This window comes from Pelophylax lessonae, assembly GCF_965119305.1.
Source record: "Pelophylax lessonae genome assembly, chromosome: 5".
Taxonomy (NCBI): domain Eukaryota; kingdom Metazoa; phylum Chordata; class Amphibia; order Anura; family Ranidae; genus Pelophylax; species Pelophylax lessonae.
The window spans coordinates 513,191,664-513,263,752 of NC_138772.1; the positions used below are offsets into that span (position 1 = coordinate 513,191,664).

At 41.5% G+C, this 72,089-nt stretch overlaps 1 protein-coding gene across 1 annotated transcript; it reads left to right on the forward strand.

Moving 5' to 3' along the window:
- The first annotated feature begins 9,689 nt into the window (after positions 1-9,689).
- On the forward strand, positions 9,690-56,880 carry HAS2 (hyaluronan synthase 2). Its single transcript, XM_082258237.1, has 4 exons — positions 9,690-9,828; positions 36,855-37,481; positions 50,730-50,831; positions 55,280-56,880. Exons 2-4 carry the CDS (start codon positions 36,855-36,857, stop codon positions 56,207-56,209), a joined length of 1,659 nt encoding a protein of 552 aa, XP_082114363.1. The 5' UTR covers positions 9,690-9,828; the 3' UTR covers positions 56,210-56,880.
- Positions 56,881-72,089: the final 15,209 nt, after the last annotated feature.

Here is a 72,089-nt window from a genome sequence, read left to right on the forward strand (position 1 = left end):
CAGACATCCTACCTGCTAGCCGGTGTCTTAATGGGTCCCCATTGTTGCTGTCCCTGAACAGTTTGTGTATTGGTGTTATTAGAATAGTGTGTTGGGTGCCTACAGTTCACAAACTCAGATTCTGCACACCGAGAGCTAGAATGTTTGAAGAGGGGGGCAGAAGTTTTTCTTACGCTTCTAGTCATCCGTTCTAGATGTACTGACACAGAGCTGACAGTCTTTCTTTCTTTCCCCTACAGCCCTGGCATGCCTTGCTTGGCTACGATATCTAACTGTTAGTATGATACTAAAGATAGCCATACATGTTACATTTTTTTCTCATTCATCCCCATGGACTGAACAAGAGAAAATATTTAATTACCCCATCCATGCTAAACAGTATGGATGGAGGAATCTCCCCTGCCAGCTATTGTATTATGACACCTGTGGCGGTCTGAATACCTGATCAGTGACAGCATCTGATAGGATAGATTACCTGATTTTTCATTCATAGTTTGTTGAACTGGCTGGTGCCAACAGGGCCGATTCATTTGAATAGGTCGGCTAATGTATCACAAGGGACCAAAAGTCATGCATGCATCATTTTGGGCTTTACCAAGTGCTGCATATACGATAGATCGATAGATAGATAGATAGATAGATAGATAGATAGATAGATAGATAGATAGATAGATAGATAGATAGATAGATAGATAGATAGATAGATAGATAGATAGATAGATAGATAGATAGATAGATAGATAGATAGATGGATGGATGGATGGATAGACAGACAGACAGACAGACAGACAGACAGACAGACAGACAGACAGACAGACAGACAGACAGACAGACAGATAGATAGATAGATAGATAGATAGATAGATAGATAGATAGATAGATAGATAGATAGATAGATAGATAGATAGATAGATATTGGATGGATAGATAGATAGATAGATAGATAGATAGATAGATAGATAGATAGATAGATAGATAGATAGATAGATAGATAGATAGATAGATGGATGGATGGATGGATGGATGGATGGATGGATGGATAGATAGATAGATAGATAGATAGATAGATAGATAGATAGATAGATAGATAGATAGATAGATAGATGGATGGATGGATGGATGGATGGATGGATGGATGGATGGATGGATGGATGGATAGATAGATAGATAGATAGATAGATAGATAGATAGATAGATGGATGGATGGATGGATGGATGGATGGATGGATGGATGGATGGATGGATAGATAGATAGATAGATAGATAGATAGATAGATAGATAGATGGATGGATGGATGGATGGATGGATGGATGGATGGATGGATGGATGGATAGATAGATAGATAGATAGATAGATAGATAGATAGATAGATGGATGGATGGATGGATGGATGGATGGATGGATGGATGGATGGATGGATGGATGGATGGATGGATAGATAGATAGATAGATAGATAGATAGATAGATAGATAGATAGATAGATAGATAGATAGATAGATAGATGACTATATAACATATTAGCTGTACATTTCAGCCTGACACCCCCCTGCTTGCCCCCAGCTGCAGGCAATATGAGAACAGTCCTAATCATTCTCATACTGTACCTAATACAGAGGAGGAACCTTTCAGCAGCCAGATCTGCCCAGCAGCTAAAATCAATGTAAGATAACTAGCGCTGGGACTTCATAGCCCGGGATATAGAAATACATTCTGGCACAGGGGCACAAACTAAGGAGAAGGAGAACATTGGTTGGAAATGGCAGGAGAAAACCCAATGGTCAAAGTGCAAAAAGAGTGTAGAAAGGGGGAGTTTCCTAAGTGTCATAGTGAAGCTGAAGACACATTGTCATATGTCATTGTCATGTGTTGTGTTTGTGTATTGCTATGACAATGGAGAGACACAAGGAGAACTTCGTATTTTAATTCAGGAAAGAATGGTTAATCACCTCCTATATGCATGCCTATGCAGGATCTGCCCTGTGTGTAGACTAAAGCAGCCCATAGATTAGTCATTTTTTCGTAAGAGCTTGCAATCTAAAACATTTATTCTGTAATGTCAGTGGTCAGCTTTAGGGCTCATTTTTATCATCCTTAAAGCGGATGTTCCGCCCAAAAGTACAAAAGTAGAACTTCCACTTTAAGGACTCCTGACTCCCTGACATGTCACATTTGGCATGTCATTTTTTTTTTTGGGGGGGTACCTAGTTTTGACAGTTCTCCTCTCCCCTCCCTCCCTGCAATATTCCAGATTGCCCGGCCCTTCAGGTCACGCAGCACGACTCGCCCATGCGCCGTGCGCACCCAGCTGCGGAGCCGCAAGCTGTCACAGCCGGGTGCCCACGCTAGTGATGCCGGCGCCAGGGAAAAGAGGGGGGGAAGCGAGGGTTTGGACGGCCGCATTGCTGGATCATGGGACAGGTGAGTGTGTGTTTATTAAAAAGTGTAGCTGCTGACTTTTAATAAACACAGAAATGGCTGGAACTCCACTTTAACCACTTAAGCCCCGGAGGATTCGGCTGCTCAAAGACCAGGCCCTATTTTGAGATTCGGCACTGCGTGATTTTACCGGACAACTGCGCGGTCGTGCAACGCTGTACCCAAATGAAATTGAAGTCCTTTTCTTCCAACAAACAGAGCTTTCTTTTGGTGGTATTTGATCACCTGTGCGATTTTAATTTTTTGCGCTATAAACAAAAAAAAGAGCGACAATTTTGAAAAAAATAACAATATTTTTCAAATTTTTTTATATGAAATTTAAAAAAAAAAATGTAAAAATCAAAAATTTTTAACATTTTAGGCCAATTTGTTTTCTGCTACATATTTGTGGTAAAAAAAACTGCAATAAGCATATTTTGATTGGTTTGCGGAAAAGTAATTGCGTCTACTAACTACGGGAAAGATTTATGTCATTTTTATTGTTTCTTTTTAACCCCCCTGGCGGTAATCCTGAGCGTGACTCGGAGTGGATTTTTTAGTCTAGGAACGGTATCCCCGAGTCAGGCTTGGGGTGGATGTGCAGAGAGCGCAGCGGTGTCTCTTACCTTCTCCTGGCGATCCAGCGATGATCTCTCATTGCTGTGACTGCCAGCCGAGAGTCCCGCCGCTCCTCCGTCCTCCGTCGGTGTGATGACTTCCTAGTTCCGTTCCCTGCAGCAGCAATGCTGCATGGGAGCGGAACTAGGGAGGGAAATTAAAAAAAAAAAACGTTGCACAAAACACAAACACATAACACATTTTATATTTTATATATATATATATATATATATATATATATATATATATATATATATATATATATATTTATATATATATATATTTATATATATTTATATGTATATATATATATATATACACACACACACACACATATATATATATATATATATGTATATATATACCTATATACACACGTATATATATATATATATATATATATATATATATATATATATATATATAAAATGATATTATTGATTTGATTATAATTCATGCGTTATATATTATATATATATATATATATATGTATATGTATATATATACACACATATATATATATAATATATAACGCATGAATTATAATCTAATCATTAATATAATTTTATTATATATATTATATAATAAAATAATATTATTGATTCGATTATAATTCATGCGTTTGTGTTTCAAATTTATCACATCTGGGATGTCTACTAGACTCTTGTTTTGGTCAGGTTTAAGTCAGTAATTACTTAGAATTGTAGGCCTATAATACATAACGCCAAATTTCCATGAAAAAAATTGTACCGCTTTTGGTATATAATTCCTGACATAATCATACCGCCAGGGAGGTTAAAGTAGTAATGGCGGCGATCTGCGTTTTTTTTTTTTGCGGGACTGCGACATTGCGGCGGACAGATCGGACCCCTGACTGACATTTTTGACACTTTTGGGGGTACCAGTGACATTACTACAGTAATCAGTGCTATAAATATGCACTGTTACTGTAAAAAAGACACTGGCAGGGAAGGGGTTAACTTTACTGGTGATCAAGGGGTTAAGTATGTCCCTAGGGGCATGATTCTAACTGTGGGGGGGCGTGGCTAGTGAAGTAACTACAGAGACATGCAATCCTATATAGCAGGATCGCATAGCCTCTGTGATTACTTTAGTGAGAATGACAGACAGTTGTGTTTACATCAGCCGTCTGTCTTTTTCCCTCCCCTGCGGGAGATCGCGAGTGGCCAGCGGACATCGGAGCCGCCGGTCACACGCGCTGGCTAGGCAGGAAACGAGCGGCGGCGGGAGCGCGCCGCCGCCGGCGCGCGCTCACCCCCTACATGCTCGTGGGTGAGCGACATACCCCTACATCACTTTGCCTGTACGGGGCTGACTGCCGCAGTAAAAAGTCGTGTGGCGGCCGGCAAGTGGTTAAGTTGTAAAGGCAGCTGGATGGAAGTATGCACATGCTGTAGTTGCAATGGTTGGCTTACCTATCGTGCTCAGCGGGTAGGACTGCTGTGATGGATTAGGTAAAATGTCTATTTTTGTACATGTAAATATGATTTTTTATTCCTTACTCAAAATGGCCGCTAGCAGCTCCCCCTCCCATCGAGTGAAGCTCCAGGACTGCACCCAAGATGATGACACCTAGATCCTGTGGGAAGTTTACCTTCCATGGACATGACAAAATCAGAAGCTACAAGCAATTAGATAACGCTTTGCTTATGAGGTACTTGCCCACGACATTAGCCGCCCGCCTATATAACCCCACGTATCCAGTAGCAATAAAGGAAGTATCATTTACCTGGACACGTTTTCAGTGTGGTTCTTCTCGTGCATGCACAAGATTATATAGGCCAAATCAGGAAGTAGGCAGATACTCGCCACACGATTGGTCTGATCCAAAACACTGCCACTGATTGCAACCCATTCAAGTCATGTGGTTGCAGCGCGGGAGTGTGGCATTTACAGGGTTAAAACATAATTGTTTTTTCGTTCAGCCAGTGGGTTTTGTGACTTTGGTACAACCAGCCTGCCCATATATGGGTCAAAATTCAGCCTGTCCCTGCTGAACCGACCAAATTTTGATCCCTGAATAGCCGGTTTAAGGCTACATTTAGATGCCTGTCAGACCTTGCTGCTCCTCTGAAAAGCGATCCACAGTTGATCACTTTTCAGAAGCATTTGACAGGCGGCAAGGAGGCGATACATCTCCTCTTCACCATCTGTTTTAACCCTGTAAATGCTACACCATCAAGCTGCAACCACATGCATTGACTTGAATGGGTTGCAATAGGTGACAGTACTGCCCGCTGAGCATGACAGGGAAGCAAACCATTGCGACTGAGGCATGTGCATACTTCCATCTGGCTGTCTTTACAACGTAAGGGGCGGGGTGATAAAAACAAGCCCTAAAGCTGACTGCTGATAATCCATAATAAATGGTATAGATTGCAAGCTCCGACGAGCAAGCCTCCTGCCTCTGAACCCCTGTGTATTAAATTGTATTGAAACTGTACCGTCTCCCTTTAATATTTAACCACTTAAGCCCCGGAGGATTTGGCTGCTCAAAGACCAGAGCCTATTTTGCGATTCGGCACTGCGTGACTTTAACGGACAATTGCGCGGTCGTGCGATGCTGTACCCAAATAAAATTAACGTCTTTTTTTTCCCACAAACAGAGCTTTCTGCGATTTTTATTTTTTGCGCTATAAACAAAAAAAAGAGCGACAATTTTGAAAAAAATAACAATATTTTTCACATTTCTTTATATGAAATTCCCCCCCAAAAAAATGTAAAAATCAAAATTTTTTAACATTTTTGGCCAATTTGTTTTCTGCTACATATGTTTGGTAAAAATAATCGCAATAAGTGTATTTTGATTGGTTTGCGCAAAAGTTATTGCGTTGTAATGGCGGCGATCTGTGATTTTTTTTTGCAGGGCTGCGACATTGCGGCGGACAGATCGGACCCTTGACTGACATTTTTGACACTTTTGGGGGTACCAGTGACATTACTACAGTAATCAGTGCTATACATATGCACTGTTACTGTTAGTACTACGTCACTTTGCCTGTACGGGGCTGACTGCCGCAGTAAATAGTCGTGCGGCGGTCGGCAAGTGGTTAAAACACTTTTGGGTATAGAGAGGTGGTTGGTTATGAGCTAAAGGGAGATTTAGATGTGGCGTCACCATAGGGCCACACATAATGTTCAGTATATGTAATGCTTGAGAGTATGGTCAGAGACTGCAGACCTAATAGAGGAAATAAGGGTCAGAGAGTGAGGGAATGCATCATGGTTGGATGGGGAGATGCTGCAGAAGACAATATGAACCTGAGAACATGTCAGGGGAGGACTGGGACAGGGGGAAGGGGGGCAATTGCCCCCTGGGCCGCTCTGCTGTCCTGTAAAAAGGCTGCACCGCTTCTGCCACAGACATGCCTAAAGGGTTCCTGGTGAAGAGAAGTAAAAAGTCCCCACTGCTGACCTACTGAGTGCGGGTTGAAAACAAGCTGGCCAGGTTGGGAACCTGGATTCAGTCGTGAGTAGAGAGTACCTGGTGCAGGGCTTCAGTCTGGAATGGTGGTCAGGAGGAGGACGGAAAGAGGGAGAGAGGAAGGGGGGCTGAGTCTCTGGACAATGGGCCTCTGGTTTTTATTTGCCCCTTGGGCCGAAAGTTGCCAGTCTGCCCCTTGAACATGTTATATGAGGCTAGTAGAGATCAATGCTATTACCCCAACCAATGTTCCCACTACAGACTGCTGAGATCAGAGGGCTGCACATCATATACCAAAGGGCCATGGGTTGGGCACCAGGGGTACAGAATTTAAATTGCGGCGTATTTGCGTGCCCAGGTTTCACATCTGCTGTGTACAGCTGACCATTATAATTAATGGTTTGTGCGTAAATGTGTAAACCTGTAACAACCCCCCCACCTAGATGCAGACTGTCTGCGTCCAGAGTTAAACGCTGTATGCATGTAAGGGTATACGCATGTAGCAGTATATTCCCTCATACAGCCATGCATTGCTATGAGTGGCTGAACACAGCAGCTGTATATCCCAGGCACCCACAATTGACATTATATACCCAAAAGTGTTCACGTGCAATATGGTCTAAGAACTACTAAGATGCATGCTACTTTTTTTTTTATACAATATAAATTCATTTTTTTTATTAAAAAACAGAGAAGCATCAAACATACGGGCTGTTAACCGTGATTACAAAATTTGCAGTAAAAATATATTCCATTTATATTTACGGGTTCTGATACTCTATAGTCTCATTATTTAAATATGTATACATTTTATATTATTTTAGTATTTATTTTATATATGTTTGTATGTACTGTATGTCTTTTTTTTTTTTTTATTGTATTTATTTATATTGCATGTGATTGCCATTTCTATCCAGAAACATAAAGCATAGTTTTTTTCTTTTATATTTCCTAACTAGCTTATTATGGAAATAACCCCCCTCCCTATCCCCTCTTCACCACCACTTTTTTTTTTTTTTTTCAGAGTGCTGTGCTTTGTAACAACCCCCCTCCCTTTAAAGTCATATTAGCCAGTTCCACATGTTTGCAATGAGATCTGTGTGCCAGTATGTTTATTTACCTCTGGGGGGGGGGGGGGGGGGTAAAAGAGGAAAGATTTCCAGTGGCATAATTCTATAATCAATTGTTTTTCCCTCCAGCCATCAGCAGAAATTGGTTGGTAATGTTAGTGGGATGATGCTGTGGCACTATCACTTATTAACTGGGACTTACAGTGATTATTGCAAACTCAGCTGGAAGCACACTACAACTCTTGTTCCAGCGAGCCTTCAGTGTTCACAGCTAGCATTTCTGCAATACAGTGGAGTCTCAGAAGCAATTCAGCAAAAGCAAAAAAAAAAGCAAAAAAAAAAAAAAAAAAAAACTTGCCATTCACTTCTCCATACTGTATATTTATTATTTTCTCAACAGCGCCATCTACCGACCATTCCTCAAACTGCAGCCTGTCTCAGTGACATTTAACTCCAGCTACTCTGGAGTGGAGCTAAGTCCGATAATATGCTTGCCACCAAGGAGGAGAATGGGGCACTTTTTTTGGGATGGGGGTGGGGGATCTGCGATGTTAGAAAATAAATAAATAAATAAATAAAGCTTTCCCTCCATAACTCTCCTACCAAATTTCCAAAAAAAAAAAAAAAAAAATAGATATTTAATTAAATCCCTGTCCTTTTAACCCTTCCATGGCTGTAGAGGTAACGGGCCTGATGGCTTTAAAAAAGCAAGCTGTCGATGAGGTATCAGGGGATTCTTTAATGGTCCAGTAGGCTGGATGGTCACGTGACTGCATCAGCTGTCAAACTGCCTAAACTTTTGCAAAAGTTTGCTGATGGTTACAAAAAAAAAAAAAAAACTGCATCAGTCCTAAAAAAAAAAAAATATATATATATATATATATATATATATATATATATATGTATATATATATATATATGTATGTATATATATATATATATATATATATATATATATATATATATATATATATATATATATATATATATATAAAAAAAAATAAAAAAAAAAACTGCATCAGTCCTAAAAAAAAAAAAAACATATATATATATATATATATATATATATATATATATATATATATATATATATATGTATATATATGTATATATATATATATATATATATATATATATATATATATATATATACATATATGTATATATATATATATATAATATATATGTATATATATATATATATATATACATATATATATATATATATATATATATATATACATATATATATATATATATATGTATATATATATATATATATATATATATATATATATATATATATATATATATATATATATATATATGTATATATATATATATATGTATATATGTATATATATATATATATATATATATATATATATATATATTTATTTATTTATGTTTTGTTCCTTTTTTTCTTTAGAACGGATGCAATTTATATATATATATATATATATATATATATATATATATATTTTTTTTTTTTTTTTTTTTTTTTATTAAAAAAAATTAGCATCAGTTCCAAAAAGTCCCCTTCCAGCAGATCTCTGTGTACAATATTAAAAAAAAAAATCAAGTGGTGACAGCCTATGTTGGCTCATGCAATGGTTGCAATTATGGTAATTGTATGCTTTTTTTTTTCTTCAAACTCACCCCTGCCAAGAGTAAAAAAAAAGTGAATGAGTTTTTTTTTAGTCCCCTCCTCCCTGAGTCCCTCCCCAAATAAAGACAGGATCCCCAGCTCTATTTGCAATGGTTTAAAGACCCCTGTAACTTGGAGGAAGAAAGGCAACAGCATAAAAAAAAGAGGAAATGTCAAAGGAGAAGGTCTGGAAAAAATTAATCGCTGATGGTTTGGAGAAGTTCTCTTAAAGAGGGCTCCACACTGGTGTGTCAGCCTCACACTACAGACTGTACACTGATGCTGCACATCTGGACTGCCCACTGCTCAATGCCTTGCACTGTATGTACATTACCAGCCTTGGGCAGATAGACAATATAAGCTTTTTATTTAGTTTTTATATATTTTTAGCCTAGATAGATATTTTTTTTTTTTTAAACTTGGAATACAAGTGGATTTTTTTTTTTTTTTTTAATTTTAATTTTTTTTTTTTTTTTTTTAACGCAACCACTTGGTATTTTTCACTTTTTATGGTTGCTTTAGCATTGCTGAGCATACTTCATCTGTTATATTACCTCAGTGTTGGAAACTGTTTGTTCAAGAAGAAGACCACACAAAGCCTGTGACCACCGGAACCCTGGGAGACTCAAGGTACAGTGATGCTTGAATGCAGAGCAAACTTTCTACTGCTACTTGATTTTACACGTGGTGCAAAAAGTTTCTGCAGTGCTTATGGGCAGGCTGTTGGGCTGGTAGGGTGACCAGATGGGATTTGTAGTTCTAAAGCAGCTGCAGAGGGGTGATGGGTCTGATTCTGTTACCATCATTGGTTCTGGGGTAGGCTGTGAGACTGGTAGGGTGGTCTGCAGGAACTTGTGGTTCTACAGCAGCTAAATGGGCACAAAGTGCTTGCTTCTCCTGAAAGTAGACTTCATTTTGTTTCAATTTTGCTCCAATCAGTGATTCTGGAATCGGCTGTGGGGATGGCAAGGTGACCTACTGGGATCTGTAGTTCTACAGCAGCTATGAAGGGGTGATGGGTATGATTCTGCTCCCATCAGTGATTCAATGGGCAGGCTGTGGGACTAGTATCATGACCTACTATGACTTGTAGTTCTACAGAGGCTCTGGAGGGGTGATGGATCTAATTCTGATCCCATCAGTGATCCTTGGGATGGCTGTTGGACCTACTGGGACATGTAGTTCTACAGCAGCAATAGAAGGGTGGTGGATCTGATTCTTCTCCCATCAGTGATTCAATGGGCATGCTGTGGGACTAGTATCATGACCTACTATGACTTGTAGTTCTACAGAGGCTCTATAGAGGTGATGGATCTAATTCTGATCCCATCAGTGATCCTTGGGAAGGCTGTTGGACCTACTGGGACCTGTAGTTCTACAGCAGCAATAGAAGGGTGGTGGGTCTGATTCTGCTCCTATCAGTGTTTCTGGGGGCAGGCTGTGGGACTGGTAGGGTGGTCTGCTGAAACGTGGGGTTCTACAGCAGCTAAATAGACATAATGTGCCTGACTCTCCTAAAAGTGGTCTTGATTTATTTATTTTTTGCAAAGACTGTGGTGGGGGTAGACTGTGACAATGGTAGGGTGACCTACTGTGATTTTTAGTTATTTGATAGTTAGAGAGGAAGTGATTAGTCTGATTCTGCTTCCATCATTGATCCTAGGGGCAGGCTGTGGGGCTGGTATCATGACCTACTGGGACTTGTAGTTCTGCAACATCTCTAGAAGGGTGCTGGGTCTAATTCTGCTCCCATCAGTGATCCTATGCACAATGCACAGGCTGTGGTACTGGTAGGGTGACCTTCTGGAACTTGTAGTTCTGCAGCAGCCCTAGAAGGGTGATGGGTCTAATTCTGCTCCCATCACTGATCCTAGGCACAGGCTGTGGTACTGATAGGGTGACCTACTGGGACTTGTAGTTCTACAGCAGCTATAAAGGGTTGATAGGTCTAACTCTGCTCTCATCAGTGATTCGAAGGGAAGGCTGTTGGACTGGTAGGGTGGCCTCCTTGCACTTGTAGTTCTACAGCAGATTTAAATGGCTGATGGGACTGCATTTGCTCCCATCAATGGTTCTGGGGGCAGGCTATGGGACAGGTAGGGTGACCTGCTGGGATTTGTAGTTCTACAGAAGCTATAGAGGGGTGATGGGTCTGATTCTACTCCCATTAGTGATTCAGGGGTGAGGGGTGGGACTGGTTGGCTGGAACTTGTGGTTCTACAGCAGTTAATTAGGCATAATATGCCTGCTTCCTCCTAAAATTGGTATTGATACATAGTATTATTTTATTTTTTTTGTAAAATTCAACTTTTTTAAATATAGTAATTCATATTCAACTGAACTTGTTCTTTGGTGTTCAACTGAGCAGTGCAATCCAGACTTTTTATTTTTTATTTTTTTATTTTATTTTATTAGACTTAGATAAATGGAAACCTTTACAGTTAATTATATATATAAGTAGAATATATATAAATATGTAATATAATCCTTACAATAATAATAATAAAGTGCCATTTACATGCAATAGTAACATGTATTATATATATTTTTAAACATATGTGCTGTTTACACGTAATACTAACATTTATTATATCTATTTATAAACAGATGTGTCATTTACATGCAATAGTAACATTTATTATATATATTTATAAACAGATGTGCCATTTGCTAACATTTATTATACTTAGGCATGCAAAGGACATGGTCCATCCTCAGGCAATATATTCTCACAGTTGCTAATAAGTGTTACATGTGTGTATTGTAATAGAATGTATCCATTCATTGTAGTTCTCAGCCCCTTCCCTTATAAGTAAGGCAGGCGATGATGGCTGCAGAGGAGGGGAGGGGGAGGTGGCTCTGATTATTGCCTCCAGGAATACAGAAATACGTGCCAAGGACTTGTCTAGGTATGGGGGGGTGTCAAGTCCAACCTCAGAGGCAATGACAAAAAGACTTAAAGATGATGTGACACAGACACCTCTATTGGAATTGCAGATCCAGGGTGGGCTTTGTCCAAGGCTGTGCCCATTGGCAGATCTGTCTTCACACCTCTCCAGATCTGCATTTGAATGAAAGAAGGATGTTCTGTTTAGCATCCCACCTTGTCCCAAATAACATTTGTGTCACCGGCCTGGAGGAGCATAAAAACTGTTCCATTATTCCAATACACGACCCTCTAGTTGCTCTATTGTATCACCAGACTTTGGGTTGCTAAACGGTTACATTGTATCAACACTTCAAGATTCTATATAGGAGAACTGTGAATTTATGAATACCAGGGTAAAGGGAACATAGTGGCATCACCATAGTAACCAATGACACCTTAGCTAATTCTCAGTCCTAGTGCCAACTTTTTAATGACGTTGTCCAAGTCAATGAAGACCTTTTTTGGAGGGGTCATGGGTGTGTGTGTTGGGGGCAGTTTGCCATTGAGACCCTAAACATTATTAGCTTCTCTAAAAAAAAGCCCAACTGAGAATGTCATTATCTGCAGAAATAATTTTTGAAGCCAATTTGGGGGGGGGGGGGGGGGGTGGCTCAAAGCTGTGCATCCCTGATTAATCTTGGAGCCCAAGTCAATGAAGACCTTTTTGAGGGGGTGTGGAGTGGGGGGGGGGCAGAATTTGTCATTGAGACCCTCAACAATATTAGCTTCTCTAAAGAAAACCCAACTGAATATGTTATCCTCTGCAGAAATAATTCTTGAAGACAATTTGGGGGGCGGGGTGGCTCAAAGCTGTGCATCCCTGATTAATCTTGGAGCCCAAGTCAATGAAGACCTTTTTGTGGGGGTGTAGAGGAAGGGGGCAGAATTTGTCATTGAGACCCTCAACAATATTAGCTTCTCTAAAGAAAACCCAACTGAATATGTTATCCTCTGCAGAAATAATTCTTGGAGCAAATTTGGGGGCGGGGTGACTCAAAGCTGTGCAACCCTGTTCGATCTTGGAGCCCAAGTCTATGAAGACCTTTTTTTGGGGGATGGAGGGGGGGGCAGTTTGCCATTAAGACCCTCAACAAAATTAGTTTCTATATCAAAAACAACTAAATATGTGATCATCTATAAAATTAATTGTTGGAGTCCATTTGGGGGCGGGGTCACTCACAGCTGCACATCCCTGTTCAATCTTGTACTATGGATTCTTGTTGCTATTAGCAACAGCTCTTTACTCAACAAATTAGTACCAACAAATTAGGATTTTTATAACACTGACAAAAGTAGACTGTAAGTGAAGCAAAGGTAAAACAATGATTGTTGCCATAGCAGCCAATCAGAATGTAACTTTCATTCTCTAACATGCACAAGGGAAGGGTCTACTGAATGTACCTGGTTGCCCCTGGCAATAGCTTTTCCCTTCTGTACTGTATAATCGTTATTAGTATTCAGAAGTTGCTACATTGTATCAGTTATTAGCTAGCTACAGTTTGTGGCTGCACTGCGTTAGCATCCTAGAATTCCATAACCATTACATGATATCATCAGTTTAGAATTCTGTAATTGTTATATTCTATGATCCGTCTCAAATTTTATAACTGTTATAATCCAGGAGCCTTTTAGAATGCTGTAACTGTTACATTGCATGGGTCAGTTAGAGTCCTTTCGATGTTACATTGTCTGAGCCATTGAAAGTTCTATGGATGTTACAATTTATATGAGCCATTGAGAGTCGTATGGATGTTGCATTGAGTGAGCCATTGAGAGTCCTATAGATGTTACATTGCCCAAGCCATTGACAGTTCTATGGATGTTACATTGTATGAGCCATTGAGAGTCTTATGGGTGTTGCATTGAGTGAGCCATTGAGAGTCCTATAGATGTTACATTGCCCAAGCCATTGACAGTACTATGGATGTTACATTGTATGAGCCATTGAGAGTCTTATGGAAGTTACATTGTAGAAGTTCTTGAGAGTTCTATAGGTGTTACATTGTTTGAGCTATTGAAAGTTCTATGGATGTTACATTGTATGAATCATTGAGAGTCTTATGAGTGTTGCGTTAAGTGAGCCAATGAGAGTCATATAGATGTTACATTGTAGGAGTCAATCAGAGTTCCATAGATGTTAAATTGTGAGAGCCATTGAAAGTCTTATGGATGTTATATTTCATAAACCATTGAGAATTCCATAGATGTTACATTGTAGGAGCCATTCAGAGTTCTATAAATGTTACATTAAATGAGTCACTGAGAGTTCTATGGATGTTACATTGTTTGAGCCTTTTAGAGTTCTATAGAACAGATGTTACATTGAGTGAGCCATTGATAGTCCTATAGATAATACATTGTAGAAGTCCTTGAGAGTTCTATAGGTGCTACATTGTCTGAGCTATTGAAAGTTTTATCGATGCTATATTGTACGAGCCATTAAGAGTCTTATGGATGTTGCATTGAGTGAGCCATTGCGAGTCATATAGATGTTACATTGTAGGAGTCATTCAGAGTTCCATAGATGTTACATTGTAAAAGCCATTGAAAGTTCTTTGGATGCTATATTCCACAAACCATTGAGAATTACATAGATGTTACTTTGTAGGAGCCATTGAGAGTTCTATAGATGTTACATTGTAGGAGTCATTCAGAGTTCTATAGATGTTACATTGTAAAAGCCATTGAAAGGTCTTTGGATGCTATAGTCTACAAACCATTGAGAATTCCATAGATGTTACTTTGTAGGAGCCATTGAGAGTTCTATAGATATTACATTGTAGGAGTCATTTAAAGTTCTTTAACTGTTACAATGTAGGAGCCATTTATAGCTCACTAGAAGTTACTTTGTAAGAACCTTTTAGAGTTCTACAGCTGGTACATTGTATGATTCTTTTAGAATTCTTTAACTGTTAAATCATAACAATCCAAGCACTAGACAGCCTAAGTTCTCCTTGCTTTGATAATTAGACTGAAACGTGGCATGCCGGGTACCTACTTCAATAAAAGCTTGTTTAATGATGTCCAGGGTGAGGTTACTGGCAGCTGAGCAGCCTCCAGATAGCCATGCTGTATTAGAAAACCACATTTGTGATCCCTCCCTGTTTGGGCTCGAACCCAGAGCTCCGCTGGATCCAACAGTTGGGGTTATAACGTTATTTTGGCACATTTCTAGCATAATGAAAAGCTAAGTCATTAAGAGAGGCTGGGCCAGCCGGAAAGGGAGACAGAAACAAGCACGTGGGATTATAACGCGCACATAAGGCTCAATTCACAAAGCTAACACAAGCAGGATAAGTATTCTTGTTTTCGAAAAACGTGACAGTTATTTTCAGTCGAGCCCAATGAAATTTGACAATCACAGTCACATGAATAACAATAGAGTGCCTTAGGCAGATGTTAAAGCTTTGTAAATGTGATTTTATTTTGCAAGAGACATCATTTGTGAAGTGACTTATTTTGCGTGAAGTTAGCAGCGAGCTTGTTTGCACAGAAAGTCAGGAGTGAGCAGAATATTTAAATCATAAAACTCGCTGTACAGAGGGAGCAGTGTATGAGGTTTGGCTCAGCTCCTGAACAGCAAGCTTCCAGAGTTATGAAGTTGTCTCTTGTACTCCATTCTCCATGTGATCCATGTGGGGGAATACCTTTGACGTCACAGAGATGTAGACCTCCCCGAGTGACGCAACATCTGCTGTGCTTAGGGTTGGATGGCTGCTGTAGACTAGAGGAGTTCCCTGTGTTGGAAGGCTGAGCTAGAGATAGCAAAGAGGGATGGATGATTTTTAGAGAGGCGATGACAGCCCACAGATAATCTGGTACTTTATTCTGGGAGTCTGAAGCTGTTCCAATGGAGACAGGAAACTGTTATCTCTACATACATTAAAAGGGTGACTTTCCATTTGATAAAAGTGGCACATTTTCCAAAGCTTTGAATTCTTCACTGTCACCTTCTACCTTATCTACTACAACCAAATATAGAACCTACGCATTTTATTCCATTTATAGTGAGCAGGCTATAGTTCTTAGTCCTTGGGGTTTTTTTTTTTCAAGAAAGCATAGACTGAAGCTATATGCAGACTGCAATTGCTGAATTTTTGAAGATGCTAGTTGACTAGTTATCATGAACCATAGGCTTACATGGCTTCTGAGTTCATGTAAACATGTAGATCAAGAGTTCAGTGCCATATTTTAATGCATTAAAGGGCCCCCGGGGCAATGCAGTACACTGGGGCCCTGCCTACACAATCACCCACGAGAAAAAAATCATCGATAAGGCAATATTTATTGGTACAGCAGTGCCAGGCTAATGACAGCTTCCAAGTTTGGCAGCTGGGTCTGGTGAACACACACACGGACAGGAGTCAGACTCAACTGTCCTGTGTGTGCCTGTTCCCATGGAGGCAGACAGTCATTCCTGCAGTTGTGGGCTCCCCCACCATGGCCCAAGTGACCTGACAGCAGCACAGGGCCGACAGGCGCTTGCCACCTGCTAAGTTTGCTGGCGGGATGTACACAAGAATCAAGACTAATGCTTGGCTGGGGCTGGGTCCCTGGGCAGGTGGGGCCCCCCAGGGCAAGAGCCCAGTGTGCCTATTCGGTAAGATGGCCCTGCAATAGTTTTGATTTTCTGACCTCATGTTCTGAGTCATTGGCTAGAGAAAGCGTTTTTCAGGATAAGGATAGTAATGGCCGCTTTTATATTTCTCCCAATACAGTTTTCCTGTTAATGTTATTAAATGATATAGGTGTTATTCCTTCATGGTTATTTTTTTCTGCCAGCACTCTAGAAAGCGGATGTTAAATGGCACAAAGCTCCTGGACCCTAAAACAATATAAAAACCTCATAGGTCGGTTTGGCTATGCCATTGTCAGCTGGGGGCAACATGGCTGCCTGAATACAATAGCTGGCAGTGCAGATTCCTCCATCTATGCAGTCAGCATGGATGGGGGAACCAGTTATTTTCCCATGTTCAGCATACATACAGCATGTACTTAATGGGCCAGCTCACCTAAAAGCCATATTTCAGTTATAAAACAAGTCTGGAGGACTGAATCATATGCTGGCTTTCTATATCTGTTGGCTCCTCCAGCAGCAAAATTCCCCTATCCTAATAGGGGAATTATCCATAATATAAAATATATTAACAATCCTGGAGTGAGTGTGATGGCCATAGCAGGAGCTTAGATCTTGGGATTCAAGTATAGAAATATTCCCACCAGAGTGCTAGAAGTGTAATACACCATTGGGTGAATCTTTGATTAAGCATATAGCATATAACATCAATAAAATCTCTGCAGAAAGCCGATGGACTGTCCTTTAAATTGTTTTCATTCAATCCAGCCCCTGATTTAGGGGTGTGCTGGGGTTGGGCTTTGCCCCTGATGGGCGCAATTAATGTAAGGTGGCACTGATGGGGACAGTTAATGTAAGGGGGAACTGATGAGGATATTTTTGTAAGGGGAAACTATTAAGGTAACAGTTGATGTAAGGGGGCACTCTGAATAGGACAGTTGATGTAAAGGGGGGCACTGGCGAGGGTATTTTTGTAAGGGGGCACATTTAAGTGAACAGTTGATGTAAGGTGACACCCCAATAAAGACAGTTGTTTAGGGGGCACTCTGAGGGGGGCAATAGATATAAGATGGCAAACTGATGAGGAACACTGATGTAAGGGGGCACTCAGATGGGGACCATAGTGTAAAGGGGGACTCCAATGAGGACCCTAACATAAAATAGGACATTGGTAGGGACATATAGGGGGCACAGGTTATTTTTATTCATCCTAGTCTAATGACAGCCCAATACATATTAGTGTTCCTTTTTCACCTACTACATTGCCTCTGCACTACCAGTCAGACGTTACTTCCAGGTCATGACAGGTCGTACAGAATCGCTGAGTGAACAAGGAAATACTGATTCCCTGCAGCCCTGCAGATTGTCAATGACTCACACACAGTGTTAACAGTATGCCTCCCTGACTTTTTTTACTGCACCCCCAGATCAGCTAGGAGGCTAAAGACATGGTAAGCAATGGAGAAACCCATAGCAAACAACCAGTGCTAAGAATTTCAATTTGTCATTATCGTGGCCAATAAAAACTTTCAGTGCCCCAGAATACAAATGATATCCTGTACAATATCTTCTCTATTGTGATTGTGACCTGCAAAGACCACATTATTAATAACAGTAAATATGTACAAAGCGTAAAAAAATAGAACTGTTAATGGAATCCTATATCAACATTAATGACTGCCTTATATATCTCATACAGTAGTAGTGCCATCCCACTGAAGCCCCCTACTGGGCTCTTGTTGCCTTACAGTCTGAGGGTGGTCTATTTCTATCCATCGGGAATTACCAGTAGCACTTCATTTTCCTTCAGATTCCAATTTATATTTTTTACTCATACTGGAGGAAGAGGAAATGTTTTGAATGTTTTAGCATGGGAAACTTATTAAATAACCCACAATGAAATTTCCATAATCTTCCCCTGTGGCAGTCCTCTAATAATCCTTTTATCTTTATAGAGTGGAATATTACATCCAAAGAAATATAAATTCTCAGCAAAGTGGCCCACTTACATCCCTTATAAGCTGGCAAACTGACACTTCATCTTAAGTCTGACAGTTTGACGTATACAATTGAAGTTGAAAGCAGGAGAGGTGAGAAAATGGATTGGCCTTAACCAAAATTTGACTCCAAGGCAAACTCAAAGGTACATTGGCATTGGTAAAAACCCAACCAATGAATCCCTATTTATCATTGAAGTAAATTGGAAGAGCAGTCTTCGAGACCCTGTCTAGGATTGCAACCTCCCTACCCCCACTCTCCTGCCCTTCCTAAACCAATAGCAGTGTATTTTTTAGATATATATGACTCCAAAAGACTTAAGGCCCGTACACACGTACCGATTGTCGGCCGTAAATATTCGGCCAACGTCCGATCGGCCGATTGTCGGCTTGTTAGTATGATGCTTCCGACAACCGACTGCGACTTTTCGGCCGAACAAAATCTGGTCTGCATGCTATAAAATTTTTGTTGGCCAACACCAGAACGGCCGATTGTTCGTCAGTCAGTACAGATTTCGGCCGACAAAAGCCAGATGAGCAAGACTGGGCATGCTCAGAGAAGAAAAAACACACGGAAAGTAAACCAGCACATGACATCACTTCTGAAGTTGGTTGTTGTTGGCCGACAAAATTCATGTGCAGTCATGAGCACTTTTCAACCAACACGACAGCACTGGACAAAAGACGGCCGATCGTTCGGCCGACAATCGGTGCGTGTGTACGGGGCTTTAAAGAGATTCGGTTGCTACATTTTTCAGGCATTATAATCAATTATTATTTACCTACTGTCTGTGCCTATGAACTCACACTGCAATAAAGGTTCAAGCTTGCTGAGGAATGTTCAGCATTGGACACTTACGGAATTGTCGAATGATGGCATAGTATCAGTGTAAGAAAACACAAGGTACAACTGTTGGACCTGGCATTGGCATTGGACCTGACATTGGACACATAAGCATATGGGCAGCATAGTGGCTTAGTGGTCATCCCTTTTCCCTGAAGCACTGGGATCCCCAGGCTGAATCCTGGTCAGGAGGACACTATCTGCATGGAGCTTGTATGTTCTCCTTTTGCTTGCATAGGTTTAGGCTTGTTTACTACCACACTCCAAAAGCAAGCTGGAAGGTTAATTGGCCCATGTCCAAATTGCCCCTATGTGTAATCTATATACTGTATGCATATGAGATGATAGCCCTTTGATTGTAGGATTTTTTAAGACAAGGACAGATGTAAATGCACAGTGCTACATAAATTGTCAGCACTATAGATTAGTTTGATTAAATAAGAATGATAAATCAGCAAGCTTAGATTTTCAATACAATGAAGTTTGATAGGCTAGGTAAGTATTATTTTGCTTTTTTATTGCAGGTCTGCCATCTTTCCTCTTTTTTTTATATTAGCAACAAAGTTGCTTTAACCAATAGGAAATAAGGGGGCTAGGATACTTTCTAATGATTAAGTGATATTAGTATGTGAGGGAGTGTGCTCATTGCATGAACCAAGGACCAAGTCTAGAGAACCCCTTTACTAGATTATTTTAGAGAGAGGTTGAGTTTACTTAACTAGCAAAAATGTATTAGGATTAACAAACATGTGTTACAATAAAATTAGATATAAAGTCAGTGAATATTGTATAAAGCTAATATCGATAAGCTACAATATATATCCCATAATGCTCTCTATTTTCAGCCAGGCGACTGTTATTTTCATCTCTCATTGACCTATCATTGCTGAAAACAACATTCATTTCGGTCAATTTCAATACTTCTGTTTTGTACAATGCAGGATCTTTGTATACTTCTTGTTACTTATTGACCCCCCTTTTTTTTTTTTTTTGCATTGTAGTGTCATGACATCTGTCCCTAGCAGTTGGGTAGGATATAGATGTCTGCAAGGGTGTCACCTCCTGCCACTTGTGCACCTCTCTGAGCTGGTCACTAGCACCTGTTATTTAGCTGAAAGGATTTTTTTTTTTTTAAATGTTATTTCAGATTTCTACTAACTTCTGTTTTGGAGATGTTTCAGACATTTTCCTATTGGCTGCTTGGTTTTCTTCGGAAAGAGTGCTTCCGTACGGAGGATTGCAGGGCTTGTTATCTTTGCAGCTAACCCGAGAGTTTGGATAGCAGAAAGATTCCAAACACAGTGCTAACCACTTTTTAAAGTCAGTATTCAGGTGACAAAAATAGAATTAGAGCAGTGCAGAACACTACAGGAAAAGGTTAATAGGTATATGTTGCTGACACCAGGGCCTGGACACCAGTATTTCATAGTGCAGGAAAGTGAGGCTTTGAAGGAGAAGTAAGATAGTTAGTGTTAGCACTCAATTCACGGGGAGAGATAGCACTGGGTAATGTCAGAGCTACAGGAAAAATTAGTATTAATGCTAGGGTTAAAGGGAGGGTTAGTGTGAGAGTTAGTGTTAGGGTTACAGGATGGACTAGTGTTAGTGGTGTTACAGAGAGGGCTTGTATTAGTTTGAGTGTTACAAAGAAGATTAGTGTTAAGGTTAAAGAAGATGTTAGTGTGGGAGTTAATGTTAGGGTTACAGGAAGGATTAATGTGAGAGTTAGAGGTTGGGTTACAGGGAGGAGAAGGTTGGTTTTAGGGCTACATGGAGTGTTAATGTTAGTGTAACAGGGAGGATTTGTGGTAGGACTACAGGGAATGTATGTAGTATGTACGTTATTGTTAGGCAACAGGGAGGGCTAGTGTTAGAGTTACTAGGAGGGCTAATGTAAAATTTAGTAATAGGGTTCCAGGGAGCATAGTTGTTAGGTTTACAGGGAAGGCTAGTGTTAGAGTTAAAGCCACTGTTAATGTTAGGGTTATAGGGGAGTCAATGTTAGTGTTACGGGGAGGATAAGTGGTAGGGTTACAGGAAGAATTAGTAGTAGGGTTTACAGGGAGGATTAGTGGTAGGGTTACAGGGAGGATTAGTAGTGATGTTACAGGGAGGATTAGTGGTAGGGTTACAGGGAGGATTTGTGGTAGGGTTGCAGAGAAGGTAAGTGTTAGGTTTGTAGGAAGGATTTGTGGTAGGGTTAAAGGAAGAATTAGTAGTAGGGTTACAGGGAGGAGAAGGGGTAGGGTTACAGGTAGGATTAGTGGTAGGGTTTCAGGAAGAATTAGTAGTGGGGTTACAGGGAGGATAAGTGGTAGGGTTACAGGGAGGATTTGTGGTAGGGTTGCAGAGAAGGTAAGTGTTAGGTTTGCAGGAAGGATTTGTGGTAGGGTTACAGGGAGAATTAGTAGTAGGGTTACAGGGAGGATTTGTGGTAGGGTTACAGGGAGGATTAGTGGTAGGGTTACAGGGAGGCTTAGTGGTAGGGTTACAGGGAGGATAAGTGGTAGGGTTACAGGGAGGATTTGTGGTAGGGTTACAGGGAGGATTAGTGGTAGGGTTACAGGGAGGCTTAGTGGTAGGGTTACAGGGAGGCTTAGTGGTAGGGTTGCAGAGAAGGTAAGTGTTAGGTTTGCAGGAAGGATTTGTGGTAGGGTTACAGGAAGAATTAGTAGTGGGGTTACAGGGAGGATTTGTGGTAGGGTTGCAGAGAAGGTAAGTGTTAGGTTTGCAGGAAGGATTTGTGGTAGGGTTACAGGAAGAATTAGTAGTAGGGTTACAGGGAGGATAAGGGGTAGGGTTACAGGGAAGGTTTGTGTTAGGGTTGCAGGAAGGGTTTGTGGTAGGGTTACAGGGAGAATTTGTTGTAGGGTTACAGAGAGGATTAGTGGCAAGGTTACAGGGAAGGTTGGTTGTAGGGTTAAAGGGAAGGTTAATTGTAGGGTTACAGGGAAGGTTTGTGTTAGGGTTACAAGGAGGGTTAGTGTTAGGGTTACAGGGAGGATTAATGGTAGGGTTACAAGGAAGGAAAGGGTTAGGGATACAGAAAGGATTAGTGGTAGAGTTACTGGGAAGGTACAGTATGTGTAAGGAGTACAGGGGGGATTAGGGAAGGAGTTAAAGGAAGAAATGTTTAAGGGTTATAGGGACTAGGAGGACTAGTGATAAGGTGTTAGGGTTGCAGGAAAAGTTAGAGTTAGGGTTACAGGGGGGACTAGTAGTAGGGTTACAGGGACAGTATATGTAAGGGTTACATGGAGGGTCATGACTTTCATAGATGAGACACATTTTTGGCATTTAATCATTTAATTAACACAATGTAAACAATTGTGTTAGTTAAACAATACCTTTATCTATATATATGTATATATATATATATATATATATATATATATATATATATATATATATATATATATTTATATTTATATATATATATTTACAGTATAAGATATACAAGAGGAACAATAGTGGAAGAAAGAAGCATATACTGATTTGAGTTTGCAAAGGGCAATTTAGAGAATGATATGCAGTAACTTATCACAACCAATAAACCCTTAGCAGTTGGCTTTAGTCAGACATTTGAAGGGTGATTTGGTAAGTTGCTGTGGGTTACCGCCCTATTGTCATGCTGCCCATGCTCTGCACCTAATAAATTAAAAGCCGTAATTGTTTTTCCTCAAACTTATTAAGAAATACGTATAAACCGTTTATGCTTGGATTCCCGGCATCTCCTAATTCCAGGCCCCTGTGAAACTTGGCAGCCAGGCGATCTATGGGACCACTGTAGACATGATATAATTTTCCAGCACAGTTGTACATGCATCCAGTAACATAGACCCTGCTGGGTAATCCAGTTAAGGCTGCATTCTTTACATTAATCCATCCCTTCCTATTCACTTACATGCTTAGATTGTTCCAAGATTTCTGTTAAAAAGAAAAAAAAAAGGTCTCACTTTTTCACTGTATTGTTTTTTGGAGAACAAAAAGCAGCTGAGCTCTTTAAGGGCAAAAATACCATAGGCGTGCGCACAGGGTGTGCCAGGTGTGCCCAGGCACACCCTAATCACCCTGTGCAGCATAAATTCCCCCTATTGCCCTGGCTCCCATCCCCCTTACTCCCACAGCTCTTCCGGCTTCCCTCCTCTCCTCTCCAGCCGGCTTTTGCTGTGGGAATGTTTTAGGATGAGTTGGGAAAGGGGCCGGTAAATAAATAATTTGCCGGCCTCCTCCCTTTCTGAATGAACATCGTGAGTGATTGGTAGTGTGTGTTTGAGCTTTGGTGTGCACACCCTAATGCATTAGGCTGCGCACACCTATGGTTGTGCCTGCAATATATTCATGTCTCTGCTGGAAACAGGTACGTGAATTTATCGCATGGAGGCATGGTGGTGGTGGTGGTGGTGGGGGGGGGGGGTGCTGGGGGGGGGGCACTGAGGCCAGAATGTCTATACATCCTCAGTGCATGTTCAACACTTGGGAGGCACAGCATGACTGGTTGCCGGGACACTGTTGACTGTGTTGTCGACAATGTTCTAGCAACCAGTAACACTGGTAACTTCTAACAACCAGTAACGCTGTTTAGCCAACTATATCCTAGCAACCAGCGGTACCATGTAGCCAACAACATCCTAGCAACCTTGTGATTCTGTGTAGCCAACAGCATCTTAGCAACCTGTGACGTTGTGTAGCCAACAATAGCCTATCAGCCATTGACACTGTATAGCCAACAACGTCTTAGCAACTTGTGATGCTGTGTAGCCAACAGAATCCTAGCAACTGGTGACATTGTGTAGCCAACAACATCCTAGCAACCTGTGACGTTTGTAGCCAAAATTGTCCCAGCAACCACTGAAGCTGTGTAGCTGGCAGTGTCCTAGCAACCAGTGAGACATTGCAGTCAACAATGTCTTAGCAACCAGTGAGGCCGTGTAGCCAGCAATGTCCTAGCAACCCTAGGGTCCATAGTCGATAGCAACCTTGCAGCCTATTCTGGGTCCATGTTGGTGGGAGAAGGGTATTCCATTAACTTCTTGTCCATTTTTACACAGTTGTTATGTGGGGTGATTTCTAGGGAGCTTAACAGTAGATAAGATGAAATAGAGCACTTACAGCAGCCTCTTTGCATAACTGTTAGGTGAGATAGCAAGAGGGAGAAATGGTTACCTTGAGACACATTAACTTTTAGTGGTGAAAAGAATTTCAGAACAGGCGATGATAGTTCCCTTTTCTGTGGAAATTAGTATTTCACTGTACATTGTCCCCACACTCATCAGTTGACCCAAATGAGACATGGCAGAAGGTCCCAGAACCATGGCAGTGCAGTCAATTATAGGCAGATGTCTTATGAGCTATCTCAGTTAATGAGATATCCGCCTCTCAGTATAAGGGTGCTCTACATGGCCAAGTACCATCTTGAGCCAGCAACCCAGTGAGATAGTCAAGTGAGGCCAAAACCATATAAACCTTCCATATCCACATCCACCCTATATACTGTATGGTATTTTTCATAGGTGTGAGCAGCCTAATGCATTAGGGTGTGCACACCAAAGCTCAAACACACACTACCAATCACTCACGATGTTCATTCAGAAAGGGAGGAGGCCGGAAAATTATTTATTTACCGGCCCCTTTCCCAACTCATCCTAAAACATTCCCACAGCAAAAGCCGGCTGGAGAGGAGAGGAGGGAAGCCGGAAGAGCTGTGGGGGTAAGGGGGATGGGAGCCAGGGCAATAGGGGGAATTTATGCTGCACAGGGTGATTAGGGTGTGCCTGGGCACACCTGGCACACCCTGTGCGCACGCCTATGGGCACAACACAATTCTAAACTTTGTCTGGAATTTGAAAGGCAAATGCAATTTCTGAATTTCTGCAGTGCTTCTTTGTGCTCCACCATTACTGGCCTCACAAGTGACGAAGGTGTGTTGGCGGTGCGTGGCGCTGTGTTTTTCTGCCTACAGCAGTGCCAGGAAAATAGGAAAGCAGACACAAAGCAAATACAGACTTTTCAGCCTAGTGTGTTCATTATGTTTGTACATTGTACGCTAATTGTCAAACACGGCTGATCTAATGATCCTAATCTGGTCCATTTACTATGTATGAAATAATGTGTTACCAAAAAACGGTCAATTAACATCTTACAATAGTCCATGTGGAATGTTTTTCAAACAAAGCATGTACGGGATGATTATTGGACTGACTCCAACCAAGGGATAATTGCTGAAAATTATTTTATGAATAGGAGTATGACTAACTCTTTAAACGTTCAGTCCTGCAAAGTTAGTGGAAATATCATAAGAGCATTCCCTCATAGGAACTATCTATAGCTAGTGAACCTGCCATAAGAGAAATATGGGGGACTGCCTATCTCTTTCTGGAAATGCTAGTTTTCTGGCTGTTATGCTGATCCTCTGGATTTACTACTTTTTAAATCACTTACCTGGAACAAGTACACAGATCAGAAAGTTAAAGAAAAGTAATAAAATACTTATTTGAATTATTGTTCTAGGTCAGCCTTTCTTAGCCTTTTTAACCTAGAGCAGTGATGGCGAACCTTGGCACCCCAGATGTTTTGGAACTATGTTTCCCATGATGCTCAACTACACTGCAGAGTGCAAGAGCATGTAGTTCCAAAACATCTAGGGTGCCATGGTTCACCATCACTACCCTAGAGGAATCCTCAAAATAATTTTCTGGTCCCAGGGAACCTCTGTTAGGATTAGTAGAACTATAGGCAAAACCTTTTTTTTCATTTTGGATAGAGCAAGGGAAGGTTTTATTTCCACCATCAATGTCCCATTGTGGAGATTTACCCTCACATCCTTTCCCATAGCCAAACAGGAAGTGAAAGGAAATTCCTGCAAATTAAGGATACTCTTTGGGGACCCCCAGATCACCAGAACTGATGTCCCCATTGGAAGATTTCCCCTCTGGTACTTTTCTTTGGGGGCAATCCAAAATTTGGGATTTCCTTTTACTTTCTCTTTCAAATGATAATTAAAAAGAGGACAAATAGAGAGGGTGAATCTCTTTAACAGGGGCACAGACAGCAATAAAAGTTGACAGGTTTTCTAATCAATCTAAACTCTATCCAAAACTAAAAAAAAAAAAGTTTTATCTTTAAGATCCATGTTTAAAATGTCTAATGAGAATGGCCAAAAATCTAAGAATACAAAGAATTGTAATATTGTGGTTTGCTCATAACTAGACAACATGGAGCAGCCAACATGTTTCAGGGGATAGACACTCCTTATCAGGCTTGTAAATTCTGTAACTGGACTCAATGGGGTGCTTTTAAAACTTGTTTGCATAACAAGGAGCAGTATTGGCAGTATACCACTCTGGAATGCAACCTGCTAATACTGCCAATACTGCTCTTTGTTATGCAAACAGGTATTAAAAGCACCCGTTGGAGTCCAGTTACAGCATTTATAAGCCCTAATGGAGGAGTGTCTAAGCCCCCGAAACATGTTGGCTGCTCCATGTTGTCTTGTTATGAGCGAACATTGATATTAAAAGATTTTGGGCTCCTAGATCCTTGGTCTGATGATCTCATTAGAACTTTTACACATAGATTTTAATTTCTGTCAAACAGCTGGGGAGATTTTTCTTCACTTCCTGTCCATGTAAAGCCTGTACAAGAAATGGGGGAGAGGCTGTCATTAGAACAGGAAGGCACGGACAAGAAAAAAACACTGCGAGGAGTTCTAACTCTTTCCACTCTACTAAAAACATTTTGTCTGGGTCCTTGTCGTAAAGATTTCCCTTACTGTCCTGACAGGAAGTAAGGGGAAAATCTCCCCAACAGAGACACAAATGGCTGTAAAATCCTAACTAAAGCCCTAATCCTCTTTTGCTCTATTCAAAGCAAATATTTGTACGTTTTGGCTGGAATTGGGCTTTAACATAGTCCAGAGGACCAGAATGATGGGTGGGTAAACAAATATTTAGAGCTGGCAGCCATGACCGGGTTACTTCAAAGTAGAACTTAAGGCAAAGCATTTTTGTTTTCATTTTGGATATAGTAAGAGAGAGTTATAACCTTTGTCAGTTTTGTTTGCCATCGGTGTGCAATTATGGGAAATTTCCCTTTACTTCCTGTTCCATAACCACAACAGGATGTGAGAGGAAATCCCTCCAAAAGTGAGGGCATCCCTGTTTGTTACCAGAGTCACCAGAACTGGTGTCCCTTTTTGAATATGCACCCTCTATTCCTGTTTTTGGGACAACCCAAAAACTTTCTTTCACTTTCACTCTTGGTGATAATAGTTGCCATGACATATAGAGGGAATCTCCCTAATGGGGGCATAGACAATGATAAAAATCAGACGGTTGTTAAAAATCCCTCTCTGCTTTATCCAAAACTAAAAAAAAGTTTTGCCTTTAGTTCTATATTAAAGGTATAACATAACAGAGGGGGTAGTCAGGATGACTAATTTTCCCTAATCTGCATTACACTTCCTGTCAGCCATTTTGGAAACCATGAAAACCAGCAGGCTAACTCAACGCTTGCTCAGTTTACCATCTGTGTTTGCTTATTTTTTAGTTCTTCAGGAAACATAGTATGACTAGTCAGTGTGTTTTCTAATCAAAGTCACCAGCCCCGGAGTTAATTGCATTATATTAGATCATTTAGCGCGGCTTTTGATGAACAGCCCCTATATTATTTCCACCCGCCGATAAACAACAACCCTGCCCTGATATTTACTACATCGCCGACTTTGATATACACTGGGTAGTTTCCAAAACAGAGGACGCTCTTATTGCTTTTTTTTTTTCTGCCGCTTTAAATGTACCCTGAAAGGTGATTCTGTCACATTCGGTGAAAGTACGGACTTTTGTGCTATTAAAAATAACATGTGCTATTTGAGGTAAATTCACAACATTCCAGCACCACAGAGAGGCCTTTAAATATCTTGGCATTCAGCCTCAGAGCATAATGAAGTGCGCACCGGCTCTTCGGTAGAGAGGCCGAGCTTCTATACCACCGAGCCTAGGAATGTGCAATGTCTTTTTGAAACCTTGCTAAAGAAAACCTGTCATGAGAGAAACACGCCATTTCTTTTGAAAATGCTAGTTGCCAAGCCCTCTAGCCTAAAAAGCTTGAGTCAGTGACCCGGAACACATATGCAGAAGAGGACTTCTGACTTTTTTCTGACTTTTCTACATACTTGTTCCAGTCAGTGACCAGGCATGTATGTAGCACCCCCCTAGTGATAGCTTGTTAAAGAATAACTAAACCCAATAATACCAATACAATACATTCTCAAGTGTACAGTCCCTATATGTGGTGGCTGTATTTGTTTACTTTTTTAAACCACTTAAGCCCCGGAAGATTTTACCCCCTTCCTGACCAGGGCCTATTTTGCGATTCGGCACTGCGTGACTTTAACGGACAATTGCGCGGTCGTGCGACCCTGTACCTAAACGAATTTGACGTCCTTTTTTTCTCACAAACAGAGCTTTCTTTTGGTGGTATTTGATCACCTGTGCGATTTTTTGATCATGCGCTATAAACAAAAAAAGAGCTTCAATTTTGCAAAAATAACAATATTTTTCACATTTTTTTATATGAAATTCCCCCCCAAAAAAATGTAAAAATCCAAATTTTTTAACATTTTAGGCCAATTTGTTTTATGCTACATATGTTTGGTAAAAAAAATCGCAAAAATCGTATTTTGTTTGGTTTGCGCAAAAGTTGTTGCATTTACTAACAAAGGGAAAGATTTTTGTCATTTTTGTTGTTTTTTATTTTAACGAGTAATGGCGGCGATCTGCGATTTTTTTGCGGTACTGCGACATTGGGGCGGACAGATCGGACCCTTGACTGACATTTTTGACACTTTTGGGGTTACCAGTGACATTACTACAGTAATCGGTGCTATACATATGCACTGTTACTGTAAAATGACACTGGCAGGGAAGGAGTTAACTTTATTTGAGAGGGAGGGGTTAAGTGTGTCCCTAGGGGCGTGCTTCTAACTGTGATTGGATGTGGCTTGAGGTGTAAGAACAGAGATCAACAGTCCTACATAGCAGAACCGTATGATCACTATTCTTACACAGGGAAGAATGACAGGCGGCTGTGTTTACATTAGCCGCCTTCCTTTCTCCCGCTGTAACGGACAATCGCGAGTGCCCAGCGGACATCGGGTCCGCTGGGCACACGCGCGGGGGTCCGTGAGCGAGCGGGAGCGCGCCTCCGGCGGCCCGTTTGCTCCCTAGAGCCTCACAAGCTAGCGACGTAGACCTACGTCACTTTGCCTGTGAGGGGCTGACTGCCGACGTAAATCGTCGTTAGGCAGTCGGCAAGTAGTTAACCCCTATGGACTGACAGTATGCAAATATGTGGCCTCTTGGTGGGTGGGCCTTGATGCCGAATGGCCATATATTTGCATTCATTAGGGTAAATACAGCTGTGCTGAGAGCACGCACCCTGTGCGCTCCAGGCACAGTTACCATTGGCTAATGGAAAGCTCCCGACCGCGCTTGCGATCGGGAGCTTTCCAATCATTCGACCACCGTAACAGCCAATCACCGCAGTCACATGATCCTAGACCACTTAAAAGGCCCAGGAGGCACCAGTTCCAAGGGGTTAAGCTAAGACATTTTCTGTAAATACAGAAAATGCCTGTTGATCTTGCCAGAAATGCCGTGTACTCGTCACTTCCTGTGAACAGCACAGACGAATATCTTCCTTCCTGTCTATCTTCGGTAAACTAGCAATCGTCCAGTCCCCGTGTAATGGAGATGAAGAGATATGGACATGTTTGCAGTGCATATCAGAAGAGCAGACTAGCAGACTAGGGTGACAACCTTGACTCCCTCCATAGATACAGTGGAGGAGTGATGCTGCCACTCAGGGTCAGGAAGGAAGTTATTTGAAGAATTACCAGGTGAAAATAATACAAAATAAAATAGAAAGAAGGAAACAAATGCAGCCACCACACCAAGGACAAGTAGGTGACAATATATTACATTTTTGGCTTTGAGTTGAAATACACTTTAAGCCATTTTCCCTCCCTACTGGGTCTATTGTACCTTTCCAGAGGTAATTTCGAAACCCTGATTCCATCTATTTGGCTCCATGCTCCCTGGGCTCTTTGGAAGTGGGCCAGTAATGGCAGCCCCCATGTTTCACTTTGGAAGGGTTTACTTTGACTCACCAATATCTAACCAAAAAAGTTGATATATAAAGTAGCAACCATACCACTACTTTTTTTTTTTTTAATTCCCTGGCACATTTATTAAGCATAGCATTGCATTTTACAAATCTGATTCCTGCTTTGCTTGCTTCGGGATCTGAAACAAGCAAACCCTCACTGGTGCTAATAAATGGGGGAAAACCAATTACCAGAAATTGAACCACATCACATGACTTTGAATGGAGATATACCAAGGCTCTCCTTCTATCCTGAACTGTCCTTTGCCACTGTATGCAGAAAACGTTTTCAATGATGCCACAGGCTTCATACCATTTGAATAAAACTCAAAATGTTGATGTATTGTGGTGTAATCATGGTGGTGTCCTACAAAGAGAATGGAGCAGACACCACTCTACCTTGTAAATGGGACTCTTATGCCTCGTACACACACGTCGATAGTTGGCCGTGAATTTTCGGCCAACGTCCGATCGGCCGATTTTCGGCTTGTTAGTATGATGCTTTCGACAACCGACTCCGACTTTTCGGCCGAATAAAATCGGGTGTGCAGGCTATAAAATTTTTGTTGGCCGTCAACACAACGGCCAATTTTCCGTCAGTCAGTACAGATTTCGGCAGACAAAAATCTGATGAGCAAGACTGGGCATGCTCAGAGAAGAAAAAACAAACGGAAAGTAAACCATCACATGACATCACTTCTGAAGTAGATTTTTGTTGGCCAACAAAAGTCCAGAGCAAGTCTAGAGCACATTTCAACCAACACAACAACACTGGACAAAAGTCGGCCGATCGGTCGGCCGATAATCGTTGCGTGTGTACGAGGCTTTAGTCTTTGTAAAAACGGAATGTTAGAGTGCACTCAGTGCCTATGAGATTGGGTTGTGTTTTACTGACTTTTAAACCATGATCCAGGGACTGGAACCATCATAAAAAATAATAATAAGGAATGAACCTGTGGGTTTACACACGACAGGTGATATTTCTTGGAACATGATCTGGTACAAAGTAAAATGAATGTTTCCTTAAACATTCTTCTATATAGGGTCCTTCCGCTTGCTGCACGCCTGCACCATATACATATCCGACATAGCCCTGCGGAAAGGTCTGCAGGGGGGACAACAGTTGCTTGATCTTCATGCTGTTGACAGTCCATGAAACGTTCCAGGTTCCAGCTCACCTCCTTTTCTAGTAGTGTTATCCAAAACTCCATTGTTGATGCCCCTGCATTAACTGGGCAGTTTGGCTGGTGGCAAAGTGTACTCACACTCACCCACTCTGGGTTTTTACATTTAGAACCTAATCCCTACTGTCCATCTTTGAACCTGTTGTATGTGGATATTTCCAATTATGTCTCTGCAACCCTGGTTATGGTTGTGTGTTGCGTGTACGAATGTAAATGTAAACATTAGTGAGGATCTATCAATATTCTTACTGATTTTACTGTATATGAAGCAATAGACAGGAATGACAGTTGTAAGATGGTACACCTGACTGCACTACTGCAGAACAATGATTACATAAATACGCATAAAACTTTTAAAGAAATGTTAATGCTATTACAATGGGATGGCACCTAAAAATGGACAGTTGTATACAAAATTGGCTTCAGGGGCAATAAATATTAATCCAGCTCTGACCATATCAGGTCCAGTGTAAAAGGGGATCTATGTAGCAAGTTTTTAATGATAAATAAAGTGTACCCTAAGATGTGTCTGTGATACATCATATTAGAAATATTGAAAATGACAAGATTTAAGGGTAGGTGAATCAATCCAACTTTAAAGGGTTTGGGTTGAGTGGTAATGTAATAAATCTTGCATTCCCCCTGTCGTGGCAATTGGCACCATGACAAGAGTGTAGACTCTGCAAACCTCCCCCAATGACATTCAGTCTCGACATAAAGATATTGATGTAGCACTCTGTATTTATTAAGATAGCATAGTATGCATCCTATGGGTATTTTGCAACTGTGACAGCCTAATTAGTAACTGGGTATGGGTATACATCAGTGATACCTATATACCCATGCTGCTTGTTATCTTAAAGAAAATATAGGATACCGATGGGCTAACTTACTCCAATTGACCTTTTTATTAGTTCTCTCTGCTCCCCAACTCTGAAGAGCAAATCCATCTCCAAATGCATTAAATAGCCAGCAAAGGCAATCATGAAAACTTTTCCAGCCAGCAAATAGAACAGTTTTGGAATACCAAACTAATGCCTCGTACACACGCGTCAATAGTTGGCCGTGAATTTTTGGCCAATGTCCGATCGGCCGATTTTCGGCTTGTTAGTAAAATTTTTGTTGGCCATCAACACAACGGCCGATTTTCCGTCAGTCAGTACAGATTTCGGCAGACAAAAATCTGATGAGCAAGACTGGGCATGCACAGAGAAGAAAAAACACACGGAAAGTAAACCAGCACATGACATCACTTCTGAAGTAGATTTTTGTTGGCCGAGAAAATTTGTGTGCAGTCTAGAGCACATTTCAACCAACACAACAACACTGGACAAAAGTCGGCCGATCGGTCGGCCGATAATCATTGCGTGTGTACGAGGCTTAATAGTGGACTTTTGTGGAGAATAGCCTATGGCTGCTTTCACACTGTTCCATTGCAAAAACAACATGAGTTGTTGTCGCGTTTCCGGCGCGTTTTCTGGTTATACCTGTGAAACATGGACATGTGGCTCAAAAAACGCACAAAAGACGCAATAGCGGGTGCATTTTCTAAGCATTTTTTAATGCATTTTCAGCGCATTTAAATAGGGAGATGCGTTTTTGGTGTAGTTTTAAGCATGCACCAAACATGCACCAAAAATGCACCACAAACGCAGCAAGCAGGACTTATAAAAACACAACTAACCAGTGTGAAGTGTTCCATAGCAGGAATCAATAGGAACTTTTCATGCATTTATCTTTCACATTTTTTAACTGAAAAACTGATCAGTGTGAAGGGCCCTAAAAGTAGATTTTTTTAATAAGGAGTTGCTATTAGCTGAAACTTTATACCAAGCCAATCAGCCTTAAACTTTCTTCATCAAATACTCCTAGCAGTCTGAGGCAAAGTTGATCCTACTGTGTAGACTGTAACATTTTAAGTTGGGCTGTGTTTGTGCTGCTTTAGACGGCACAGAAAAAGCAACATTTGCTGTTGCATGATGTAAGAGGGTGTTGTTCCAAGAGGCGGCTGAAGCCAAGGCATGATGTGAGATGAGCCTAATCAGAGCAAGCTCCGCTGGCTGATAAAATACAAAGGGAAGAAAGGCCAGCAGCAAGCTTATCATGCTGTTCCCAGGACCCAAATCTATTCCCTGAATAAAAAACGAGCTACCACCTAAGCTTATAATCTGGGTTGTCCTGGGGTTCTGGAGGAGACTGGAAAAATTGACTAAAAGCATATGTGCCATTAAATCAGATCCTACTTAACCTCTGTATGCGTAGGGCTCCACCCAATACACTCAGTTTTAACAACAAAAAAGGGGCATCGAAACAGAGCATTATACACATCATTGTAGCGTCAACTTTACAAAAAAGTTCCGGAAAATACAAAAATCGCCCCTTGCAGTGGAGTTTCCCCCACATTGTGATGGCTAAATGCTCGTTTAGGGTACCGGAAAAAGCACTTTTATTTACTTGATTCCCTGCTCATGCAGGCTCCTTTCACGATGCAAGACTAGTCCTCAAAGCCTCCTCTCCTCTATAGTCTTGCACTGGATATGAGGATGCCTCCGCCAGAGCATAGAGAAGGGTATGGAAAAAACAAAGGGAAAACCGCTCAGGTGCAAGTTCAAGGCTTGGTGCAGGTCGGATCCTTCATCCAAACGCAGAAAAGTCCAAAAATTGAGACCGCACTCAAGGTAGTAAGATGAAAGCAAATGAACTCCTTTATTCCTCATAAATGAAGCAAACAGACAGTGCACAAACAGACATGTCAGGTTGACGTGTTTCGCGATGCTGTAGATCGCTTACTCATGTGGTTATGTGTAAGCGATCTACAGCATCGTGAAACGCGTCAACCCGACACGTCTGTTTGTGCACTGTCTGTTTGCTTAATTTATGAGGAATAAAGGAGTTCATTTGCTTTCATCTTACTACCTTGAGTGCGGTCTCAATGTTTGGACTTTTCATAGAGAAGGGTAGACCGCCGACTTCAAGAGGAGTGTGGGATCAGGTAAAAAAAAGTGACCTAAACAGACACCTAATCCTTTCAAGAAGGCTGCAGAATTGTTTATGTTCCCTAGAGATAGGCTCTAAAGAGGACCAAGCATCTGATATTTGTTGCTATGTGTAAAGTAAAGCAAAACACTTTCAGGTATTTGATGCATATCACAGAGATCACAGTACCCTTTGATCATGCCATTATCTACTTTTTTCCCCAAGAGGAAAGAGTTAATTTTGTGTAGACTTCACCCAGGCTCAGAATCCACGTCCTAGACTGAGATGTTGGCTCAGAGATGCTACAATCATGTAAATCTTCATCTCTTGAGGTTCTTGGCTGTGTTCACAAATGTCTGATACAGATCAGTCTCTGCTGCAGCCATTTGCCTTTGGACTTGCTACAAAATTGGAATATTGCATTCTAAATACTTGGGGAGGGGACTGAGCAAATACTTTCTCCAGCTTGCAGCAGACTACTAGCATTATCTCAGCGTAGGCTAAGGAACTGGATTGGAGCTCAAAGAAAGCTTTTTAACAATAAACCTCTCACTGGCCTTCTAACCACTGGGGTTCACTGAGATCTGACAATTATTTCAAGGGTTCCTCTGTGGTAAAAAGTTTGAGAAAAGCTGTTTAAGAGTTGGTTCACACTAAGGCGACACGACTCTGTACTACTTCGGGGGCGACTTGTGCATTGCCATGCACCACGACTTCGGAGCGACTTGCAGGGACTTCACATAATGGAAGTCTATGCAAGTCGCTCCGAGGTCGCCCCTAAGTAGTACAGGACCCTTTTTCTAAGTCGAAGCGACTTGTGTCGCTCCTATTAGAACGGGTCCTGTAGCGGTCAATGGACCGCGAGGGAGCGTGACTTGTCAGGCTGACAAGTCACGCTAGTGTGGACCGGCTCTTAGGCCTTCATACATAGGCTGCTTATTTATTTTGATATATGTATTTATATAATAACCCACTCTTTACATAGTGTGCATTCACACTTTTCCTTGCCTCCAAGGAGCCTACAATCTAAGGGCCCTGCATCACATGCATGCCTGATAGAACAATTTGGAGCCATTTAACCTATTAGAACAGTTATTCTCAACCAGGGTTCTGTGGAACCCTACGGTTCCTCCAACTATTGCTATTGGTTCCTTGAGCTTTTGCTTTCTGACCTTCTATTAAATGGTGCCTGCATAATTCCAGGACCCATGCCATTTAGTAGAACCAGCAGCATGACACCAATGATCTTTTTCGCTGCCTGTATGGGTGGCATTCTGACCAACACTGAGGGGGTTCAAACCTCCTGCTGACCACCAACGTAAGGAACATCTTTCCTATTGACCCCCCCATGAGTTGGTTTTAGTAAGGTTATCGTGAGATGTTAATATTTTTTTTAGGGATTCCTTTGGGGTAGAAAGGTTGAGAAAGGCTGTATTAAAATGTCCTTGGAGTGTGGGGGGAAACTGGAGTAAGCCCAAGTAAGCACAGGGAGAAGATGTAAATTCCATGCAGGTACCCCTGATTGGGATTTAAACCAAGGGTTCTAGGGCTGCAAGTGTTAGCAACTACGCCACTGTACTGCCATGGGTTGTGTTGGTTATATAGTCTAGAAGTGTTTTTTTTATTAAAAGATAATTTAATTTAAAACAGTTCTACTATGTGTCTTCCCACAATCCCCTGCCTAACAGAAATTAAATTGGAGATGAACTAGGGGCTTATGAAGACTCTTGGTATATGAATTGGATATGGAAATGTGCTGGAAGTGTAAGGGATAGCATCATTCACACCAGAAACCTTTGGCAGAGCTAGGTCCAGGGAGAATCTACTGGTCACGTTGGAGTTTATTGGCCAAAACACAGTTATTCTTCCAAGACAGTGGCACCAAGGGAAAATTGGCTCATCATTTTGGCTACCTGCAAACATATGACCCCATAATGTTTTTTTCCCAAACATGTCATTAACGGATTTTGTGTCTCTTTTGTTGCAGATGCATTGTGAACGATTTATTTGCATCTTAAGAATAATTGGAACAACCCTCTTCGGAGTGTCCCTCCTACTAGGAATTACGGCTGCTTATATCGTAGGGTATCAGTTTATCCAAACAGACAATTACTACTTCTCTTTCGGACTGTACGGTGCAATTTTAGCCCTCCACCTCCTCATCCAAAGCCTCTTTGCTTACTTAGAGCATAGGAAAATGAAACGTTCCCTGGAGACCCCTATAAAACTGAACAAGTCCGTCGCCCTTTGTATTGCTGCATATCAAGAGGATCCTGACTACTTACGAAAATGTTTACTCTCCGTCAAACGGTTGACCTACCCCGGGATTAAAGTCATCATGGTCATCGACGGCAACTCCGAAGAAGACGTCTACATGATGGACACGTTTAGCGAAATCATGGGCAGCGATCTAAGTGCCACTTACATCTGGAAAAATAACTTCCATGAAAAGGGCCCCGGGGAGACGGAGCAATCGCACAAAGAGAGCATGCAACACGTGACTCAGTTGGTGCTCAGCAACCGATACATTTGCATCATGCAGAAGTGGGGTGGGAAGAGAGAAGTGATGTACACGGCATTCAGAGCACTGGGAAGAAGCGTGGATTATGTGCAGGTAGGTCATAAGTCACTGCATGTTCAGACAGAAGGGCCTTTGTATAAGGCCAGCAGAAAGTTACAGGATACTGTAGGCTCTTTTGAACATAGTGGCCCATTCACGATGTTTAAAACACACTCAGCTCCATAAAAGCGTTTTTTTCTTTTTAACCTTGTACAAACTGTAAACTGTATTGAAAGTGCATAACGTCATTCTTGAGAAGTGAAGGGTCCCAAATCTAGCCTTAGCTCCCCCGTTCCCCAACACTCACATATGTTCCTAGAAAGGCGCGACCCTTCAAGACGATGGGAAAATGAAACTCATTCATCGGATGCCAAAACAACACACACGTACACTGTCAGCTGTAGCCTGTTTAGGTTAAAATAATACATACAGGGGGTGGTACAGTACATTAACATTCTAAAAAGTAAGAAGTCCGTAGCTTGTTTGGCTAGCACTTAGCGATACACAACTTTTAAACTGAACTTCGGCCTTATGTTCAGTCTTGTACACTTGTACAGGTTCCTGTGCTGAAATTAAATACTATGATGTCACTGCACACAATGTGCAATAAAACGTGCAGCAAGGTAGGGCCTGCCTTTTTTCCTGGTACCATTCAACCCTTTTCTCTCCAGCCTTACTTTCAACCATTGAGGTTCAGCATCACATGGGGGCATAACTTAGGAATGCCCTCTCCTCCAGACTTATATCTGGTTGAGCCAAGTTTTTAATGCCTCCCAACTGCAAGTGTAAACAAGATCTTAAAGGAGAAGTACAGCCAAAACTTGTACTGTACTGTACTGTACTTCTCTTGTGGATCACAGGTGTGTAGTTCTTTCTGCAATCCTGTGACCCATTTTCAGCAGATAACAGGCTGAAGCCCGCTTTTGGCTGACGTCACAGAGCCAGTCCAAGCTCAGGACAGATTGCAACCATATAGTCAGGATCTGCCCACATGCCTAGACCGACACCCAGCTCAGTCTCACAGCAAACCGCTGACAGCCTGAGTCGGTCACTCCCGCCCCCTCCGCAGCCCAGCGTATCAGTGAACACAGGGGTTTAAGGCAAAGCAGAGAGCCAGTGACTGACAGTCATCAGCTCTCTGCTTAGGTAGCTGTGAGAACCAACCAATCATCAGTGTTTGATCGCTCGGTTCTCAATCTTAGAGCTGGCAGGGGACAGATGCAGTATCAGACCAACGTTGCATCAACCTAGGTAAGTATGATTCCAAAAAAAAAAACACCATTCCCATACTTCTCGTTTAATCTTGTGATTATCATTGACATTTATTACATTATAGTGAATTTAAACCAATGTTTGCCCATGTTTAGACTCCATTCACACTAACGCGACTTGTCAGGCGACTTGTCAGCCTGACAAGTCGCTGTCCCTCGCGGTCCATTGACTGGTACAGGACCTGTTCTAATAGGAGTGACACAAGTCGCTCCGACTTAGAAAAAGGGTCCTGTACTACTTCGGGGTGACCTCGCAGTGACTTGCATAGACATTCATTATATGAAGTCCATGCAAGTCGCGCCAAATTCGCAGTGCACGGGACTTCACAAGTCGCCCCCGAAGTAGGACAGAGTCGTGTCGCTGCAGTGTGAATGCGGGCTTAGTCGTTTTAAAGTAAGTCTTGTTCAACTTAACAAAACAATGGTCTATGACATGATACTGTGAACGCCAACATCAAATAATGCAAATATATATCTATATAGAACAGAATGAGCAGAGGGCTCACCTTATCACTATGCTGCTTCTCCTTTCTTAGAGGTGCTACTGCTGCAATAGATGTCAATGACTTGGTTGTGATGTCTAGTAGGGGTGCCTGGATCACATGACACCTAGCCGCCCAGATTTATTTGGCAGGTAGAATAATTCCTATATATGCATTTCAGCTGTGTATTTAGATGCTTTCCTAAAATTCAGCTCTACAAGTTAAAAAAGAAGCACTGAAAATGTGACTATAAATTGCACACAGAGAAACTAGTGTAGTAAGGGATTTTCACACATCCCTCCTTACACCCGTTTGATCGTTACTCAATAACAGTCCGGGGTATTTGGTTTTGTATTTATTGTGGAACTTGGATGGGAGAAAGGAATAGTGGGATACTCCAACTGAAATATTCACAGTAGATAAGGACAACTCTCACCAGGTTATTTATGGAAGCAGACACACTGCTTTACCATACTGCCACTTGTATGGAGGAATAAAAGTCCTCTTGCTCTCTCTAGCAGCAGAATTCATCTTTAGGACACTCTCTAGCATCCCCTTGACTTGACACCCATGCACTGACTCTTCCTCTGAAGGGATGGCCCTCACATGAAAGGCCCCATGACAGAGATCTGTACTTACTATATGCAGAATCAGATCCTTTCCAGTGTCTCCCTTCCAGTCAGCTCTGTAGGACCTCTAGGTTCAGCTCCTCTCTGACATTCAGGCCCTCAGTTTGACTACCTGAGGATGCATCACAGCTTCTACAGATGAGGGGCAGCCACCCCCTCCCTCTAGGACCCCACTCTCCAGCCAAAGACCCTGAGCACATGTGCCTTTGGAATTTTCCTCTGCCAATCATCAGAGCTGTAACAATGCCTGTGCCCTCACTTATTAGGTTTCCTCCCACTGTCCAATATGCCTCCCCATTGAACCAAAAACATTGCTGAGAAGCTGAGCTGCACCTGAGCAACAGGGCCGGCCCTACCATGGGTCCCACTGGGTCCATTGGACCCAGGCAGCACTTGGAGAGGGGCAGCAAATTGGCTCCCAAGATTTTTTTCCAGCAGTTTTGTTTGTCATCAGTTTGCGGGTTTTTACGCGTGGCAATTCCCCATCTCATGCTGCAGCCGTAGTGCAAACTGATGAGAATGAGGAGGTGGAGTCTCTCCTGCGGGGAATGTCCCTCACGTAATCATGGTGTGCGCAATGACGTCAGACATCAGCTGCATTGGAATTTTGTTGGGAAAGACTCCCATGGAGAGCCACGGAGAGACAACAAACCCTCAGGTTCCTCCAGAGGTTGCTTGGGGTTCCTTTACCTGTCTGTAAGGGTTTCATTCCTTCTGCTGGCCAACAGTGTAACGGGCATTCTTCCTACTGACCCCCAATTCATTAATTTTAGCAGGGGTTCCCCAAGATCGAAAAATTGGCTCTGGGGTTCCATTGGGGTAAAAATGTTGGGGAAGAGTACAATCTGTAAGTGTGTCATGGTGTGCGCAATGACTTCAGACATCAGCGCACTCCATCTCACGCAGGGCAGGCTGGATCTTCTAAGGTGGTGGCAGACACAGGAGTGACAGGAGGACTCAGGACAGACAGTGGGTGTTTGGTGGACCGGTCCGGTGGTGAGTTATGGAAGAAGATAACAGTATATATATTTTCTACATTCTATATTTATATAAAATAATGGATGGGGGGGGCCTTTTATTGGGGTGTTTTTTTTTGGGGGGGGGGGCAGTATTTTATTCTTGGACCCAGGCAGCACAATGTCTTGGGCCAGCCCTGCTGAGCACCATGAGCAGACTCTATCAATAGATCCTGCTCTCTAATAGAGAGCAATATAAATTTACCTGGCAATCTCTCTGGTAAGCTGAAAGACCCCAAAACTATACTCTCCCTCTAGCACCTACCAAGGAGGGTGCTACACAAGCCTACTGTCTTGGGTTTACTAATTTTTACCCAGGCAAAGCTGTGGTGCACCAGACCATCCTTCATACAAAATGCCTTCCCACTGTCCGATTTCATTATAATGGGTTGAATGACACTTTTCTTAATTGCGTTGGTCATTGCTGTCAATTCTGCATCCTCACACCTTACTGACAGCTGCAAAAATTCTACTCAGATACCGTTATCAGGAAAAGTGATAATGGGGCTGCCAGCAACTGAAGTGAGGGAAGGTCTATCCTAACAAATGGTTTTAGCTTAAAATAACATAATGATTTAGCAGCAAAGTGGCAAACCAATACAACTAAATGAATCCCTCTACCCCCTGTGATCTGTCTGCTGGGGGTAGAAGGAAGTATTTTCTCTGTCTTCTCTCCCTCGGTGATCAGACTGCTGCATGCATGACTTTAGGGGACAAGTAAACATAAAGCGAAATTAAACCCGGGGAAAAAAAGAAAAAAGAAATGGTCCCGGGAGCTTTATGCCGTAACGTAGTTGTATGCACAGCATAGCAGCACATTATGGCAGACCTACCTGCCAAGTGATCTGCTCCAGCGCTTCATTGTCAGCTCTCTCTACTGTCACAGGCGATTCAATCTTCTTCAGGTCTTCCTTCTGGGTTCAGACTCTTCGGACATTGGATTGGCTGTGCTGTGATGACATCACTCCTGCACATGTGTACGGGAGTCGTAAATGTATACTGAGCTGCATATAGGCGGCTCAGTGTACATTAACCCTGACAGGCAAGGAGAAGCAAAACAAGACAAGTTCAGCCAGTTCTGAAGACAATCCACTCCATCCACATCCAAATGTTCAAAGACTATTGACAGAAAACGAGGAAGGCTAAAAAGCCGTTCTCATAAATAATACGGACTTTTACAGCCCATTCAGACTGGCTCGATCCGACTTCGAGGGGCGACCTGTGAAGTCGCGGTGCACAGCGTGCACCGCGACTTCGGTGCGACTTGCAGGGACTTCACATAATGGAAGTCTATGCAAGTCGTTCCCAGGTCGCCCCAAAGTAGTACAGGACCCTTTTTCTAAGTCGGAGCGACTTGTGTCGCTCCTATTAGAACGGGTCCTGTACTACTCAATGGCGAGCGAGCGACCGACCGTGACTTATCAGGCGACCAAGTCGCCAGACAAGTCGCGCTAGTCTGAATGGACTCATAAGGTTGTGGGATTGTCATATAACAGGGGTCTTCAAACTATGGCCCTCCAATTGCCTAGTCATGTCTGTGAATGTCAGAGTTTTACAATGTTCCACAACAGCTGGAGGGCCGTAGTTTGAGGATCCCTGTCATATAAGGTGAGAAAGCAACCACATGACTGTGTAAAATCATAGAACATTTTAATCTTAGATAATCAATTAAAAAAAACATGTAGCTAAATCTACAATATACAAAATGCAAAATGGCAGCTCAACATGTTATACAATAATGTGACAAATGAATACATAAAATGGAGAAGTGACGCTTTTCGCAGAACATAAGAAAATTTCCACTCTGCATCTTCAAGAACCCTCAACATTAATTTTGATTGTCACATAACTTGAAAAAGAGAAACACAATTTTTAGATATACAAGCAAAAATGCATTAACATACATATCTACAACTCAGAATAACAGCGCTCACCAATTCTACCAAAGAGAACAAGAAAAGGCCAGGAGTGTGTACACATGTGATGGAATGACTGGTAGGTCCCCCAGCGAAATTGGGGGGGGGGGGGTAATGCCTCGTACACACGCAACGATTATCGGCCGTCTTTTGTCCAGTGTTGTTGTGTTGGTTGAAATGTGCTCCAGTCTTGCACTGGACTTTTGTTGGCCAAAAAAACCAACTTCAGAAGTGATGTCATGTGATGGTTTACTTTCCGTGTGTTTTTTCTTCACTGAGCATGCCCAGTCTTGCTCATCCGATTTTTGTCTGCCGAAATCTGTACTGACTGATGAAAAATCGGCCGTTGTGGTGACGGCCAACAAAAATTTTATAGCCTGCACACCAGATTTTATTCGGCCGAAAAGTCGCAGTCGGTTGTCGAAAGCATCATACTAACAAGCCGAAAATTGGCCGATCGGACGTTGGCCGAAAATTCACGGCCAACAATCGTTGCGTGTGTACGAGGCATTAGTCTAGTGGATACTGGACCATACCTTGAAAGCCTATATATTTGTGGCAGCATCAGCAAATACTAGAGAAGAAAAAAAAAAAAGAAGGGGAGTACAGAAGGAAGTGGGAGGCAATACGGTGATAAATAAAAATCCCAACATGCAAAGACGGAGTAAGCCTCAGAACACAGACAAAACTCACCTTCCCCAGATTAACAATGTTGCTGCCCAAATATGCCCCTGTGCTCCTTCGTCCAGAGTGGCCGCCTCTAATACAGGAGGTGTATTACTGGATAGGTCACTAGGGGAAAACAGAGGGGGGGGGGGACTAAAAAGAGAAAAAAAAATGCAGCCACCACATCTAACGGTTGGTAGCTGCAATATATTACATTTTTGGTTTTGGGTTTAATACCACTTAAAACATGAGTTTAGTTTTACTTTAAGTTCCCATGCTTCTACTCAAATCCCATTTTAGTTTTTGCAAAAAAAAATATTTTCAGCTTTTACAACAAAGCTGCCTTTTTATTTCATAAGATCCTGAAGATGAAACACATGTCAGATTTAAGCCGTGTGTTCCTGACGTGCATATGGTCTACACACGTTCCTTCAGTTCTCATGCTGCACAACACCTGAAGGTTGGCAGTGGTCTTTAATGTTAGCTGAGGTCAAGCCAGCCTAATCCTGTGAGGTTTAGGAGTTTACGCTGTCTCCAGGCATGAGTTAGAAACGCAGTCGATTTGTAAGTGGAAACGTAGCTCGTTGGCAAGGTGAAACAAAGCAATATTTTCTCCAGAGAAAGCCATTTAATTTTTCTACGATTCCCTGGATGGGTATCACCTTTCAGAACCATTTGACTGTCTCTTAGCTATGAGTCAGACAGGTCTCTTATCCCTCGGGACTCTCCGTAGGGAGGGTCTCCTCACCCCGGTACATCTGGTGAAAGTTGTTTCAGTGGTTGACGTTAAATATGTGAATTTTCTAATCCCTGAACAGTCTAGTGGCATTTTTCCAGGAAACTCAGTTCTCATTTTAAGGAAATAACGTTTTTTCTATTCTATTATCCTTTGTGTTCTAGTACTTTTTCTCAGGACAGCTGATCAACATTTTAGTTTATGTTTAAAGGATCATCTAAGCTAGTGGTCTGCAAACTGCGGCCCGGGGGCTAGATGCGGCCCATTACATGTTTTTATCTGGCCCTTGGAGCACTATTCCCCCCACTGACACCAATGATGGGGCAATATTCCTCCTACTGACACCAATGATGGGGCACTATTCCTCCTAGTGACACCAATGATGGGGCACTATTCCTCCTAGTGACACCAATGATGGGGCACTAATCCTCCCACCGACATCAATGATGGGGCACTATTCCTCCTAGTGACACCAATGATGGGGCACTATTCCTCCCACCGACATCAATGATGGGGCACTATTCCTCCCACTGACATCAATGATGGGGCACTATTCCTCCCACTGACATCAATGATGGGGCACTATTCCTCCCACTAATACCAATTATGGGGCACTATTCTTCTCACCGACACCAATGACGGGGCACTATTCCTCCGACTGATACCAATGATAGGGCACTATCCCCCCCCCCCCCACTGATACCAATGATGAGCCACTATTCCTCCCACTGATAACCATGATGGGACACTATGCCTCCCACTGATACCAATGATAGGGCACTATTACTCCTACTGATATCAATAATTGGGGCACTATTCCTCCCACTGATACCAACAATGGGGCACTATTCCTCCCACTGATACCAATGATGGGGCACTATTCCTCCTACTGATACCAACAATGGGGCACTATTAATCCCACTGATACAAATGATAGGGCACTATTCCTCCTACTGGTACCAATAATGGGGCACTATTCCTCCCAATGATACCAATGATGGGGCACTATTCAGCCCACTAATACCAATGATAGGGCACTATTCCCCCCACTAATACCTATGATAGGCACTATTCTTCCCACCAACATCAATGATGGGACACTATTCCTCCCCGAATACTGAGGATAGGGCATTGTGAACTCTCAGTGGCCACAGTCCGGCCCCTCTAAAGTCTGAAGGACAATAAACTGGCCCTTTGTTTAGAAGGTTTGGAGACCCCTGATCTAAACCAATATTATAATGTGGTTTATAAAAAGGAGTAGTTAAAATATCCTCTTTGTACATATGTAAAGGTTTATATGGCTGTAGTGCTTACCCCCTAAGGAGCCACTGGATTTTTCAGGCTGTAGGTGGAGTGCAGCGTGGTGTGGTCGCAATATTTCACACAGACAGGTGCAATAAAGAACTTACAGTAACGGTTCACAACAGAACCTGGGGGTGGAATCCACTCAGCCGGGTACATTCACGTTTTGCAGAAATGAGGATGAGGCAATGCTCTGCCAGACTGACATCATCTAGAAAGAGACCAGAATGCGGCCTGGCCATCTCATGCCCAGATGGGAAGATGTCCAAAGAAAATCACCTCCCCCCATGCTTTCTCTCCTTGTCAGTAACCTTTCCCTACTGCTAGTACTGTCCCTGACAGGCAGGGTGCCTCTCCTTACGCTATCCACTCGCATGGCGCGCACCAAACCCAGGAACCAGTGCCTTAAATAGGCTCTGCCTGACCCAAGATGGCTGCTAGAGTCACATGGGGTGGCAGCATCCAATAGGCTAGCTTCCCCAGTGACCCAGGGAAACCATAGAGGAATCTTGTTTCTTTTGACTTCCTCCTCCAACTACAGTGGGGCCACCAGGAGAAAGTAGACTGCACCTGCCAACACTATTGGGGACCTGGCTTTAAAATGGATCCATCATTACAATTCACACATCGCCTGAATCAACATGTCACTATAACCAAATTACATTTGTATTTGGAAGAAAAAGTACATTTTCTTGCTGTCCAGCTTATGACAAACAAAAATACAATTTTAAACCTTTTAGCACCCATTGATAGCCATGTTCTGTTGAACATGTTCTGTTTAATAGTTTTCTACTCCTATTTTCTTTCTGTCGCCGAGATGCAACGGAAAGTGAAAAAGATCTATGTTTAGCCAACTTTTCTTATTTTTTTTTTTTGGTAGAGAGATGAAGGGAAAAATAGGAAGAATTATATTCCTTCACTTACTGTCCCAGAGAGGCAACAGGAAACAAAAGGAAATTTCTCCAAAGTGGAGGTATCTCCTCTTGTAGATATTTTTCACTGTCATAGACATTCTCATGGGAAAATTGTCCTCTTTGCCTGCTGTTTTGGTGACAACTGTAAAACTTTAGATTTCCCATGACTTTCTTTCCCAGGTAGTAATGGTCAGTGGTGTATTTAGGTTTTGTGCTGCCCTAGGCCTGACTAAACTTGGGCACCCCTAATTTAATTATGACCCACTCCTTCCTGTAAAGGCCACACCCTTTCCTGTTTATGACCCGCCCTGTCATCTGCAAACCACAGACCACAACCACAGCCTATCAGTGCCCATTAGTGCAGCCTCATGAGTTCCCATAAGTTCAGCTTCATCAGTGCCCATCAGTGCTGCCTTATCAGTGCAGCAATATCAGTGCAGCTTATCAGTCCTGCCTCATCAGTGGCCAACAGTGCAGTCTATTAGTGCCCATCAGTGCAACATATCAGTGCCCATCAGGGCAACATATCAGTGCAGCCCCATCAGCTTTTTTGCTGCCCCCCTGCAAAGTGCTGCCCTAGGCCTGGGCCTTGTTGGCCTAGGCCAAGATACAACACTGGTAATTGTCACCAGGAAAAATAGAGAGACAGAATATTCACAAAGGGGACACAGATAGCAATAAAAACCTGAATGAGGTTCTAAAATGTCTTGGCTTTCGATATACTTTAAGCTGATCATTGCGATTTCTGGAATATCAATGGGGAATATGCATTTTGTATGGCATTGCCCTTATATTGCATCAACTTGTCATTCAGTGTTTTAAGTAATATATAACATCAGTCTCTGTCCCCAAAGGACCTCTCAAATTAATGTCCCTACGAAACATAGATTGGATATAAGCACATTAACCTACCGGGATATTGTGGATTGTGTGGGAAGCACCCAGAAGAAATTCCTACAATCATGAGGACAGCATACAAACATCATACAAAAAGTGTCAGATAAGAATGCTAACAACTTGAAAAAGAAGTTGCAAGGTTTTTTTAGTTTTAAAAAGACTCAGAAAGAGCAAATACTTTGTTCAAGTAAATCCTGGTTAAGCAGGGAATGGTTAGAACTTGTGTTTAGGTTTTTATTGCTTTCTGTGTCCCTGGTGGGGGGATTCACCCTTTTTTGTCCAGAAAATCATTTTCCCCAAGACAGAAAATGTGTGAAAATTTTACACTTGCCACCAAAACAGGAGATGATGAGAAATCTTCAAATAAGGACTGCTGTTCTGGTGATAATTGTGCTGGAGGGGATTTCTCCCCACTGTCAAGAGATTTACCCTCATTTCTTTTTGTATCTTTGTAATAGAAAGTGAAGCTCCGTAAGAAAACCACCAGGAGTTTTAGAAAACCATTCCTCCATACTCTGTTCCAAACAAAAAGATGACTCATAGGCTAGACATACACTTTAATATTCTATCATGGTTGCAAAGTATATAGCTTGGGACCCAGCTGCCATCGACTTGGCGGCACACTGTGATGCCCAGGTCTTCATTGTAGGCAGTGTTGGGGTAGTTACTCAAAAAATGTAACTAGTTACTTCTGTAAATTGTAACGAGATTACTTTACTAGTTACTGCATTTGAAAAGTAACTTCACTACTTATTACTTTACTTTCCTCTTTCTTAATTGACCGTGTAGAAGAAGATACATGACACTCTTTCTGCATAGAGTTTATTGTATAAACACAGGCTTTGGGAAACATGAGAACAAAACCTGAAAAAAACAGAATAAAACATAAAGTGCAACAAAAAGTCATAAACTTCATCCCTCTCTATTCTTCGCAATAACGACTGTATCGCACGGCTTGGGTAACGCAGGAAAGCGCGTTCCTATAGCCTAGTAAAGTAGTGTAGTTACCTCCTATAGCCTAGTAAAGTAGTGTAGTTACCTCCTATAGCCTAGTAAAGTAGTGTATTTACCTCCTATAGCCTAGTAAAGTAGTGTAGTTACCTCCTATAGCCTAGTATAGTAGTGTATTTACCTCCTATAGCCTAGTAAAGTAGTGTATTTACCTCCTATAGCCTAGTAAAGTAGTGTAGTTACCTCCTATAGCCTAGTAAAGTAGTGTAGTTACCTCCTATAGCCTAGTAAAGTAGTGTATTTACCTCCTATAGCCTAGTAAAGTAGTGTATTTACCTCCTATAGCCTAGTAAAGTAGTGTATTTACCTCCTATAGCCTAGTAAAGTAGTGTAGTTACCTCCTATAGCCTAGTAAAGTAGTGTATTTACCTCCTATAGCCTAGTAAAGTAGTGTAGTTACCTCCTATAGCCTAGTAAAGTAGTGTAGTTACCTCCTATAGTCTAGTAAAGTAGTGTAGTTACCTCCTATAGCCTAGTAAAGTAGTGCAGTTACCAATATTAGTATTGTAACTAGTTACATTACTTCGTTACCAAAAAAAGTAATGTAGTTACTGTAATCAGTTACTTTGTAACTAGTTACCCCCAACACTGATTGTAGGTTAGACCAGTGGTTCTTCACCTTATTAAGACCAGGGCCTGGTAAATTCTTCCAAACCTTTCATGCCCCAATATTTTTTTTTTAAAGAAAAAAGATTATGCTCACATAAAGTATGGATAGGGCTAGGTGTCACTGTGAGGGCATGAGCATTCTGGAGGAAGGTAGGGGACTCTGTAGCAGATTTGAGGTTTCTGGATTGAGCTGGGGGAAACTGTGAGGGATGAGGTCTCTCCAAGAGGCTTGGAGCTTTTCAGGGGTACTAAGGGGGGCTAGAGGTTTCACAGCAACCTAGGCAGTACTGCAGAGTGCTGGGTGGAACTGTGGTAGGTAAGGGAGCCCTGCAGGCCACTATGGAAGGTTGGGAGGCAATATGGAAGCTTTATGCCACTGTGGGAGGTTAGAAGATCGCTAACTGACTGGAGACCTGGAAGGAGGGAGGTCACGGCCTAGTGGCTCAGAACAAGTAGACAATAATCATCAGCACATAAAACACATATTGTTAGGATACTGATCTTCAATGTTGCATTATCTGAGATGTAAAGCAGCCTGGAAAATTATATATTAGGCCCTTGATGAGACACGAGAAACAGAGGAAGGCTAAACTTATGTTCCCACAATACAAGGCACCTGCGGCGTGTCTGTTACAGCTATACAGCCTGGAGCTGTGCCTCTGCTACATTCATCTAATCAGAGACGGCTTTCACAATTGACACTGGAGTGGGAAATGATTACCGATGGAGCCAGAATCATTTAAAGATCATCTTGAGGAAACCCTGCCAAAAACTGAGATCTATTTTTTTGGTTCAGGGGAAAACCGAAACCTCAGATTTGTCTGTGTGCTTAACGCTTAGGAAAGAATTTGAATTTTCTCACAGTTAATTCTGCCAACCAGAAATTTTAAGAGCTCCAGAGAAATAAATAAAACCGGAGGTTAGTTTACTTGTGTATTCCTCCCAAAGATCCAAAATCATTTTTCTTAGTTCAGTTGGTGTTATTCAGTTTTGTGTTTCATGGCAATAGAGGTGGCATATGGTCTATTGTGTTCTACCTCCTTATATGCACACTTAACCCTTTGATCACTCCTGATGTTATCCCCTTCCCTGCCAGTGTCATTTTTTTTAGCACTGATCAATGTAATGGTGTCACTAATGCCCAAATGTCAATTTGTCCATAAAAAGTGTCACTCAGATTTGTCCGCCACAATGTCGCAGTACCGCTACAAAATCGCTGATCGCCGCTATTAATAGTAAAAAAAATACAAAGCCCATAAATCTATCCCGTAGTTTGCAGACACGATAACGTTTGCACAAACCAATCAATATATGTTTATTGGGATTTTTTTTAACAAAATCATGCAGCAGAATACATATTGGCCTAAATTGATGAAACAATTAGATTTTTTTTACATTCTTTTATTGGATGTGTTTTATAGCAGAAAGTAAAAAATATAGTTTTTTTTTTTAAATTGTCAGCTTTTTTGGTTTATAGCGCAAAAAATAAAAACCGCACAGGGGATCAAATACAACCAAAAGAAAGTTCTATTTGTGGGAAAAAATGGACATCAATTTTATTTGGGTACAGCGTTGCACGACCGCGCAGTTGTCAGTTAAAGCAACGCAATGCCTTATTGCAAAAAAGAGCCTGGTCAGGAGGGGGGTAAAACCTTCCGGGGCTGAAGTGGTTAAAAAAACTGAAAATTTGTTATATTGGTAAAGTAATGGTAATAGTTCTAAATATTCTGAATAGTACCAAATGCCTTTTTTTCAGACAATATATAGTTAGCATACAAATACAATTATTGATTTATCTAACCTTGGATATTTATTATGATTCGTCTAATGTTCATTATGTCTTTGTTTCTTAGGTCTGTGACTCAGACACTGTGCTGGATCCGGCCTCATCTGTGGAGATGGTGAAGGTTTTGGAGGAAGATATCATGGTTGGCGGTGTCGGAGGAGATGTACAGGTAAAAACTTCAACTTACATATTGATTTTTCATCATAGAGGTTTATTATGGTATAGCTAAAAATCCCATTCAACTGCTGTTAATTGAGCTTCCATATTGTCCTTTCATGCCATAGTCCGGTTTGTTTAAAATGTTTGTCTAGTGTAGTCTTAGGTTTCTTGCGCGCAAAAAAAGCCAAATTTTTAGGCATCCAGGCCTTTTTTTTTTAACTGATCTAAATGCCACCTATTTTATTTAATGGGTCTATATATGGCCTGTAAACAAATGTGTGCTGCAGTAAAAAAAAAAAAAAGAAAAATGTCTGAATGCCTCAAAAGGTACAAAAAAAAAAAAAAAAGAGAAAATAACAATAAAATGTAAAAATTAAAAAAATTTAATATTGCACTGCTGGACAGTATTATATGCATTATTGATGCATATCATACTTGGGGTATGTTGTACATTCTTGGGGTATGTACAACATACCCCAAGAAAAGGTAGAAGAATTTTAGGCATCTACTAGTATATACAAAAACACGCATTTACTAAATAACCCATCCTCATCTTTTTAGGCAGGATATTTCTGCCAGGAATCGGATTTTCATACATCAGTGCCATGTGCAAATACCATTGGCTTTCAATAGAGTAGGAAAGAATTAGAACCCCTGTCAGGTGTCTCCTGTTCTTTGGGGCTCTGGTAGAGAGATCTCCCCTTCTTCACTGTCCTGGTGGTCTTAACGGTTCTAACAGATGGGAAATGATTGAAAATCTTTTTATTGCTGTCTATGTCCCTGATTAATATTTTCTCTTATTTTACTCACTGCTCAACAAATCCCATGTATTGTATCCTTAGTGCATTGTATTAATAAAACCATCTGCAGTTTTTGTTTATTTAAAGGTGAACCGCACCAGCCTTGCACAGTTGTACTGTCATTTTCATTTGAAGAGGTTGTAAACCTCAAAAAAAAAAAAAGAAAAACCTGAAAGACAAAGGCATAATGAGCTAGCATGCATCACATACTAGCTCATTATGAAATACTTACCTTAGAACGAAGCCCCCGCAGTGCCGCCCACTCACCCTAACACGGCAGACATTTTCGGCCGTCCCTCTTCCTGGTTCGTGCCCTCCAGCTATCTCATTGGCCGGAGGCGCGATGACATCACTCCCTTGCATGCGTGTAGGAGCCGCCATTCACGGCTTAGTTCTCTGAAGGAATGGCACGAGTGGCGGTTCCTTCAGAGCGCATGTGCCGATGATGTCATTGGCTGCATGCAATTTAATATCCCCTAAACCAGGGGTATGCAAACTATGGCCCTCCAGTTGTTCAGGAACTACAATTCCCATCATGCCTAGCCATGTCTGTGAATGTCAGAGTTTTACAATGTCTCATGGGAGGTGCAGTTCTGCAACAGCTGGAGGGCCGTAGTTTGAAGATCTCTGCCCTAAACGGTGCAAGTTTAGGAGATATTTACAGTACCTCCTTATCTTGGGCTTACCTATAGGCAAAAGTCATTAAGGGGGGTTTACAACCTCTTTAAAAATGAATGAGGGGGGGAATTAGCATACTAATGAGGGGGGGGGGGGAGGTGAGAAACCCGGGAAGGCAACACATAAGCAACTCTAAAGTGTATGACAATCCAAAAACTTTTTTTAGTTTTGCATAGAGAAGGAAAGGATTAAAAACTGTTTAGTTCATTTTTTGGAAAGTTTTCTACTCCTTCCGCTCCTATTCCAGGGATGCAAAGGGAAGTAAGATTCAATTTCTACAAAGTTAGGGGAAATCCCCTCTTGGGCTGCTGTCACAGAAACAGCTGTTAACATTTGAGGATATATCCTCATTTCCTGTTCTGAAGATACATTTAGAATTTCACATCTTTTTCTGTATCTGTGGTCACCAGGGCAAATAGGGAGGACGATACCTTCCAGCGGGAACAGCAATAAAAAATGGGAGTACTAATTTACGCTATCCAAATAAAATTGCCTATACAATATTCAGTAAAACACTATAAAGGGAATATAGAATTTACAAAGCAAATTAAGGCCCCTTTCACACATACGGTCCGTTCAGTTCATCAGTTCAGTCACGTCAAAATGTATCAGTTTTCCATCCGTTTTTCATCCATTTTTCATCCGTTTTTCGTCAGTTGTCATCCATTTTTCATCCGTTTTTCGTCAGTTGTCATCCGTTTTTCATCCATTTTCTGTCAGTTATTATCTGTTTTTCATCCGTTTTTCGTCAGTTATTATCTGTTTTTCATCCGTTTTTCGTCAGTTATTATCTGTTTTTCATCCGTTGTCATCCGTTTTTCATCGGTTGTCATCCGTTTTTCGTCAGTTATTATCCGTTTTTCGTCAGTTATTATCTGTTTTTCATCCGTTGTCATCCGTTGTCATCCGTTGTCATCCGTTTTTCATCCGTTGTCATCCGTTTTTCGTCAGTTATTATTTGTTTTTCATCCGTTTTTCATCCTTTGTCATCCATTTTTCATCCGTTGTCATCCGTTTTTCATCCGTTTTCATCTGTTGTCAGCCGTTTTTCATCCGATCCGTTTTTTTAACGGATGAAAAAGGGATCTTTCACACGGCCGCTCTGTGTGAGAGCTCCGCTGCGGTCCTTTTTTTTTTTTTTTTTTCCACGGAGTGGAATTTCTGTCATCCGCTGCGTATGCCCGCATATCATCCCATCCGTTTGCGGATGATATGCGGACATAATGTAAGTCTATGGGGGTTTGCGGATGTCAGCGGATGACACCGCTGACATCCGATTTTCCTTCCTTTACGTTTTTTGAACGGAACAAAAATAGGGTTCTGTTCAGTTCCAAAAAACGGAACAGAACTGACAGGAAGAAAATCGGATGTCAGCGGATGGTATTCCGCTGACATCCGCAATGCCATAGACTTACATGGCATGATTCCGCAAATCATACGCAAAAAAATAGGATGATTTGCAGACATACGGAGCGCCCGTGTGAAAGGGCCCTAATAGGGCATTCATCCGTTCAAAAAAACGGACATTGACGGAAGTGGATGAAAACGGATGTTAACTGATGATCATCTGTTTTTACTTAGAGATACATTGATGTCCGTTTTTCACCCTTCAACGGATGGATGAAAAATGGACAAACAGACCGTATGTGTGAAAGGGGCCAAACCCTCAAGCAGACAATTAAAATGATTACATTGTAAATCAGATAAGTGATATATAGATGCTGCATCTGGTTTTTGCACCGTACGCCCCTTTCGTACTTTGCACTTTACCACATTGAATGAACCCGAGTTTGACAGAATACAGTTGCCTAATTTTAGTAATATATAGATTTATTTACATGACCCGGCAGACATCTTTTCCTGTAGGGACGTCTGCCTGTAACCCAGCCAGACAGCGATGCTTGTCCCTTCCCAAAGTTTCTTGCTGCTTTTGGCTAATTCCATCCCTTTGAAAGTAATACTTCCTTGTAGTCACTTGGATGACATGGGGCTCGCCGAAATACTAATTTATGACTTTCCCGAGGACTGGCAGGAAGTGCAGCTCTGCTACAGCAGCAGTTGTGCTTTTACAATTAAAGTAAAATATGAGCAATGGAGGAGAAAGACTTAAGATCTTCCTTTTGATGTTCAGCTCACTGCCCTATTGTTCCTCGTCTCCATACATATAATTTACCCTCCTCATGATGTTTTCAACCGAGAGCAATTATTCCTGTGTTAAATCTCCTCCATTTAAGTTGGCACCATACACTTCCTTTGTGTATTTTCTGTATATTTTAATTATTGTTATTAGTATGAATGTATCATAAATGCAGAATGGGTTTGCAACAAAAAGGATAAATACAAAATCAAATAAAAATGAAAAATAGCATAGTTTAAGGCTGCATTCACATGTCAGCATATGGATCGCGGGCAGAATCCCCGCGATTCCGCCCGCGATCCAGAGATTATTGCAAATCACGGGACGCCTGTGCGTTGCCGTGATTTGCAATAGCACCCCAAACGCTGAGCGATGTTGCCGCGATTTCCGCCTGCCGAATCGCGGAAACATTGCGCAAAAAAAATCGCGGGACGCAATACGCTCCAAAGAAGCTCTTGTACTTTTTTGGGCGTAATGCGCCCGCGATTTTTTTTGCGCGATGTTACCGCGATTTGGCAGGCGGAAATCGCGGCAACATCGCTCAGCGTTTGGAGTGCTATTGCAAATCACGGGCAACGCACAGGTTGCATTTGCAATAATCTCCGGATCACGGGCGGAATCGCGGCGATTCTGCCCGCGATCCATACGCTGACATGTGAATGCAGCCTTAAAGTTTTTTTAAAAAACAATTCAGATGAATGTAAATATAATCTTAGTAGCAAAGTCCTGTAGATTTAAATTTGATTTAAGTTTGCTTTGTGGAGCAGAATTCATCAATGTCTTCTTCACTTGATATTAATTTTATCAATAAATAATGTAATGTCTTCTTTTTTTTTCTGGCAGATTTTAAACAAATATGACTCATGGATCTCCTTCTTGAGTAGTGTGAGGTACTGGATGGCCTTTAACATCGAGAGAGCTTGTCAGTCCTACTTTGGCTGTGTTCAATGCATCAGTGGACCTCTGGGAATGTACAGAAATTCACTACTACATGAATTTATAGAAGATTGGTACAATCAAGAATTTTTGGGCTCCCAGTGTAGCTTTGGAGATGACAGGCATCTAACTAACCGAGTCTTGAGCCTTGGCTATGCAACCAAATATACAGCACGGTCCAAGTGCCTTACGGAAACACCTACTGAGTATCTAAGGTGGCTTAACCAGCAGACTCGTTGGAGCAAGTCTTACTTCCGGGAGTGGCTGTACAATTCTATGTGGTTCCACAAGCATCATCTATGGATGACCTATGAAGCTGTGATTACCGGATTCTTTCCTTTCTTCTTAATTGCAACAGTCATTCAGTTGTTCTACAGGGGACGTATATGGAACATTCTACTCTTCTTGTTAACCGTGCAGTTTGTTGGCCTTATCAAGTCTTCCTTTGCCAGTGCACTCCGAGGCAATATAGTAATGGTTTTCATGTCTCTTTACTCTGTCTTGTACATGTCCAGTTTACTACCAGCAAAGATGTTTGCTATCGCCACCATCAACAAGGCTGGGTGGGGCACTTCAGGTAGAAAAACTATCGTCGTCAACTTTATAGGGTTAATTCCTATAACCGTTTGGTTTACAATCCTCTTGGGTGGAGTCTTCTACACTATATGGAGGGAAACAAGAAAGCCATTTGCAGAATCTGAACAGACGGTTCTGATCATTGGTGCAATACTTTACGCGTGCTACTGGGTGATGTTGTTGACTTTGTACGTGGCTCTAATCACAAAGTGTGGCAGGCGGAAGAAAGAACAGCAATATGACATGGTACTTGACGTATGATGATCACTTACCTACAAAGTTTGCAAACCTATTAGACATTCTGAAAAAAAATCCTTAATAGACTTACAATTCCTAGAAGTATTAGGGACATGAAGTCATGTCTTGAAGGGAAACGCAACACTGCTGCTGGGACTTAAACAAACACTATTGTGACTCGTCATGCATCCAAAGCAAAAAAATTGTAGAAAACTTTTGAGAAAACGAACACAACTTTAATCCAGGCCTTGCCTTGTTTTGGTGAAGCCATTTTATTATGCACTTTTTTTGATTGTGCATATGCCTGACAGTGTTATGTTCTGTATACCTCACTGGTCATGCTTATGTCGTGGTGAACAAAGCCTTCTGAAATATTTTTAGGCCTACAGGATCTTTTCTAAATGTGTATTTTTCCTCTGGAAAAGTTCCTTGAAAGTGGGCCAATCGGCTCTAGCAATAAAGGACAACCTTATTTATAAACTTTGTTTTTTAAAGTTCTTTTTCTAATTTTATTATTTTTTTTTTTTTTTTTAGGGATGGCCCTGTGGTCATCAATTTATAAATGTCATACGTGCTTTAAGTACAAGCGCGGTGGAATGCTGTATTTTTATATTATTGAATTAATTATGTTTTTTATTTGTATGCAAATGTTTAAAAAAATGCATATTTTATATTTTACTTATCCGATAAATAATTTGGTTCTCTATTCTTTTTAAAATGTGTTTTTAAAATTTTTTATTTTTAACTGATACTGGTCAAAATGTGAAGCTTTATAACAGTTCATATTGTTCACCAACAAATGAATAAAATAATTATTTGTACTTTAACCTCTGAATCTATTTTTTTCATCATTAAGTGATAAGATGAGCACACTCCATCTAGGGTGTTTTTATGTGTAAAATAATTGGCTCCCAGTCTGTCACTTTCTGTTAGGGCTTGTTCATATGGTTAATGCATGTAAAAGCATAATAACAGAAAGAGCCGCTCAGGTGAGGTGAAGTACTCCGGTGCAGGTCGGATCCGCCATCCAGATACTAAACAATCAAAGGAAAGTTGACTGCACTCAGGAGTATAATGAAGTAGAAGTTCTTTTATTCCCCATAAAACATGACTACATGCAGTGCATCACACGGACATGGGACAGGTTGACGCGTTTCACGATTTAAAAGATTGCTTACTCAAAACCATATTATGCATGTATAAGAGCTGAAAATAAAAAGCTTTAGGGAGGCATTTGTAATGGTTTCGGCAAACATCTAGAATTTTTTGATGAGGCAAATTTCAGCTCCATTCCATTGAGGTCCAAAGTGTGTAGGGACGGACTGTAGGGACCCTAATGAGAACCCTGGCTGTAACTTTGAAAAAGCAGCTAGCAAACTTCAGCAAAAATCTTTAAGTAGTGCTGAAGCTTAGTAAAGTGAAAGCCATCACTCCTATTTAAACTCACTATAGTGGAGCCTGGTGGTGCTTTAAAGGCTTTAACAAAGCTGCTCAAAGCTAGCCTAAGGCTTTGCTAAAATTTGGTGTAAATGGCAATTTTATACAAGCTAAAGCTTAAATGAACAAACCTTAAACGCTAAGTGCAGCTAAAATTAAAAAAAAAACACAAAGATCAGCACAAGGGACAACACTTACAGTCAGTAGGATGTGTCCCTTGTGCTGATGACTCTTCTGTTCCGTGAAATCTACCTCCATCCATGCCCCTTCCCCCACTCCAGCTACCCCAATCTTCAGGTGTTGGAAGGGGTATTAGTATTAAGGGGTTTTCACAGGCTCTTATCAAGAGTGCCTGACTATGCCTGCCTTTTCCACCATTCTCCACTTTTCATAGAAGCCATAATACAGCTTCTATGAATGAAAAACAATCTATGAATAGAGAATGGGAGGAGAAATGATAGGTCTGCCCCCCTCCATTCATAGATCCTGTTTCAGTTATAGAAGCTGTAGTGCGGCTTCTAGGAATGACAGGAAGAATGGGCACATGCTTGCTTGAAAAGAGCCCATGACAGCCCATTAATGCTTATTTTTGTGTTTTTTATTTTCACTGAACTTAAGCTTTAAAGTATATCTAAATAAGAAAAATATATACTTTGCTTATACTTTTTTTTTTTGGACTAAGTTTTCTGCAAATACAAAAAAATGCAAAAAATAAAAAAATAAAATACCCGTTGATACCACTTACTGAAGCAAATATCTTGCAAAACACTTTCACTTATGTAGTTTGTAGTCCAAATCATGAGAGCAGACTAGGATGACAACACTCCTCCCTCCATAGAGACAGTCTACTATAGGACAGGAAGGCCCCTTTCACACATACGGTCCGTTCAGTTCATCAGTTCAGTCACGTCAAAATGTATCAGTTTTCATCTGTTTTTCATCCATTTTTCATCCGTTTTTCATCCATTTTTCATCCGTTTTCCATGCGTTTTTGGTCAGTTGTCATCCGTTTTTGGTCAGTTGTTATCCGTTTTTCATCCGTTTTTCGTCAGTTGCTATCTGTTTTTCATCCGTTGTCATCCGTTTTTCATCCGTTGTCATCCGTTTGTCATCCGTTGTCATCCGTTGTCATCCGTTTTTCATCCGTTGTCATCCGTTTTTCATCCGTTGTCATCCGTTTTTTGTCCGATCCGTTTTTTTGACGGATGAAAAATAGGGCATTCATCTGTTCAAAAAAACGGACATTGACGGAAGTGGATGAAAACGGATGTTAAGGCCCATTTCACACATACGGTCCCTTAAGTTCATCAGTTCAGTCACGTCAAAATGTATCAGTTTTCCATCCGTTTTTCATCAATTTTTCATCAGTTTTTCATCCGTTTTTCATCAGTTGTCATCCGTTTTTCGTCAGTTGTTATCCGTTTTTCATCCATTTTTCATCCGTTGTCATCTGTTTTTCATCCGTTGTCATCCGTTTTTCAGCTGTTGTCATCCGTTTTCATCCGTTGTCATCCGTTTTTCATCCGTTGTCATCCATTTTTCATCCGTTGTCATCCGTTTTTTTTTCTGATCCGTTTTTTGATGGATGAAAAATAGGGCATTCATCTGTTCAAAAAAAACAGACATTGACGGAAGTGGATGAAAACGGATGTTAAGGCCCCTTTCACACATACGGTCCCTTCAGTTCATCAGTTCAGTCACGTCAAAATGTATCAGTTTTCCATCCGTTTTTCATCCGTTTTTCATCAATTTTTCATCCTTTTCTCATCCGTTTTTCATCCGTTTTCATCCGTTGTCATCCGTTTTTTATCCGTTGTCATCCGTTTTTCATCCGATCCGTTTTTTTGACGGATGAAAAATAGGGCATTCATCCGTTCAAAAAAAACGGACATTGACGGAAGTGGATGAAAATGGATGTTAACTGATGATCATCCGTTGTCATCCGTTTTTACATAGAGATACATTGATGTCCGTTTTTCATCCGTCAACGGATGGATGAAAAACAGACAAACGGACAGCATGTGTGAAAGGGGCCGAAAGGTGTTACTGGAAGGATCTCCAGGTGAATAAAAATGAAAAATAGCCTGAGTATATTAGATTTATGTTTTTAAGGTAAGATAGACTTTAAAGCGAAGTGTTTGATTTACTAAAACTGGAGGGTGCCAAATATGGTGCTGCTCTGCGCAGAAACCAATCCCCTTCCAGGATTTTTTTTTAGCCAAACTTAAGTGAACAAGCTGAACTTAGAAGCTTAATGGCTACCACGCACAGCTGCATCAAATTTTGCACTCTCCAGTTTTATTAAATGAAAATCATAATGTATAATCTGTTTATAATTTGCCTTTTCCGTGGGTTTCCAAATATACAAAGTTACAGGTTAGAAGCAGGAAAACAATATAGTGAAAGGTGATGGTAACATTTCTATCTTCAAGTACCAATTAGTACAGAACAATAAATATTTAACTTGTGAGAAGAGTAAAAAACAAATGAGTGATATGATAACCAGGTATAAGTCATTGTAGTCATAATTTGCTCACTAGCATCACAGAAAAATTATCTTAATAGCAGAAGACTTGGGTTAGAATCTTCAAGCTACAAACACATACAGAACAATAACGCTTCAAAAGGGGTCCAAGAAGAGACTGAAACCATTGCTAGCACTCTCTTCCAAATGCATGCCTACACCAAAGCATCCAGAACATTTAAGGCCCGTACACACGTACCGATCGTCGGCCGAAAAGCGTCGGCCGACGACCGATCTGCCGATTGTAGGCTTGTTAGTATGATGCCTCCGACAACCGTCAGCGCACATTCTGCCGACAAGAATCTGTCATGCAAACATTAAAATTTTTGTATGCCGACACCAGAGCGGCCGATTGTTCGCCAGTCAGTACAGAATTCGGCCGACAGACCGCAGATTTGCAAGACTGGGCATGCTCAGAAAAGAAAAAACACAGGGAAAGTTAACCATTACATGACATCACTTCTGCAGTCGGCTGTAGTCGGCGGACAAAATTCTTGTGCTGTCTTTGCACTTTTCAACAGACACCGACAGCCCGGGGACAAAAGACGGCCTATCGTTCGCCGACGATCGGTACGTGTGTACGGGGCTTAACACCTGACAACTAAAGTCGCTAAAAGCTGCGCACAAAAATGTTACCCTTTTGAAGCATGTGTAAAGAAGCGGAGTATCACTCATATTACATAACTTCTTGTTCTATGAAGCCCAAAAAATCAAAACATTTAAACCCTCATCTAATAGACCGTCTCAGCAATGGCACGAGGAAGGTGGTACCTTCGTCAACGACTAGAGGAATTGAGAAACTGGGAAGGAAAGAAAGAAAGAAAGAAAGAAAGAAAGAAAGAAAGAAAGAAAGAAAGAAAGAAAGAAAGAAAGAAAGAAAGAAAGAAAGAAAGAAAGAAAGAAAGAAAGAAAGAAAGAAAAAGGGGTTGGGGAAAGGGGGATAGGGAAAGGGATAGGTTATGTAAGAGGCCCCTGAACACAACAACTCTCTGTAGAAAAATCACTTGAAGTACAGAAGTAATATAGTTTAGTATGAGGTTGCTTGAAAGGCCTCTGAAAAATATTTCATACAAGGGATACAGGGAGGCACTGGGGGTCATGATTAAATCCATATAGGCTGTTGTGGTTTTGAAATAGATCTGACAGGGACAAGTTTTATTGAACCCTAACTGTCTATCTTGGGAGATATGTATAAGTTCTTCCATTCCGTTTAGTCTAATTTACCAGTCCTTGAGTGAGGGAATGTGAGTTTGCCTCCGGAACAGGGAATACACATGCGTGCTGCGTTGATCATGTGCATTGCTAATGATTTTAAATATGCATGTCCCAAAGATGTGGAATGGTGAATCAGAAGAATACAGTAAGGGCATAAATTTCATGTATAAAGAAAAATAAAATAAAGAAAAATAAAAGCAGCGCCAAAATGAAGAGTGTTAAAAATAAACGTCCCATATGATATAATACAGTCCAAAATATCAAAGTCCAATATAGAGGCAATGAAGTGGAGAGAGCCAGAGCAAGGTTCCCAGATACCAGTGATTGAAACCAAGGTAGATGTACACCCAATCGTGGTAGTCACACAAAATGCTTACCAGAAGTATTTGACCCCCTTAGGTGGTCAAATCAGGCATGTGAAATCAACCAAATGTCAACCAAAGAGAACCAGTGGACAAGATGCTGAATCAATCCAAACAATAATCTCAGTGTACCATCTCCAAAATTACCTCAAAGAGTAAGGAAATACAATAGTGCAGACTGTACAAACAGGCGTTTATTAAAAATAAAATATTGCACTTACATTATGTGAAAGAATCAGAGCATGTAATAAAATCAGAAGAACCGCGGTATACAAGTGTGCTGAACGTTCCATCAGTGGTGTCGCCTTACGCGTGTCGTCATAGGAAATGACATCATCAGAGGCGCCTCTGATGATGTCATTTCCTCTATATTGGACTTTGATATATTGGACTGTATTATATCATATGGGACGTTTATTTTTAACACTCTTCATTTTGGCGCTGCTTTTATTTTTCTTTATGTATGCTATAGGTTTGTAATCCACTTATCTAGCTGGCTGCCTTATTCATTTATTATTCATGGTTTATATGTGATTTTCTTCTAAGCGCAGATATCACTACCTCTTTTTTAAAAAATTCATGTAAGTCTGTCCAATAGGGTTGTAGGAGCTTGCACTACCACCATATATGAAGCATTTTGCCCGTGGCCTGTCCACAGCGCCAACAATGGTTAGAGACGGTTGGGTATATTTTTTGCAAAAGAGATTTTGAGAGTTTGAAGTTATGTTCCTGTATGGTAAAAATAGATGGAACCTTTATGGATGGTGGTATGGATCCTATCCCAGTCTCCATCTTAGATTCCCAAACCCTCTTCCTATTTGGAGGCTAAGTGACAACAGATGTGGGAGGGATTGTCAATGACCAAAGCCTAAATAGATTAAATCAGATGTCTACAAGGGGATTTGGGAGAGCACAAGGTTTTGAATGGCGTAAGAGATCTGCTAAACGCAGGGCAATTAAGTAGGTGGGACAAAAATCAGATCTTGGGCATTGAGAGCCTTTGTTAAAAAAAAGTCATCTGCACTAAAGCAAGAAGTAGCATTGCAGGTTTTTTTGGAAGGAGGGTTACAGACCCAAGGGAAAAGCCGGATTTGCCACACAAGAGGAGGGTCAAGGAATTGTAGAAAATGTATTATCTTTGCACATTAAGAGATAGCGAAGGAAGGGTGGGTTTATACAAGGGTGAGGATATAGGATGCCTTTTTGGAGCCAGGGAATAACCAGTAAAAGATTATCGACCATACACTGTTCTAGGCCCACCCATGCTTTTGTTGCGGCATGGATATGCCAATCCATCATGTACGTGAGGAGGCAAGTTTTATTTAGTAGGATTTGAGGTCTAGCAGACCATTTCCTCCTGCATTCTTTGGATGAGATCATTGAGAAAGGTTTAATCTCTGATTCTTTCCTTTCCAGATAAAGGTGGAGAAGAGCTTTTGAAGCTCAGCAAAGAAGGATTTTGGGAGATTAATCAGTATGACTGGCATTAAATAAAGACACCTGGGAAAAACGTTCATTTTTAAAGTCACAGCCTTGCCAAACCACGATAGTCCTAGTTTGATCCAATTCCCAGCATCCTGTTTTATGCTAAGTTAGGAAGTTGCACATATACAAATCCACAAGGCAGGGGGAAGGTGGATGCCTAAGTAGGGGATCCCCTTGTGTTTCCAGGAAATGGATGACTGGATCTTGCAGAAAAATGAAATTTAGGGCAAAAGATTTTGACAGATTGAAGTGGAACTCATTTTTATCAAGTTGTTATTGGTAAAGTTCCGCTTTAAGTTTAAAATTGGAGAGGGATTTTTATGTGTAAATTTCCTTTAATGGGGAGGGAAATGTGGTCAAAGGGCAGGAAAGGAATAAATGCATTTTGTTGGCAAAAGCTGCTTATTTAAGGTTGTGTTTGTGAACAGAGGTGCCTATGATATCCGTATTGGCTTGAATACACCTCAGGGAGGGTTCTAGCGTCAGGATGAAAATAATGGGGGATAGGAGGCAGCCCTGTCTATTCCCATTTGAAATAGTGAAGGCGTTTGACAAGTAGCCATTAACTCTTATCGAGGCAGAGGGGTTAGAATAGAGGCAACTGATATTAGCCCATAGATTTGAGCCTAGTCCTAATGCTTAAAGCGGAGTTCCGGGCACAGAAGTCATTTTTCAACAAACATACCCCCGGGACAGTCAGGGCTAGTACATTCCACAATGGCTAGCCTCTGATCTGTCCCGGTTCGCACTTACCTTTTAGAAGAAATACTCACTTATAAAATTTCTTCCACAGCGTTTCCATCTCTCTTGTGGGCAGCTGAAGCCGGCGCGGTCCTCTTCGGCGTCTTCTTCTCCCAGAATGCGCCTGCACCGGCCCCTCTCGTCACTTCCGGTGCGGCGCCGCATTCCTCCACAGCTTCTGGGCATGCCCAGAAGCTGTTTAGCAGGGGAATGCGGCGTCGCCCGGAAGTGACGAGCGGGGCCGGTGCCGTCGCATTGATTCCTGGGAGCGGTGACGTTCAGCTCCCAGGAATAAGTTCAAGCCCGGAAGAGACGACTGAGCCTCGGCACAGAGGGAGGAAGTGAAGACTAGGTGAGTATCTTTGATCTTCAATTACAAGGTAAAGAGTAAATAAAAAAAAAAAAACCTAACTATCCAATTCCTTTTCAGGTGAAGGTGTAGAAGCGGACGGGCACAAAAAAACATATCGATTTTGTGCCCGGAACGCCGCTTTAAAGAACCTCTGCCATAAAGTCTGTTGAACGCCTTCTCAGAATCCACAGATAGGAAAAAGCCTAGGGAGTCAGTGGACTAGGACCTTGATAGTGTTTTCCCATGCCTCTCTGCCTGGGATGAATCATACTTGGTCCATTGATCCATGATCTAAGGTGTGGTAGTAAGCGGTTCTCCAGGATTTTCACAAAAAGTTTAATATTCACATTTAAAAGGGATATAGGTCAATCATTTTTGACCTTGGGTAGGCTACCTATAGTTTTAGTCCTGAGGGAATAAAGCCAATTTACATCACTTTTTATCAATAATCATAATTGCATCAAATGAGTAATATCATTAAAATCACACACAAGGTATGGGTGGTCAGATATCTCTCTAATAATAAAGGTCAGGAAGGTAGCTGCGTATCCTCAAGTTGTAGCAGTGTCAAGACCCAATGAACCATTCACAGAATGTTCTGCATTTTTTTCCAATGAATGCAAGCTCTTCTCTGGATGGACGTGGACGTGGAGAGGCGGAAAGATGATGCCATGATCTCCACCTAGTCCAATCAGAGAATGCCTTGCATTGATTAAGAAAAATGCAAGCCTTTTGTAAAGAGAGCCAGTGCTGTATTCACTATGCAGCAGGGCAGCTGCTTGGCACGAAACCTGTTAGATAGCGGCAATCATTGTGGTAGCAGCGACTGCTACAGTATTTGTCATCTTGGGATCCCACAGGTATGGAATATGCATACTTACATTGGTCCAAACTGGATCAATGTAACTATGCTATAAAACCCATACCTGGTAGTAAAATGTTACTAAACCCAGGACCCTGCATTCACAATATCTGGTCTTCCACAGAGCATGGAAATGCAATAGTTGTAAAAATAACCTGCTAAATAGGTTTTCTCATCAGCAGTATATAGCAGTCTTGTCACTTCTATCAGTGTCTGGTTAAAGCTTGCAGGAGGAGTTTCCATTCTGCTCTGACTGTCCTATAAGGATCCAGGACCCCTAACCCTCTGTCTGGACAGTGCTGATTGGCCCTGTGCTGATCACATACACCCATTCAAAAAAAAAACTCTTTAGCAATACACAACAAACTGAGCATGTGCAGCTTTTCCCCTAGCCTCTGTTCTATCAGCAGATAGATTGGGGACTGTGGAAATAGGGGAGGATCAGAGAGGAGAGGATCAAACAGCCTTTTTACACACTGCAGAGGATTAACCCCTTAGGGTCCACAGTGATTATAACAAGCATGCTTTACTGCGTATTCAGGCTGATTTTACTGTTGTGGGTTTAGTTACATTTTAACCGGTTGCCGACCGCCGCAAGTACATATACTGCGGCGGTCAGACCCGGCCAGGCAAAGTGATGTATATATACGTCACTAGCCTGTCACTTGCTTGTGAGCCAATAGCGGGCGAGCGCGCGCCCGCGGAGGCGCGCTCCCGCCCCGGCTCGTTCCCTAGCAAGTCTGTGCGTGTGACCGGCGAACCCGATGTCCGCCGGTCACTCGCGATCGTCCGCCGTGAAGGGAGAAAGGCAGGTGGCTAATGTAAACAAGCAGCCTGTCATTCTCCCCTGTGTATGAATAGTGATCATACGGTTCTACTATGTAGGACCGTTGATCACTGTTCCTACACCAGTAGCCATGTCCAATCACAGTTAGAATCACGCCCCTAGGGACACACTTAAGCCCTCCTTCCCCAATAAAGTTAACCCCTTCCCTGCCAGTGTCATTTTGCAGTAACAATGCATATGTATAGCACTGATTACTGTAGTAATGTCACTGGTAACCCCAAAAATGTCAGTCAAGGGTCCGATCTGTCCGCCGCAATGTCGCAGCACCGCAAAAAAAACCGCAGATCGCCACCATTACGCGTTAAAAAACAAAAAAACAAAAATGACAAAAATCTTTCCCTTAGTTAATAAACGCAATAACTTTTGCGCAAACCACTCAAAATATGCTTTTTGCAATTTTTTTTTTACCAAACACATGTAGCATAAAACAAATTGGCCAAAAATTTTAAAAAATTTTGATTTTTACATTTTTTGGGGGAAATTTCATATAAAAAAATGTGAAAATATTGTTATTTTTTCAAAATTTATGCTCTTTTTTTGTTTATAGCGCAAAAAGTAAAAATCACACAGGTGATCAAATACCACCAAAAGAAAGCTCTGTTTGTGGGAAAAAAAAGGACGTCAAATTCGTTTAGGTACAACGTCGCACGACCGCGCAATTGTCCGTTAAAGTCACGCAGTGCCGAATCGCAAAATACCCCCTGGTCAGGAAGGGAGTAAAATCTTCCGGGGCTTAAGTGATTAAACAGTTTAATATAAATGTAAACCCGATAACTAAAATCTCATAGAATATTTAACATTTTATTGTATTACATTTTGTATTTATTAATCGTATATATATAACGTAACTTATATACTGTATATATAACATTTATTATTTTTAAATCTGCCACTTTCATGAAATGTAATGCCTTGTTATCTTTGTTCAGGCACTTCCTGTTTGCAGGTGACAACATTCTGTCCCTGTCTCCCAATGGCTCTCCTCCATTGCAGTGTTAATTTCGTCAAAGAAAACATTTTCATCAAAATTTTCATTAGCGGCCTTTTTACAGTGACGAAAAAAACGAAAAGTACACCACATTTTTATATTTTTATCCACTGACAAAAACTATGACGAAAATCAATTTCATTTTTGTTAATGAACGAAAAGTAAATGAAAATGTGAGGCAGGGATGTTTACTCTCGTAAACTAACTTACAGTTTTAATGTAGATTTGCCTGCTTCCACTCCCAGCAAGCAAGCGACTGTGCAGCATGCATTACAGGCCTCTGAATCCTTAGACGATCATCCAAAGCAGTTCTGTGGATTACAGGCCTCCCGACGAGAGTCAAACTCCTGACTCACAACAATGGCAGGCCTCCCCTCAGATCGATGTCCATCCAGAGCACTGTGTGTGCATTAAAGACCTCCCCTGACCACCGGCATCCAGAGCACTGAGCATTACAGGCCATCCCTCAGACCTGAGACCACCATCCAGCATTGTGCAGAATTACAGGCCTCTCAGAGTCAGACCACCATCCCAAAGCACTGTGCATTACAGGCCTTCCCTCAGATCACCATCCAAAGCACTGTGCAGCATCACAGACCTCTCACACCACCATCCAGAGCACTGTGCAGCATTATAGGCCTCCTCAGACCACCATCCAGAGTACTGTGAGCAAGACTGTCCTCCTAAGACCACCGTCAAGAGCACTGTGAGCATTACTGGCCTCCTCAGACCACCGTCCAGGGCACTGTGAGCAAGACTGGCCTCCTCAGACCACCGTCCAGGGCACTGTGAGCAAGACTGGCCTCCTCAGACCACCATCAAGAGCACTTTGAGCATTACTGGCCTCCTCCAACCACCGTCCAGAAAACTGTGTCCATTACAGGCCTCCACAGACCACCGTCCAGCGCACTGGGCAGTACTTACTGGCCTCCTCAGACTGTCCAGAGCACTTGGCAGCATTGGCAGGCCTCTTCAGACCACCGTCTAGAGCACTGTGTGCATTACAGGCCTCCACAGACCGTCCAGAGCACTGTGTCCATTAACCACCTCCCTACCGGTCCATAGTATATATACGTCCTGAGTTTAAAGCTAAATACCGGTTTTATGGCAGCAGATAGCTGCCATAACCCTGGTATTTTTTTAAACTGCAGGCGATCGGCTTTCCGATAAGGGTGGTCCCAGCGGCGGATTCACCGCAAGATCAGCAGCGGGGAAAACGATCGGGTCCCGGATCCTCACAGACAGGATGTCGAGTGAGGGCAAGCTTGCCCTCACTCGACTCTATTATCTTGGAGGACCGAAGCGACGGCAAACGTCGTTGCCGAGCAACGTTCTTAAAGGTCCCTTTTTTTTTTTTTGTCATTTTTTTTTTTTCCCTTCTATCTTTATTAGTTTACTTGTGTGATCTGAGGACTTTTTGACCCCATATCTTACAATAAAGAGGTCCTGTCGTGCCTATTTCTATTACAAGGAATGTTTACATTCCTTGTATTAGAAATAAAAATTATCAATTTTTATTTTAAAAAAACGGTGTAAAAATAAAAAATAATAAATAAAATAAATAGTAAAAAAAAAAAAAAATTAAAGCGCCCTGTCCCCGTTAGCTCGCGCGCAGAAGCGAACGCACACAGAAACCCCGCCCACATATGTGAACGGTGTTCAAACCACACATGTGAGGTATCGCCGCGATCGTTAGAGCGAGAGCAATAATTTGAGCCCTAGACCTCCTCTGTAACTCTAAGATGGCAACCTGTAGAAATTTTTAAAGTGTCACCTATGGGGATTTTTAAGTACCAAAGTTCGTCGCCATTCCGTGAGCGTGCGCAATTTTGAAGCATGACATGTTGGGTATCTATTTACTCGGCGTAACATTATCTTTCACATTATGGAAAAAAATTGGGCTAACTTAACTGGATTCTTATTTTTTAATTAAAAAAAGTGAATTTTTTCCAAAACAATTGCGTTTGGAAGAACGCTGCGCAAATACGGTGTGATAAAAAATATTAAAATGATTTCCATTTTATTCTCTAGGGTCTCTGCTAAAAAAATATATATAATGTTTGGGGGTTCTAAGTAGTTTTCTAGCAAAAACAACTGATTTTAGCTTATAAACACCAAATGTCAAAAATAGGCCTAGTAGGCAAGTCCATCTAGAGCACTGTGTACAATAAAGGACTCCTCAAATCACCACCCAGAGCACTGGGCAGAATTTATAGGCCTCCCCTATATGGGACTAAAACTATAATGGCATTTTAGTCAAAAGACTAAATAAAAATGTGATGCCAAAATTACCACTGCTCCATTGTCACCACCTCGTGAGTGAAGTCAAACACTTTTAAAGGGCATTGGGATCCTAATGTTTGTTCACATAGCTCAAATGCATGAAACTTTGCAAATAAGCTCATTTGCTCTGGTAACACGGCTCTCAAATAAACAGGACTCCCGAGATGGGTACCCAAAAGAGGTATAATGTATAGAAATAACTGGCACTTAACCAAAAAATGTACTGTCCAAGACACTTTTAATTGTTCATAATTCAATCAAGCAAACAGTCAATGTATTTCAGGGGCAGAAATCTCCCTTGGTTAGGGCTACAAAACAGACGTAAATAAAACCATTATAATAAAAAATAATAAATAAAAAAATGATAAAGGCCTATGTCCACACATATGTTTATGAGCATAAAGCAGGTATTAAAAAAAAAAAAAAAAAGTATACCAATTCACAATGAACCATAATAAAGGAATTATAAAATGACCACTTAGGGAGAAATATTTTATATAAACATAGAATTGCAAATAAAATACATATAGGCCCCGTTCACATAGGGGCGATCCGACTTCGGGTGGCGACCTCCGAGGTCGCGGTGCGAGCAGCGCGCCGCGACCTCGGAGCGGCCGCCACGGACTTCATAACAATGAAGTCAATGCAGGTCGCTCCGGGTCGTCCCAAAGAAGCTCCGGACCCTTTTTCTAAGTCGGAGCGACTTGTGTCGCTCCTATTAGAACGGGTCCGCAGCTTCCCTATGGAAGGTGACCTATGGCGACCTGTGAGGCCTCACAGGTCGCCTTAGTGTGAACGGGGGCTAAATCGACCAAAAAAAAAAAAACACTTGTTTTAATAGCCGCCATAAAAGAAGCTTTGTAGTTACCTTGCAACCTATTAGAATTTATACATGGGTAACAAAATGAAACTTTGTGGCAGCTATTATATTTTAGAACATTACAGACTTGCTGATGTGCTGCTTATAAAACAGGACAGAGATTTCTATGTACAGGTAGCAAAACAAAGCTTTGTAACAATTATTATCTATCACAATATTGCGACTTGGTCTCGGTTCACACTAGGTCGCTCCGACTTGGGGGGCGACCTGTGAAGTCGCGTGCACCGCGACTTCGGCACGACTTGCACGGACTTCATATAATGAATGTCTATGCAAGTCGCTCCGAGGTTGCCCCGAAGTAGTGCAGGACCCTTTTTCTAAGTCGGAGCGACTTATGTCGCTCCTATTAGAACGGGTCCTGTAGCACTGCATGGACTGCGACGGACCGCGACTTGTCAGCCTGACAAGTCGCCTGACAAGTTGCGGTAGTGTGAATGGACACTTAGAATCGATCATAGCTGGAATTATTTTACAAAATGTTTGTTTTCAAATTCAGAAAACAGAAAATAGTTTAAAGTATATGTTACCTACTTCTGGACAGGAAGGATTTGCCCCCTTAATGACCAGGCCATTTTTTTTTCAATTCGGGACTGTGTTATTTTAATGTACAATTGCGCGGTCGTGTGACGCTGTACCCATATAAAATTGATGTCCTTTTTTTCCCACAAATAGAGCTTTCTTTTGGTGGTATTTGATCACCAACTTGTATTAGTTGCGCTATAAACAAAAAAAACAAAAAAAAAGATTTTGGAAAAAAAAAAACAATATTTTTCATTTTCTGCTATATAACGATTGAGGGGGGATATGATATCTATGTACAGGTGATGACCCTAGCATAAGGAACAAACTTTTTAGGGAAAGGGAATACAATAAGACACGTGGCCACTCACTAAAATTAGAGGAAAAACGGTTTAACCTTAACCACTTTACCACCGCTCACAGTAATATTACTGCGGCAGAGTGGCTCGTTATCGTCTGACGACGTAGTACTACGTCATCAGACACTCCCCCTTCTGGGCGGCGCTTGCGCGCCACCGGAGGCTCGCTCCTGCTGTTTTCATTCACAGCGGGAGTCGGGCCAGGGGAGGAGCAGCGGTGATCGCCGCTGCTCTTACCCGATCGTCGGGGATCGAGTCTGGAGATCCGCCCGCTGTGTGTAAACACAGCGGGCGGATCTCCATAGTGACAGGGAGTGACAGATCGGACTGTTCAGCATAGCTGGACATCCTATCTGTCCATGACTCACTCAGTCACCTCCCCCCCCCACACGTCAGTAAGCACCAGGCATACATTAACCCCTCCCTCTCCAATAAAATTAACCCCTTCCCTGCCAGTGTCATTTTCACAGTAACAGTGCATATATATAGCACTGATTACTGCAGTAATGTCACTGGTACCCCCAAAAGTGTCAAAAATGTCAGTCAAGGGTCCGATCTGTCCGCCGCAATGTCGCAGTCCCGCAAAAAAAATCGCAGATCGCCGCCATTACGCGTTAAAAAAAAAAACACCAAAAATGACAGAAATCTTTCCCTTTGTTAGTAAACGCAATAACTTTTGCGCAAACCAATCAAAATACGCTTATTGCGATTTTTTTTACCAAACATAGGTAGCAGAAAACAAATTGGCCAAACATTTTTAAAAAAATTGGTTTTTACATCTTTTTCGGGGGGAATTTCATATATAAAAATGTTAAAAATATTGTTATTTTTTCAAAATAAACGCTCTTTTTTTGTTTATAGCGCAAAAAGTAAAAATTGCACAGGTGATCAAATACCACCAAAAGAAAGCTCTGTTTGTGGGAAAAAAAGGACGTAAATTTCGTTTGGGTACGGCGTCGCACGACCGCGCAATTGTCAGTTGAAGTCGCACAGCGCCGAATCGCAAAAAGTGGCCTGGACGGAAGACAGCAAAATCCTCCGGTGGTAAAG

Bases quoted from the DNA above. Each gene is read 5' to 3' on its own strand.
- HAS2 (XM_082258237.1), top strand. From the start codon at position 36,855: ATGCATTGTGAACGATTTATTTGCATCTTAAGAATAATTGGAACAACC. The intron at 37,482-50,729 runs GTAGGTCATAAG...TTTGTTTCTTAG, and splicing joins GAAGCGTGGATTATGTGCAG to GTCTGTGACTCAGACACTGT. The intron at 50,832-55,279 runs GTAAAAACTTCA...TTTTTCTGGCAG, and splicing joins GTGTCGGAGGAGATGTACAG to ATTTTAAACAAATATGACTC.